Source organism: Chelonoidis abingdonii, chromosome 14 (genome assembly GCF_003597395.2).
Source record: "Chelonoidis abingdonii isolate Lonesome George chromosome 14, CheloAbing_2.0, whole genome shotgun sequence".
Classification (NCBI taxonomy): domain Eukaryota; kingdom Metazoa; phylum Chordata; order Testudines; family Testudinidae; genus Chelonoidis; species Chelonoidis abingdonii.
In genome coordinates, this window is record NC_133782.1 from 7,786,847 (window position 1) to 7,858,935 (window position 72,089).

General features: G+C 41.6%; 1 long non-coding RNA gene across 4 annotated transcripts; it reads right to left on the reverse strand.

Moving 5' to 3' along the window:
- Positions 1-21,106: 21,106 nt before the first annotated feature.
- Positions 21,107-56,012, reverse strand: LOC116837691 (uncharacterized). Of its 4 annotated transcripts, XR_004376756.2 has the most exons (6): positions 55,922-56,012; positions 54,685-54,843; positions 51,297-51,460; positions 26,222-26,363; positions 21,859-21,995; positions 21,107-21,413 (listed from the first exon to the last, which is right to left on the reverse strand). It is a non-coding gene; the product is annotated as an uncharacterized LOC116837691 (long non-coding RNA). The 4 variants fall into 4 exon arrangements; XR_004376755.2 differs by lacking the exon at positions 26,222-26,363 and having other exon boundaries at positions 55,922-56,006; XR_004376757.2 differs by lacking the exons at positions 26,222-26,363; positions 55,922-56,012 and adding an exon at positions 55,153-55,333.
- Between the last annotated feature and the right edge of the window lie 16,077 nt (positions 56,013-72,089).

Consider the following 72,089-nt stretch of genomic DNA (forward strand, 5'->3'; position numbering starts at 1 on the left):
TAGACACCCTTGTACGCAGAAATGGCAGAGTACACTGTATGCTTTTTACTGAAAGATATGCCAGTTGACTTAAGGCAGACTCCTCAGGATGTTGGAAGATGATACATGCTGCAAAAGTGCATTGGCTGGACCCAGTCCTTAAGTAAACACCATTTACATTCTGTGAAATGTGTTCCGAGTTCTGAGTGAAGACGTGCTGCTCGATGTATCTTATACAAAGGAGCATGGGTGATCATTCCAGCAGCAATGCGATAAGCAGTCCTGGCTGTGGCTCATGAAGGACATTTGGAAGTTACGAAGATGGAGGAATTTATGCCTAGTTTTGCTTGGTGGCTAGGGCTGCACTAAAACATTGAGCATCATGTGACGTCCTGCTCAGCCTGCACAATGCATAGAATTACTGTTCCTCTAGCCCCTTTGAAACTGGTAGTTATAGACAGCCCATAGCAGAAAATTGCAGCTGGGTACAACTGGCACCTCGATTGTTAACTGTTACCCCTTTGCACTCATAATTTCATCAGGCAGGTCAGAGGAGGTCATTTCTCGCCTAATCACTTTATTTTCTACGTTTGGCCTAGCAGAGGGCCTTGCTTCAGATAATGGGACACCTCTTCTACCAGGAGAGTTTGAAGACTTTCTGACAAGTGTTGATACAGTACATTAAAAATCTGCTGTGTCCCTCCCTAAGGAAATGGAATAGTGCAGAGACTGCATGGGACTCCAAAGAAGCATATTGCTTGCATATTGGAGGAACATCGAGATACACCTCTTCCTGTTGCATGAAGTTTTGCTTTATATGATATTCAGACTATACCTCATGAAAGTACATTCTATCTGTTCCTCAGCTGACCTGTGAGGACCAAGTTGTCTATGCTGATGAACCTTTTCCATCACACCCCTTTGTCACCCATTGCTTGCCACCCCAGGCACGCGCTTGGCATGCTGGTGCCTGGAGCCGGCCCTGCTTGTGGGCTGCAGGGTAAGGCATGTGGGGACAATAGCAAGATATAGTGCCCACCGAAAGAAGAACTGGGAGCAAGAAGATGACACACACACCAGTCTTCACATATGCCCAACTGCTTTGTTCAATTGGTCCCTAAACTCACACCATTTATTTTGTTAAAGCAGAAGAAAAATGGAATAAGAGAAATAATTTAACTGAATTATGATAAAAGCAGGGGAAAAAAGATGCTGACAGAAGTTTTTCTCTCTGTCTTTTGTTCTTTCAACTCTTAGTCTTTCCCTTTTTCGGATACATTTCTCTCTCCTCTCCCTGCCCCACCCCCCACAAAGGACCATGAAAAATAAAATTCAAAGCCTGAGGAATACAATATCTCCTCTCAGACAGAAGTGAAAAGTACAGATGCAGACATTTATTTACTGAAACTGGGATAACACGATCTTAAAAAAGAGTGTCTTGTTCAATTGCCTCTGTGCACCTTGAGACCTGGAAAGGCACAGGAAAGCCAATCCTTTGCTATAGTTTTGAAATCATATCTGATGCACATGATGTATGAAGCTGCACAAAGAATCTATTCCAGTGGATGCAGGCTGCTTCAGCAGTTCAGCTGCACCATTTCACTGCGGAACCATGTAGGCAGCGTGCAGAAATTGCCTGGGCTGTGGTTTCCCAGGGTCAGGAGAAAATGAAGTCCATAAAGACAATAGTTGCCATTTGTCCTCTTTCAGGGTTATAACCAAGTCTTGTGTAAAAGAGGCACCTTGTTTGCAGTATGTGCGTTTAGACTTGTATTTCACACTTCCTTCGTTTCAAGCTTCCCTGAAGGCTCCTTTGTGCTGCTGTGGGGTTTGACCTTGCAAACTGTTTGCGGATGTTCATAGAGGAGTGAATCTGAAGGCTAAGTATCTGGCAACAGAGGTTGTATGCAGCTGCACTGTGCCCATTGGGACATCCTGACACACTGCGCATGGAAACAGCAAAGGCCGAGGTCAGGTTTAAAAGGATTTGGGGGAAAGGTTAGCATTGCTTAGATGCAGGCATTTTTTTTTTTTTGGTGGCATCTAGGAATAGTGCCCCTGAAGTCTGAATTAAATTAACTCTGTGCGCACACGCACACACACACACACTGCACTATAATAGAGTTGTATGGCTTCTCTTTTTACCATCCCTCTTCAGAACAGGGATTTCTTACTATACAATTGTAGTCTATGTATGTATTTCTGAGAGTAATAGTATATGCTTATTGCTGAATTCCAACCCTGGAAAGGACCTTGAGACCATCTGGCTAACCTCTTTAATAAAGCAAACAAAAACCACAGGGCCAAATTCAGGACTGCGGAAAAGCAGGTACAATCGTGTGCACTGAAGTGAGTGGAATTGCACCCAGCAGTTGTCTCCCAGCTACTGTTGCCAATGCAGAAGTTTGGGTCCTTGGGTTTGAACTATGTCGTTGTTTGGGATGGGGCAACCATGGTTTGATAATGATACTGTCTGAGATTCTTCAGATCCAAATATATTAGATTCCGAGCAGTCAACATTTCCACTCATTTTATTCCTTAATGATAAAAAGCAACCTGCCAGCATTTTGTCACCTTGAAAGGTAGCACAGGCATCATAAAAAGTGTCCAGCGGCTTACAGGAGCCCTGTTTTGGGTGTGAAGGTGAGGAAGGAGACTGGCCAAGAGTAATAGGAATTTGAGCTCTCCCAATCCCTTTCCGGGCGAGGCTACAAACTGAAGTCTGGGCCATGTGAGGGCCTCATGTTTTCAATCTTCCCTTCATTCTAGTACCCCCAATGTAGGTTGGTAGGTCCTGTAAATCTCTGATTAGTCAGGCTTGCAAAAATGGCTTCAATGGCTAAGGCTAGCAAAAATGTTTCTCAGCTGCCATAGGAGTGCTAGTAGGAAAGATTGCTCAGAGACATGGTTTTTCAAGGAATTTCAATGGGAACTAGGTGTATAACTCCCTTAGATTCCTTTGAAAATCTCAACTTACGCTTCCTTACTTCCAGAGCCCAAATAGTTTCCTCTCAACAGCCTTAATGCAGCAGAAGGAATGTGGGGTGTGGAGAGGTTGGGGGTCCCTTGAGGGAGGCAAGAAGACTGGATCAGACAAACAGAGCTTCAACAATAATGTAAACCATATAAACAAGTCACTTTGATATGGGACAGTTTGGTTGATTCTAGTTCCGCAGCTGTCCAGAAAATGTGAGTCACTGGAGCTGTCTTTACCAGTATTTTACAGCAAGAACACAAAACTGGCCTTTTTTTCCTTTCCTTTCCAGTAACCTGCTCCTATGGACCAAGGAACGCTATTGTGCTGTAATATAAAAAGTGAAGAATTGCTTATTGAGTGCAGAGCTGAGTGAACAATGCAACACTCTATTAATGAATATTCAATCCAATTTGAATTACAATTTGATTCTGTTGCAACCCTTTCCGTGAACATTTGAGCATACAAGATTTGCTACAATGAGGATGCAAATTCTGAATTGCACAATGAACGGCTAACAGTGAATTTTTGAATTGTGGATTTCAAAGTTTACACTTGAATAAGCAATTTGAAATTGAAATTAGTTACATACAGCAAATTGTCCAGTCAGGGGAAAGAAACCATATCACGTGAGTCATGGAAGCAATTGAAACAATGTGAATTTCTAATAATGACTATTCACAATGCACAAACAATCTGCAGACTAAGAATTATTTGCTAAAGAAGTCAAACAATTTATGAATACATTGGAGGATTTTGCACTGTGCTTGCAGAGAATTCACAAACAGAAAAGGAGGTGAAACTCACTGAATAAGGTTGAAACTTTTAAAGAGGCCCAAATCTAATTGGCCTAAACTATTAATTACAAATGATTCATCCAGCACTAATTGAGTGTCCTGTTTTGCTGAGCTAAAAACTAATTCTGTAATGTCCTGTTAACCTACTGGGCTCATCTCCAGAGCAAGTTGTACTGTGGTTTCCTCTCTCATTTCTCCACTTCTCTTTGAGCCTGTCTTCCCTTGTTCATTCTTTTAGAGAGAGGGAAAAAGAAGGGGATTTTAAAACCAGAACAAGTTTGAGGATTTCTTTTTTTCCTGACATATTTGATGTGAGTAAACTAAAGAACCTGAGCTGCAACTGAAAACACTGCTCAAATTAGCATATAATTGCTCAAAGAAAGATTTAACAGATAGTTCTGATTGCAGGTATCTGTACCTGTGACAAGTGATTTCTGAAATTAGATTTAAGGAACATCAAGCTTTCAAACGGTCACTTATCTAGGGCTTTTATTTTATTTCCATATGCAAAAGAAAGTTGGGTTTTTTTTAAAGTTAATTTAAGGCAAAATATTAATGAGAGAATTGGAAAAAGATTGAAGTGTGTTGTTTTATGGCTTCAAGAATCAGTCCTTTTAAAGTATGAAAGAGAGGAAGGAAAACACTTCAAGGGGAAGACCCACAATATTATCTTAGAGTTTAAAGCTGGTCCAACAGGCTAAGCATTTGAGAAAAAATAGTAGAGCACAAAGCTGTTTGTGATAAGTTGCACCTCTTATCGGCAAACTGTCATCTGTCTGAGAGTGAGAACATTTTGTCCATTCTACCAAAACAAATCAGAAAAATGGGATAAAAACCAAAGTATAAATCAGAATGGAAGCTGGACACAGAACCTAAATGATGGCAATTGCCTGGCCAGGATCACTGTACAACTCAATGTCAGATGTGACAGAATTATATTGTCGACTTTAGGTTAGGAATCATGTGTGAGCATATGTTGGACATAAAGACAGGCACCCAGACACATTTCCACATTCACTACTCAGTCAGCTAGAGGTTGGGGCCTAGGCACCCGGCATACGTGGCATCTGTAGGACCACAGAACTGTACCATGCTATGGAGTGGAGGAAGGTGTTCGTGGGTATTTCAGTTGGAAGGTGCCTTTCAGCACCGCAGGTTGTTTTATGCCACTGGCCCACAGAATGCTGTGTTCCTTTGCAGACTGCAAAGTGGTACAAAGGTCAACAGTGCAGACACAAACTACATCCTGCACCGAGTCCAACTCTGCAGCCTCTGCATTGCATAAATCTCCCCTTGATTTCAGCTGGAGCTGCATGGGTGCCATCCCTGCCAACTCAGGCCCTTGATGTTTATAGAAATAAATAAATAAATAAAAGTTCTGAGAGATTCTTTAGTGCTATTTCTAAAGGGGGAGTGAATTGACCCACCTGCTGCAGTAGCCCTCTTGGTTCCTGCGTCACCCTCCCTACACACCCCCTTCCACAGGACAAATGGTTTCCTGGTGGATACACACAGCCATGGATCCATTATCCAGCCCATCTTACCCTGCTTCCAAAACCACCATTTGCACTGGGGTGCACAGAGCCCTCCTGGAGCTGTGCTCACTGAAATGCAGGAAGTTCATGTCCCTGGAGCAGGATTTTCATTCCCCACCAGGCATATGTGCACACATGCACACAGCAGAATATTGCATTGGTCCCATGCTTTCTGTATCTTCTATGAGAAGAAGCCTTCTGGGGGTTATGGGAGGAAAACAGGGCACAATTTATTCCCATGGTTTATTGTCCTCCTCCATCCATCCTCCAGGAGTTCTTAGCCTTAAAGGGGCCAGTGGTTGGATGACCCTGGTCAATAGCATTGTGTGTCATGTAGAAAATTGTGGGGATCGGGCTATGTGGAGGCCACCACAGTTATATTTGTGCTTCTGATACATAGAAAAATACCTGTGATTCACAGACATGATGTTGTGGTAGCCTGTTGGTATTTCAGCTGCAGTGCAAAGCAGTCACCCTGAAATGTCACTGGGGATCAGCAGTATTAATGCTCTCCCATAACATAACCCATGATCTCAGCAATACAAAAACCACTTATAACTGGAGGCCTGCACCAAATTTAGAACTTTGGAGCAGTGGGTTGCTCAAGCATCTTAGTTTAGATCCAGGAAGGATGAAAGAGACAAGAGGGTGCAGAAAATACTGGCACTGATTTAGAGTCTATTAGCCAGATTGCACCTGATGTTCTTAAGTGCTATTCTTCCTCACTTCAACAAATTTAACACTGTGTTCCAATCAGTCAGCCAAGTACACATTGCCATAAGCAAGACCTGGATCACTTCCTGAAAAATTAGCTATTCAGATTCATCAAGCTCATTGTGCTTTTATCAGCAGTTAAGCCACTTAAATACCTAACTATATGTTTGTAGACACAAGAACAGCGAGGGTAAATTTTTATGGTGTCCTCATAGGGGGAGATCATTTTTAAAAGGCACTTAGGGACCATTTATACTGGAGAGGAATGAGGAGTCTAATCCATAAGGTCCCTCTTGAAGATCTTGTGGACATCCATGATGTTGAAAAGCTCTGCAGTCTGATGCTAGAAACATTAAATATACACAAAATGTGCCAGGATGGAAACCTAAAGTTTCACTTGTGAGTTCCCCCATTTGAATGAGGGGTTGAATGATTGGAAGAGGAAAATATTGAAAAATACCAGGTGTGGCAAAGTTCCTCCTCTACCTTGGTGGGTCCTGCGCTTATTGGCAGATTTTCTCACCTCAGTGATCTTCCCCACAGTCTGGGTCAACTCCTCCTGTGTCTGATCAGGAGTTGGGAGGAACCTGGGCCTGCCCTCTACTCCGGGTTCCAGCCCAGGGCCCTGTGGATTGCAGCTGTCTATAGTGCCTCTTGTAACAGCTGCATGACAGCTACAACCCCATGGGCTACTTCCCCATGGCCTCCTCCAAACACCTTCTTTATCCTCACCACAGGACCTTCCTCCTGGTGTCTGATAACGCTTGCACTCCTTAGTCCTCCAGCAGCACAGCCTCTCGCTCTCAGCTCCTTGTGCCTCTTGCTCCCAGCTCCTCACATGCACTTCCTCTCCTCTGGCTCCTCCTCGCCTGACTGGATTGAGCTTCTTTTTAAACCCAGGTGCCCTGATTAACCTGCCTTGATTGGCTGCAGGTGATCTAATCAGCCTGTCTGCCTTAATTGGTTCTAGCAGGTTCCTGATTACTCTAGTGCAGCCCCTGCTCTGGTCACTCGGGAAACAGAAAACTACTCATCCAGTGACCAGTATATTTGCCCTCTACCAGACTCCTGTACCCCACTGGTCTGGGTCTGTCACACAGGGAACTGTTTAATTATAAAAACAAAACAGCACCTACCAGTAGACTGGTAGACCTTCAACGTCATTGTTCAGAGATGTTCTGCAGTTCAGCGCAGGGACAAATTGCCATACTGTTTAGTTAGGGGGGCTCATTTCAATGCAAACTCAGGAGCAAAAGTCAGCAGTCACTTGTCTGTATTTTAACGCCCATGGTAACATGTTGAAAGCCAAGACAGTCTTTGAAGACTGAATACAAAAGAAAGCATACAGCTGAGAGAATTCAAACACAGTAAACTATTTCATACCTGGCATCACCTCGTTGGCTTCAGGAATGAACTTGGCTCCATCATTATAACATCAACATTTTAATTAATTAATTTGATCTATCTACTCATATTAACGAAGGGCAGATCTCAAGCAATTCACTCCCCACGACCCCCCCGGGGTCCAAAATAGCCTCAGTCTGATGACATTCAGGTCACACTGCAAAGCTGTCTTCTTCCCCAAGCATTTGAAACAGGAAGGAATGGTAAGAGTGAGGAACCATTGAAAGAAGGGGATTTGAGATTCTGAGTTGGTTGGTTTGCTGCTTTTGGATTACAGTATTTGTTAGGATATTCATTTGGGGGCAGTCTTAGGTTATGGCTGGGGCATCTAGAACACAGAGAAAGATATTCTTCTTTGAGAGAGAGAAAGTGTCTCTAAATGAATAAATAATATCCAAGTCTTCACTGTAGCCCCTCAAAAGGTAAAATCAAAACCACAGGGCCCTGAACCTGAATTGCCTGGATTAAATATGACGCCACTAAAAATATTTAGCCAAACTTCAGCACTTGTGTCCAGCAACAAGTTCTGCTTTCAGAAAGACTAACCTATTGTCAGCAGCAACAGTGAAGGGCTGGGATAAGTGATAGGAATTTACTTTCTCGCAAATGGCTTCTGCTGGTGGGGCCCTGGCTGGAACCCAAAGCGGCCCATTTCAGACAGAAGCAAGGAAGAGGACGGTGGCAAATATCAAAATGTCATTCATCGCATGCCGTCTTGTGGCAGCAGGGGTTAATCAAGTCTACGGTGGATATGTGTATCTAGTGGATATGCAGCAGCGTGTATAGACATACAGCATGTGCTGGGAGAGTGGGAAGGATACCTCTCGAGGCTATCTTCTCTCCACATTATGTGGAGTGGGGTGCCACACAAATTCTATTAATTACTTCTCTGGAAATCTTGGCAAGCCCAGGGTACTCAGCAGTTAATCACCTCTGTGTTACTGCACACCCCTGCAGGTAATGGAGCCTGACTGCAGAGTTTCAGGGAGACATGTGGCAGCATCAGATCATAAAGAAATGTGCTATCCTATGTGCGTATGCACTTCATCTAGTTTGTAGAATGCTAATCTTCTCTCTTGGACCTCATTTGCATATTTAGCCCTTTCTGTGTGAGGGATTCCTGGGCTCACTAATTACACTGTTTGTTTATTTCAGGACCATTTAGAAGCCCTTTATTGGCCTTTTGTGTTCTAATTTAGCTTTGTGCACTAATCTAGCATTTTTTACTGAATAGATTGAAGATCACACTAAGGTCATGGTCATCGTGTCTCCTGCCTTTCTCAGCCTTCAGAGACACTGGGGAGTTGAACTTAGGTTTTTTGTCGTTGATTGGTTTTGTTTTTTTTAATAAGCATTATCTTATTCTGTGCCTACTGACAATAAATCCAAAGGAACCAGGTCCAGAATTTTTAAAGAGGTTTACCCAAGGGAATGTCAATTACCTCTCCCTTCCTACACTGCAGATATTCCCTAGCACTTACAAATTCAGTTTTTGTTTTGAGACATGCAACAGCTTTGCTACAGTTATTCGTCTTGCACTCGAAGGTGAGCAAAAAAGACTTTAATAAGTAACTGTGGAAAACCAGGGGATGGGAGTGTAGCGCCATGGCCCTAGTAATGCAATAAAATTGTGGATTTCAAAAAGAGTGTGTGTGTGTGTCTGTGTGCTTTAAAACACAGTGGGCCAAATCCTAAAGTCCTCACTCAGGTCAAACTCCCCTTGGCTTCATCTGGAGTTTGGCCTCGCTTAGAAGTTTAGGATTCGGGCCAGTGTTTGAGAAATTAGTTCCTCCTTCACATTTCATGATTGCCAAGACCTGAGTCCACATTTCTGTGTCCCCTCTTCAAGAGCTGATTACATCACTGGCAAGCACTAGGAGCAGGACGTTCCGCTGCACTCCCTGTTCTGTGGGAGAGGTGTTAGTGGTGTCATTGGATTTGAAGGGGAAACACAAGGACCTTGAATTCAGGCAGGTGAAGGAGGAGCTTTTTCTAGTATTAGACCCAGTTTATCCCTGTAGCTGTACTGAATCCAGTGGAGTCACCAATGGGATGAGTTTGGCCTATGTTGCCTTAGAGTGAAATAATGTTGCCTTGAAGCAGATGCTTTTATTCCTGATCAAAGGTGCACCCAAACACTCTGTCCTCCATTCTCCTCATCCCCCTTTTCGTACAAAACATCTCTCTCCTTGTGTGTTTGATGGTCTTTCAATGGCATTGAAATCCACTGCCCATGTTACCCTACCCAATTGTCCCTATTACCCTAACCTAGCCTAGTTTTTAAATGTGGACCTGTAATGAGGTATATTAGCCTTTAAAGAGTAGAGGGGGCCAGAAGACCCAGTTTCAGGGAGTTGGAATGAACAAAGGCCCAGGAAATGGCCTGGTAATGGAAGAGAAGAAGGAGTTAGGGAATTAGGAGTTGGCCGGGGGGGAAACTTCAGGTTGCTGTTTCTTTAAGGGCCCAGGATTGGAAGTCCTGTGGTTTAGGGTGGGTCAGGGGTCCCCTCTATTCCAGCCAGCTTGGAGAGTGGCAGTATGCAGACTCCCCTCACCCTCAGAACATGGGAGAGCAGGAAGCTAGATCCAGGAGGCTAAACTGCAGGGACAAACAGCTATGAAAGGTGATGAGCAGGCTGTGGCAGGGGAAGAGCTCTATGGGGATGGCAGGAGAGCCAGAGCCTTTGGATTGCAGTGATGGACTTTACTGCTGGGACTGTTTGGCACTGTTTGCAGGCATGAAGCTAGCCCCAAGTGAAGGCAGGAGGATGTATAAGAAAGGCTCTGGGGAATCTGTAAGGGCCCTGAAGAGGAAGAATAGAAGGAGGTTGCTGCAAAGACAACTCTGGCCATGAGGGACCGCCCTGGAAGAGGCAGTGCTGTTGCAGGCAGCCTTACTGGGATGTGAAAATCCCAGTGCTCAGACGGACACACAAATGCCCTTTTTAGGCACCCCAGTGCCGATGCGAGGATCCAAATGCAGAATTTTAACATCCTTTGAAAGTCTAACATCTAGAAATTGACCTAGGATGTCCTTTTAATCTTATTTAGCCTTGTTATTTCTCTTCAATCTCTTTTTGTTTTCCTCCTTGAGGATTTTTCTGTTCCTCTAGGCAATAGAGATCTCTGATTTCCTTCTCTCAGCCCTATCTCTGGGACCCCTCACTTCTCCTTTGTCTCTAACTTTCCCGCTTTCTGGCTTGTCAGTTTTACACAAGTCAAAATATTCTGAAACAAAATTGAAGGAGATTCTTCACTCTCCCCAGATGACAATCCAAACACAAATAAAAGCTCCAGTTGGAAGAAGGATGGAGTTAGTCAAACAGGTTTGTCCACTTTTAAGAGCAACATCCTGGTATTCTATTCTTAGTGCAGAATTATACTGTCAAATGCACGCATGCAGCTGAGCTTATCTATGAAGACTGATTTAAGAGAGGTCTGTTGGCTGCTAAAATGCTTAACTAAAATGCCCTTGATATTCTTTCATCATATTCCCACATGAGTTTAACTGTGGATCCTCAAGCCTGCTGCTTTTCAGAGTGTGGTGGGCCGCACGAGGGGATGTGATATGGACAAAAAGAACCATTCAGTTCATAACACAACACAGCATGCCCATTTAATTTCTCCCATTAAATTTGTTGCAAAAGCACAATTTTTTCCACACTTTTGATAGGCACAATTGGCATTCTGCAGACATCTTTATGTAGGCAGCTGGCCAGAAACATGTGTTTGTAAAAATAGATCTACTAATATTAAGTTCCTACTGAAAGCTTCTGCATTAGGGACTCTGCATGGATTTTGGAAAATCCCTGCAAGATTATTGTTCCATTAAAAAAAAAAAAGTAATCCTGTGGCACATAGTCCAGCTCTTGTGTTTCTTAGTGTTTGAAAGGAAAACATACCCCTTTGCATCAGTCTGTCTCAGTCTGAAATCTCAGAAGCTAGGTGCTACCACTCAGCATGGACAAACTTCTAGCTATCCAGCAATCTAGCCTTCTATAAGGATGTAGGAAGAGTAATCTGATACTGTCTTTGAAAATGTCAGACTTCATGGGTGAGTAGAATAGTTTGTTTTCTTCTGTTTATCAATATTATGTGAGAACAGACTTGAAATTGTTTATAAATGGATAGTATCAAGTGATATGTAATCCATTTGCTACCCAGGCATATGCCCAGCAGCACATACATGCATACCCACACATACATACACGCAAACACACACCGGGATGGCAGCCAAGCAGACATATGCATAGTGCATGGGAACGGTGTATGGGAACTGAGTAATGCAAAAACCAATACCAGACATATACAGAAAACAATGGTCTGAGATGCCATATTGTTTGCATTGATCACTCTGCAGGTACCTATCTATGTCCATGCATTCTAGTTGATAGTCAAGGTCTTGATATATTGGCCTCAGTACGGGAAAGATCAAGTCCCCAAGAATCACAATATATGAAACAGATAAACCCAGTATATAACACTACAACCATCAGCATGTGTACGAGAACTTGTATTCCCCATATTATGGTTAATGTCTGTACCCCAAGGTATCACAAATAGTGAGGCTGTGATATTGAGATATGGATGTGTCCTAACAACAGTAAACACACTCCTGCTAGACACTTTAGTAACCTTTGAACACAGACGAGTGCATTTTACAGCTTTGACTTGTCATAGAGTATATTTGAAAGGCAGTACTCGCTTTCTTCCCCAATCTCCACACTCATATGCGTTATTGCCTGTGTTGTTTTTCTCTTATTGTGCCAGCATGAACACTTAAGGCATTTTGAATGTTATAAAGAGCATTACTTGCACTCATTTCCTGAGCTAAGCAGAGTGTATTTCATGGCAGCCTGGAGCCCTAGGCATTCATGTTGTACCCTTTTGAAAAAGTTTTTTTTTTCCCATCACCTTCTACACCCTCAAAATGCAAAACACATGCTAGATTTCTGGTAGCAATGGGTGTCAACAAAAACTTTAGATCTGAACATTCCCTGAACATTGGGAACATTTGACATCCAAGTTGGATTCCTATCTGAATTTCACACATGGCTGGCCTGAGACAAAATCTCAGATTCAAACACCTCAGACATTTGAAGGGTTTGATTTCTGGATCCAGACTAACCAGTTAAATTCAGTTCTAGTCAGGAATTTTCTCAGGTACCCCAGAAATCAGATCGGGTTCGTTGGAAAGATCATTGAGGCCTATTTCAAAACATGTGGGGCTGATTGGTGGTTTTGCATCAAAATCATTCAGAATTCATGGTTTTGATGGAAAATGAAGTGAAAGTCAGTGATATGACTGAGTTTCACTTTGTCCTTTGGGGTTAATTTGACCCCCAAACTAAAAGCAAACCTCTGAGGGAGTGAAACTCAGATTGAAACTAAAGAAAATATTCACTCAAAACCCCCTGTGAAGGAAAAAAACTACTGAGCTCTACATATATCCTTGTCATGGAAAGTCCTGTTCAATCACGTACAGAGTTACACATAATAGATTTCTTTAAACCAGTAAATGCTATATTTACTCAACTGTCAGAATTGCCATCCAATAGAAATCTAAGTCAGGTCAAAAGCAAGGACCACTTTGATGCAGGAGAGGATGGATTCAACATGAGTAGAAGAAAAGTACAGTGAATGATTTCTGGAAGGAATTTAGAACAGTAATGGATGAAGTTTTCAGATAAATAATAGCCTAAAAGAGATGAAACATTATAGTTTCAATTACAATTGTGCTCAACCACCCAGGAGATAATTCAAACAAGAAAAAAATCGCTGGATTGCCATCCTCAGTACAGACGTACAATTTAATTCCACTTACTGTAGGTTCACTGCAAGTATTTTGAATCAGATACATTTGTTAGCGTGCAAAGATCTGAAACGTGTGTTTCTTTTATTAATGTGACAGCCAAAATTTAAAGGAAACACCCCTTATCTTTAGATCAATCTGCTGGTTCTGAGTTTATTTACTGTGGATATTTCTTATTAAATATTTTTGTCCACCAGGATCATCTCTTGAGATGGCCTGTCTCATTTTTTCAGGGGATACAGAACACATAGCCAAATCCACTCACAGATTCCATCATTCAGACTAGGGCCAGCTCCAGGCACCAGCGCAGCAAGCAGCTGCTTGGGGAGTCCAACGGAAAGGGGCGGCAAGTCCAGCTTTGTGGTGGCGGGTCCCACAGTCCCTCTCGGAGGGAAGGACCCACCACTGAATTGTCGCTGAAGAATGAATGAAGAATGGGCAGCAAAATGCTGGAGCCAGCCCTGGTTCAGATTTAACAAATGAATTATACAAATAAATTAGGCACTTTCATTAGAATAATTAAACCCTTAGTGTAATTGCTACATCTAATATATAATATTATAGCACAACATATATCTAATTATACAACATAAAAGCTTTCTATTTTAAGGGAACACACTGTAATTTTTCAGATTATTTGGTCCAAATTCTGTCCTGTGAAATCCTAACGAATGCACTTGAATTTGGCCCAGCAAGAGGAGAATTTGCCACAACTCTATTTAATCTGAAAAATAGGCAGATTATGTATTCTGGAGAAAAAAAGTATATAGTCCCTGAAAACTAACTCCACCATAAAGTATGTGGGCCTAATTTGCACACATGCAGCTGAGAACAGAATGACACCCTGCAACACTATAATTCCAATTCCAGTGACATCTTTTCTATTGCCAATGCTTTCAAGCCATTTGAATCATCTGAGAATCATCCCTGGGATATCTTAGCCCAACCTCTGACATAGTTGTCCTCAAAATAATATGGCAGCAAATGAAAGAGGTTTTCTATTACACATCTACCCCGATATAACGCGACCCGATATAACACAAAATCGATATAACGCGGTAAAGCAGTGCTCGGGGGTGGGGCAGGGCTGCGCACTCTGGTGGATTAAAGCAAGTTTGATATAATGCGGTTTCACCTATAACACGGTAAGATTTTTTGGCTCCCGAGGACAGCGTTATATCGAGGTAGAGGTTTATTTGATAAACCCCTCTCCTCTACACAGCATTTTCCAGTTTCTGAGGTTTTTCTTGAAACTGTGAAACAAATATTGGCTATTTAAAAAAAAAAACCCTAAACCATCCAACCACACTTAGTATTTGCAAACACACTATAGTCAGGTTATGAGGCATATAGACAATGAGAATCCTTCCTATTAGTTATCACAGTGTTGAGAATTATCTGGAGTTTTTCTGGGCCCCTTAGCACTTCTCAAATTTGAGCCCTGAAGTCTTTGAGTAAGAAGATGCAGCCTGGCATCATTGTAACTAGAATGGAATATAGGAATGTTTGCTTCACCTTCCGCATCCAGTCTTTAATCCAGGACAGGGCCGGCGCTTCCATTTAGGCGGCCTAGGCAATCGCCTGGGGCGCCAGGATTATTGGTGGGCGGCATTTTGCCAGAGAAGACGGCAGGCAGCTCCGGTGGAGCTGCCGCAGTCGTGCCTGTGGAGGGTCCGCTGGTCCATGGCTCTGGTGGAGCTGCCGCAGTCGTGCCTGCGGACGGTTGGCTGCTCCCGCAGCTCAGGTGGACCTCCCGTAGGCACCACTGCAGCAGCTCCACCGGAGCTGTGGGACCAGGGTGCAGGGCGGCGAAATTGCCGTGCGCCTAAGGCGCTAAAACCCCTAGTGCCAGTCCTGATCCAGGACTCTTCCCAGTGGCCCAGGAGGTGAAGTCCCTAAGTGTGAAAACTTAATGAAGAAAGCAAGAGTCTTTTTTCTTTGGAGGCCAGGACTCAAAAAGCATATTGTTCAGATATAATGTCACTAGTTCCTGGATAGGTCATCTGACTAGAAGAGGAAATTTTTAAAAGTTTTTCTCCTCCTGCTATTCATATCGTTGCAGGTCACATTTCCCTAGAGGTTAACTGTTGGCTCAAGGACAAGGCATGCAGTAGAATGAGGGGTGTACAGAGGGAATGAAGGGGCGTTGGCCCTTGACATATTAAATTGCTAAAAGAGCTAGAATCCACTTTGGAAAGATGGTCTGAGGCAATATCTATCCCAGTGCTAAAATAACGTGAACTGATTTCAAAAAACGGCTGTTAGATCCAGGGCATTCTTTTGCATGCACTAATACAGGTAATTAATATAGAATAGGAGTCAGTAAAATAAGCTATAGTGGAAGGAATATTTTTGTAAATACTATATGACTTTGCAAAATATACTTTTAAAAATTGAAAGCATCCATGGAGGGCTGAATTCTGCTCCCATTACATTCCATCTCAAAGCTCCCACTGAGGTACTGGGAGCAGCATTAGGCACTAGTTATCTTCTTTGCTGTAGCTTCTGCTGAAGAAACTTATAAAATATGGGCTTTTCCTCACCCCATTGGCTGGGATAAATCTGTCCACCTGCAGAAAGGACTTTTTGTAACAGCGTCAGGATTTTAGGGGCATATTAGCTGATCTGAAGCTTTTTACTTGTGTCTTTGCTCTGAGACATTGTTTTTAACTGATATTCCCGCCCTGCGTGCCTTGGCTATAGCTGGGATTCTAGACTGTGCCGTGCTAGTTAGAGGGGCAGTAGTGCTCCCTGTGAGACTGCACTGCCTCCCTCACCAGAGAGCAAAGAGTCCAGTTCCTAATATGCTCTCCATGTGGAAGCTGAGAACAGTTCCTCAATGCTCCCAGCCTCAGGTTGCTTCTCTACTCAGTAACTAAGCAGCAGTATCCATTAAACCACACCATGTGCCCCCTTGTTAGAGTTTCTTGTCTTACTCTGTACTTCTAAGTTATTTATATTTCCAGCAGCTATAATTGAGGAGTCTCTTTCGAGCTAGAAGCAGAGATCTGGAGAGCTATTTTACACACCTCATTATAGATTACTTCCCTTCCCTCCCCCACCACAGCTGCTAAATCATTAAAGGCTAATCTTAAGAACCTGCTGGGAGGTGCTGAGCACCCTGAACTCTCATCACTTGTCTTCACTAGTGTTTTTTTTTAACCCTGTGATAATGAATTGCCAGTTAACTCAAGGTAGTTTACGTCTTTGTTAAGTCTAGTCTGGACACTCCCCGAGTGAAACAGTCAGGCAGATGGATGGAATTTGAGGGTGCTTATTTCATCACAGGAGGAGCTCGGGCCCCAATCCAGCAAAGCACTTAAGCATGTGCTTAAGTCCCACTGAAATCAAGTTTAGTATATTCAAATCCAGCACGTATTTAGGTGCTTTGCTTAGTAGGGACCTTGACTCCTTGCAGAATCTGGTCCTAAATTTGTTCCATTTCTCTTTGATTTGGGAGTAAACCCTGTTCACCTTGCTGTCATGAGTAATCCCATGGGCATGAATAGTGGTTTTGCTCAAAGGTGGTTAAAAAAGGGGGAGGGATAGCTCAGTGGTTTGAGAATTGACCTGCTAAACTAAGGGTTATGAGTTCAGTCCTTGAAGACACCACTTAGGGAACTGGGACAAAAATCCATCTGTGGAATTGGTCCTGCTTTGAGCAGGGGGTTGGACTAGATGACTTCCTCAGGTCCATTCCAACCCTAATATTCTATGATCAGCTTCTGATCACAGAGTTTATGAAAGATTTGACCATCCCTTGGGGGGTTTAGTCTCAACATTTAATATGTAATTTTAAGCCTGAATTTCATTTGGTATCAACAGATGAGCTGTACCAGCTTTTATAAGAGCTTTACACAGTGGGAGGAGTGATAAAGTCCAGCAAACCTCACTCTTACATTTGCAGGAACTGGACAGGAATATTATATGTATTAATGCTAGGTTTCTGCTGCCAGCATGAACAGCACTTCCCATGATGTATGGTCGTAGCAAATGTACTGTAATACATGCATCAAATACGCTCTCAGAGTAAATAGATATTGTCTAAAGTACATTACCTCTGTGCTTTCATGTTTAACTTAATGTAAGTGAATGGCCTTAATTTCTCTAAATTGTAATAATAATCATAATGCTAGCAGTGACATTACTAATAATTTATTTTGCACATCATTAATCAACAATAAAACATTTTAATTACCTGTTCAGAAATGTCACACTGTAAATTAATTCTATGTAATTATATATTTGAATTCCAAGGCTAATTAAAACAAATAAACAATCCCAGTCAATGGATGAGTACATTTGTAAAGGAATCTGCTCTTGCCCTGCTCTTCAGGATAGTTATGCAAGTTATACACAGCACAAGAATTAGACTCCATTGCTTTGCCTGAGTCACCTGTATTCCTTAAACAGTGTGTTACTAGGTCAAAGTAGCAAATTGCATGGCCCATGGGGTACAAAGAGAATTGCATATGCACAAGTCTGTAACTAACGTGAAGTTGGGTGTAGATCTTTGATGATTGTGGTTAGCACTTTGAAAGAGAAACAATAATTTAGCCTTTTAAAGTGTCTGTCATGCAGGCACCTCGGGGCACACTGGAAATAACACAAACATGAAATAGAACAATATCAGAAGCAGACAATAACACTTTCGCAGTAATTAGCTCAATTGCTTTTTGGGGACAAGTGCATCAAATTACTAGCCAGAGTGACAGCTTGGATTTTCATGGCAGTACTTAGCTGCAGTATTCCGCTTTCCTTTTAGGTCGTCTCTTCCACTGATGTGGGAGTAAGAGGTTTTTACTTTTAAGAAGAGCATGATATTAAGATCAATCAGTGTGCGATGAATTTTGCCTCATGTGGGCCAGCTTGTGTCCACCGTTATGAGCTGATGTAAAGAGCTGCACAATGGAAGCAATTTGCAGTGTAAAACAAATTTGTAGTGTATTAGTCCTATAAAGCCCAGAAACTATGCTAGGTATTCTTGAGCATCCTCTACTACATCTTATCTATTACCAAGCTATTTACATATGTACAAACATGACACTGTCGTAACACCTGCTGCCTTCCATTCAAATGTTGCGCTACTGAGGCTTGAAGGTAGTGAGGATAAAACTCCATTTGCAGCAGGATGTGTGCAGCTGAAATGAACATGAGCGGTGGATTTGCACTGGGGCCCAGTACTTTGGCTCCAGTCACTGAAGTCTGGCCCTGGAACACGTATCAGTGGTTCTGACACCTGCAGCAGATCATTCCTTTAACTGGAGTTTATAAAGAAACAAAGGTAGCCTTGTTGGTGGGTGGGGAATTGCAGGGGAGTGAGTTCCTAATTGAAGGGTTGAAAGTGCAGCTGACCTAATGGTGTATAGAAGCAGCTTTGAGAACAGGATGATAAATGAGAGCAATGTCATGATGAGTACAGCGACTGAGTAACCAGACCTTTATTTGATACATAAGACCACAGGGAGCTTCTGTGCAGAGAATACAAGGAACAGGGCTAAGTTTTGCAGATTTTGGAAGGCATTAGTAAGGGAGAAAGGAATGCTGACATTGCAGTCAAATGCATGGATCAGGGTTTTAGTATTTTTCAAAGAAAGCATGGGACATAATAATTTGCTCATATATCTTCAGATGGCGGACAGGTATCCTGACCTTTGATTTACTATGCTATGTTGCTGTAGAGAATGTTCTGGCTTTAAAATGAGGTGTCCAGAGACCTGATTTGATCACCTGATCTTTGAGTTCCGGCTGGGAGATGAGGAAGTCGTTGTATACATAACAAGAGCCTCCAGCCAAAAATGTCCTCTGTTTTCAATTGAACTGGAAGAAGCTGCTGATAGGTTAGGGCTTGATGTCAGAAACACAGCAGTTAACGGTAAAGAGGAATGAGAGATTGAGAGGTGATAACTTAGAAAAATCAGTGTGACATCCATATTAAAGAGACAGCTTACCCTGTGTTACTGCTGGACAACATGAGTGGTGGTTCATATATGTATTCTAAACTACGTTGGTCCTAAAAATAAATCCCCAAGAACCATCAGAAGTAAGTCCGGAAACGCTTAGCAAAATCTAATGCACATTGTAAAAATGTATAATCTGTCACTGTACACTATGGTCTCCATATAACTTCTAAAGTTTGTGAGACAATTATAGAGAAAATGATACTGCAATCTGTAAAGCAGTTTCTGTAGTGGTTTTATTCACAAGCTCAATGCTATGCATAATCATTGCCAGAAACCCCTCCAGAGGTGTGTGCATAATAGAGAGATATCAAGTCAATGAGTCAAGACACCAAAAAATAAAATTCAGATGTACATCACATTTAAAAAAATGATATAATCTGTCATTTAATGCTAACTTAAATCCTCCGTATTGAAATAATACATCTAATCATAAAGCAACCTGGGGCATCAAAATCATATTGCACTGCATTCAGAATACATGAAGAGTCACAAAATTCTGCAACTTTAGTTTGGTGCCAAAGGATGATGGTAACTAACTTTTTAAATTTTGCAGTGATCTTAAAATGGAAGTCCACAATGCACATGAATTGTTCATAGCTAGAAAATGCGGAGATCTGGTAGGGATGTATAGAACCTTTTGACTCATGTTCCCCTGTTCAAATCCAACCTGGGTTGGTAGTCACATTTCAGCATTATCAACTGATGACTTATGTGAAATAAGTTGTTTCTTAATGATTTTAATGTTATTCTCAAATGTTTAAGTGACCAGTTGGGGTAATATACTGGAAAGCTTTACGTGGCTTGTATTGCAGGAGAGATGACGTATTGTCTCTCAAAAATAAGCAGCAAGAGCAAGTCAGTCCAGATCTTTTCACCAGCACTAAATTCACTTATGAAAAAATGTTTTTGAACAATTGTATAAAGCCCTGAAGTGGCATCTAGAATCTTTTACATTCCAATATATAAGAAGAATTCTATTTTTATTTAGTGGCCCGATCCTAACTATGTTCATATATGAGTAATGGACTTATGATCCCCTCTAGATTTAGTTACAGATCTGAGGAACTTACCTACAGCAAAGTCAGACACACTGGTGTGGTGGGAAATAATATTGTTTCCACACACATGAGTTCCCAATAAATCTGTTGCCACAAGGAAAATATCACAAAGCTGTTTTTTAAATTGGTTAGGTACAGGGGTGCTGGAACAATTTGTATAGTAGGGATGCTAAGAGCCACTGAACCAACTGTAAACCCTGTATCTGATGGAAACCACTTCAAGCCAGGGTGTGCACTAGCACTCCCAGCACCCCAAGTTCCAGCACCTATGGTTAGGCATGCAATTTTATACAAGTAGTTCTCACGGTTGTGCTAAAAAACCAGATACTGTTGTACACAGTTATCTGATCTGCATGGACAAACAGTCACTTTAGTTTGCCTAGACATCTTAAAATCAGATCTCAAATGTTCATCTGACTGATTGCTTAGTTAGGATATTGAAAGGGAATTGATTGGCAGAGGTGGGTTGAGTGTTGTTTCCTTTGTAGACTTTTTTAAATCCATAGTTAGACTTCAAAAAAAAAAAAGGCAGTGTTCAAATATAAATTTCATTTGTATTATCTGAAACTACATTACCTTCAGTTTGATTGTTCATTCCTAATGCTGGCAAAATGCTCATTGATATGAGAATTTTGCATGGATAATACACAGGATAAAACTGCAGCATTGGATCCACTGCATCATCTAAAAGTGTACTGTAATTTTCTTGTGGCATTCACTGTTATCCTCACCTTTGTGATAAACAGGGGCCAGAATCTGGAAAGAGCAATTCACAATATGTACGTAAAACGGACTCTTGTAATAGCGTTCTGGAAAGATTTCATAAAAGGAACCACCAAGAATAAGGTAAGTTCAAAGAAAACATTACTGTTCTCTTCGAAAACTTTTTTTATTTAAGGTTTTTTAAATACAGTATTATGTAAAATCAAAACCTGCTGTAATGCATAAACTAGGACAGACAGTTGGCAAGTTCATTAGAATTTTCCACATGCCCTTGGTCCTTTCTATTGAAATACTGGTGTTTTGCTTTGTTCTTCTTGGAGGCTGTACACTATATGCCTGGCTACCTTATACCAGTTCTGATTAGCACTCTCCTCACCTTAGTCTGCTTATGTTTCTCTGCAGATCCAGTCTACTGTGGGCGAGGGAACGGTACATATCAGATTTATGGCGCAGCCTGCAGGGAGAGTGAATGCTACTTAATGAGCTTGAATAGTACAAGTGTAGAACAGTGAACAATGAGCCCTTAAGCTGGAAGCAGAATCAAAACCTTGGGCAAGCTTTAACATATGTACAACAAATCACCAGGTATGCACAAGTGTTCATTTTTCACTGGAGAACACCAGTGAAACTAAAGCTGTGATTGCTTATCTCGTCATCACTCATCATTATTTCAAATACCTCCTTGCCCTTTGTTTACTTTGAGAAAGACTTTTTGTTGAATATTCCACCCCTCTAATCCTAAAGGAGCTTCATTTTGCTCCATAAAAGCATCATTTTGCTCTCCAGAAAGATATGCTTTTCCATCATTCGCATATAAAGGAATGCTTTCAATCCTTTAAAGAGAGAGTCTCTGCTAAAAATCAATAGCCAACATTGTCTTTAAATAGTCTGACATTTACCTTTAACATGGCTTTCATTTCTTCTCCTGGTTGAGCAAACGTTTGTGTTATCCAGACACATTTTTTATTTCTCTGCCTTTAGCTATTGCTTGAGTACTCGTCAAGATCACAATTCTTGTGTCAGTGACATTGGCTATCTATAGAAAGGGTTGTAGCAATACATGTTAGAGGGACTGGAACTCACTAACACAAGCATTGTTCACTAATTTACGGAAGGCATCAAGTCAAAATAATTACAGGCAAAAGGGTAGTGTAAATCCCTAAGGGAAATATATTTTGGATGCTTGTTTTACTTACAAGCAAATCTGAATGCTGGCCCAAAGGTCAAAAATAAAAGACCATGTGCTTTATTCCTCTCAAGTCATCCACCTTACTTTCTCTTCTCATACATGAAATTGTCTAGGGGTTCATTTAGAAAACTGTATTTTGAAAGCCAGGCTGTTTGCAATCTGGGAAAGTTAAGCAAATTAGCAGAATTATTAGGAAAAAAGCCAATTCTCTACAGCCTACAAAGCAACCGTTTGTTAAATTGGCAGTCATGAGAGAATTGCATTGATTGAATGATGGTTGCAGTGCTTTGGGAGGGAGAGCTCTGCGGCCTTGTTGGAAATAATGTTGCAGTATCATAAATGAAAAATAAACAGGGAGGCTGTGTAGATTCCACAGCAAAACTTTCAGTGATTTCTTGGAATGAGAGAATTAAAAGGTGGTTCTGCTCTGCACACACATTCCTTTTATATCTGCACTACTGGGGGCGGGGGAGCTGTGCTATGTATTTCTAAAAATAGAAAGGGTAGCAGGAGGGCTGACTTCAAGAAGCACCTCAGACCAGGTGGTTGGTTACACCTGGTTCTCCTCTGACATCGTGAGGACATCTGCAATTCTGCTAGCTCACCCTCCTAGCTCAACTTCTGAGCTGAGTTTTTTTGGAAACAGAAATCAGAATCCAGTAAAAAGCCATTTAAAGAGATTGCTCTCACACTATTTCTAATAGCTCATCCTCATTTTTATATACCATTTTGCTATTGATTTGATATTTTTATACATTATAAGGGGCACTTAGCAAAGACAGAATGGATTAGCAGATTAAATATGCTTTATTAGCGGATATCTGTTGGGAAATTATGTCCGTTTTCCATTTAACAGATGCATCAGATTTATTCAGTTATTGAATCAATTTATTCATGCTTGAAAACGTACTAACGCTCCACTTAACTATTTCCAATGTCAGGTTTAATACTGGAGAACTGGGCTTAAGGAGAAAAGCTAAAGAAATGAAGAAAATGTACAGCAGGGCAGTACTTTGCATTTCTGCCGCAGATGGGGAACTAAGCATGTTATGTCATGATAAGTAAAGCGAGGGTAGGAACTCTGGGCTTGATTCTGATCTCTGACATCAGTGTAAGTGAAGTGTTACTGTATCACAATCAGTGGAATCTGTGTAGCACTGTCGCAAATGAGATGGGAACCAGGCTGTCTTTTTTCCAGGCACAGCCTGACTTTTCAGAAATGCTGGAAACTCGCAACCCCAGCTGAAGTTGAATTATGGGTGCAGAGCACTTCTTAAGGTGTGGGCCAATTCCCCATTAATTGCACAGTGTAATATGACAAAATTTCAAATCTGCACATGAAAGGGATTATCTAGCAAGGTGACTGCCATTAATATTGGCCATATCCTGCAATCATTGTGCCTGCAGATTGATGTGGATGGCTCAGCGTTGTTTATTAGCACCAGACCTTCGCTTCGATTCTGACACAGGTAAGACTCCTGTCGACGTCAGTGGAGGTGTTTGCCAGAATGAAAACTGCAACATCAGGCTCGTTATATTTACCTAATAAACCCTTTGAAATTACCAGAGACCTAACGGAGCTATGAAGTTTGGTTCTGGATCCAGATCCACATTTTTCCAAAGCTTTGAGAGTATTCAGATCTGGGCTTTGGTTTGGGTTCCTAGCCAGTAATTAGTCAGTAGCTACATTTTGATTCCTAATAGCTTTCCAGAATTGTTCCTGGAGTCACAGTTCTATAGTATGTTTGACATTCTGTTCTGCTCTTTTAAATGAAAAGGACAAAATATTTACGCCTGTAAGATGTCTGGTTTTGGGCCAAGGACATTAGGCTCAGTAAGTTCTATTAGTTGATTTTGTTATTGTGACTTTATTGACTCAAACGTCAGTCATAACGGATGGTACAAAATGTGGTAAGAATCTATATCCTTTCTTATATTCATTTAAAGTGAAATTCACCCTAACACTCTCCTTGATGAACAGTTGTGAGTAGGGAAAATATAGTGAGATTACTGAGATGGAATCTACCTTTCAATCCACCGATGTGGCCTGGGGACAGCCCAGTTGCAGCTGCTCCTTTGGCCCCTGGGTTGAAACAGAGGGCTGTGTCCCCTACATACACCTTATGTGGGGTTTTGTGGCCAGTGAATCTGTGTAATCGTAGCCCCAGTGATGATCTCCATGGCCATCTTTGGCCTTACCCCTACCTTTCCCGTGAGTAGGGGATGTAGATTCCTCTTAGCGCTGTCCAACTTTGTCTACAGCAACAATGTCAGAGCCACAGTGTAAGGGACCTAGGCTGCTGGGTGAATTTCACCATCAATGAAAAGCATGCATTAAAATAGAAGCTTGGAGATTTGATAGTTTTGTCTACCAGGCCTTTCTTAAGGGTTGGATAAAGAATGTCAGGGTTAGACAATATGAATGCGAAGTGAGGAGCAATGTGGAAAGAGGAGGGAAGGAATTTTATTTAGAAACAATCTGTCACATAAGTCAAACTCTTCTGATATTTTCAGCATGTTAATTCCCTTTTGGTTAGTTGAGCATTCAGAAAACATCATGGAGGCCATCCTGCAAACCCTTATTCGTGCTAGTACTGCTCTTTGGTTCAGTGGAGATCTGCATGAATACACAAGTTTGTACTGTAGGGCCCATCTCCGCTGTCCCTTTAATTTCTAATGATATATTTAAAAATCCTGAGTTTTAATTCCAAATGGTTATATCGTAGGTCTGTCCTGCAGCTGTTATCCCCGGCCAATAGCTTTGCAGAAGTCAATGGGAGTTTTGCATGTATAGGAACTTCAGAGTCAGACCCCTATGTAGGATTTCTGCATGAGTAATATCCTCAATGGCTGGGAAGAAACCCAGGGCCAGTGCAAGGATGTTTTGTGCCCTAGGCGAAACTTCCACCTTGTGCACCTCCCCGCGCCCCTACCCTGAGGCACCTCCCCTGTGGTAGTTCCCCCCCTCCACCCTAAGCCCCCCCTCTCATGGCAGCTCCCCCGCTCCGCCCTGAGGCACACCCCTTGCGGCAGCTCCCCACCCCCCACCTTCAGCCCTGAAGCACCCCCCCACCCCAGCTCACCCCTGCTCTGCACACGAGCACCCCAAGCAAGCCTGGGAGGTGGGAGAAGTGAAGCAGCCACGGTGTGCTCGGGGAGGAAGCGGGGCAGGGGTGAGCTGGGGCAGGGAGTTCCCCTGCGTGCCGCCTCCCCCTTATTTGCTGCAGGAGGCCCTCTCCGTGCTTCCCTGCCCCAGCTCCCTCCACCTAAATGCCAGCGGCAACCAGGGCAGCAGAAGATCCAGCTGCCACGGTCACTGACGAAGAAAATGGCACCCCCCAAATCCCAACATGCTAGGCAACTGCCTAGGTCGCCTAAATGGTTGCACCAGCCCTGAAGAAACCCCTAAGAAAGTTTAAGTAAAAAAAGAATGGAAATGCCTCAATTAAAAGAGATCCTACTGCCTGTTAAAGAGATTTGATTCATCAGGCTTTTGGAAAAACTGGACAAAGTTCCAGTGCACACCCATCATAACAGCTAACGCCTGTAGGCAGTAGTGGACCAGATCCCCCATCTGATATAAACTGTCCTTGAATTAATCTAGCTATGCCCATTTACACTGTCTGTTCCAGTATATCCAAGGGTGGCTCTGGTATATGGCACGCGTGCAATGAAGTTATTCTTGGAGCTTCCTCTCCATATCATTCTTCCCTTCCCCTTACAAATTTTCTCTTCTCCTATCACCTTTCTCCTATTTACTCTCCAAGAGCCTCATCCAGAGCCCAATGAAGTCAATGAGAATTCTTCCAATGGGCAATTGAATCATGGCTTTAATCCCAACAATTTTGTCCCTGCCCTCACAAGCTGGTCATGGTTTTTCCTTAGAGAAGGCCAGCCAAGAGCAAACCAACTTTTGCTAGTTCTCTCTAAGACTAACAGGCCCCACTGTGGGGTTGTCTCACCTCCCTCATGATTCGGGGATGGGGGGTTGAGTTACTATTCCCATCGGAGAATGAATGTCTTCAACATGAAGAAAAGGGCATGAGCTGACTCGTACATGAAGTGACTTGTACCCTCCAAATGTAAGATGATGTCCATGCTTTCTCCCTGCCCCTTTCCCGTTTGTGAAATATCCACACTTTCTTGGGTTCTAGGGCGAGCTGGCTGCTGTCACTGCCAATCAGTAAAAAATGAGTGATGCTACGAAACCTCCATCTATTTGCATTTCAGAAAGAAAGAAAGAGAAAATGACAGATGAAATGGTAGGAAATTCCTGTTAGATAGCCAAAAAGTTATTTCATTAGAAGGTTCGGAGTCATTGTCAGTCAGATCCAAAGCAGTAAGAATACAGTAGTAAAAACAAATACGCAGATTAGTGTCCGAAAAAGGTAAGGACACAAATGGACAGGTAAACCCCGCCCCCTCTTGTACAGAAACAAATATTGTTTTCTCTCCGAGTTTGAGATTAATTTTTTAATAAAACACCAAAGACATGAGATCCAGGGCTTTGGCTGCCAAGCTTCTGAGTGAAAGAGATTAAAGGAAAAACAGGGCTATGGTTTTAAGAGCTATTGGCTAGTCTCTCACAGCCCTCACTCAACTGCGCAGGGGTGTACGGCCCTGCACCCTGCTTGGCTCTGCTTAGATTGTGACTTCAGCCATGGATGGGTGGGGGCAGCAAAAACGAATTGCTCAACTCTGCTCGTCGGAGCAAGTTAGATGGGTGGCATCCTGCAAACCTATATGCATGCTAGTACTCCCCTTGACAGCAGTGGCATTGGCCAGAGGTGGGGGAGTGGGAGGAGCTCTGGCTCTGCATCCCATCCCCAGCTCACCAGCAAGAGTATCTAGCTAGGTATAAGTGGGGAGAGCTGCCCCACAAAAAGGGGTGAAATAACTTACCCCTTTCTCAGCACAACGGGGCATCAGAGGTTGCAATTCATTGTTTACTGCTGGGCCATTGCTGCTGAGGGCCACCCTTTACTTGGGCAGAAATGTTAAGTCACAACTGAACCCGGTGCATTTGAAAAATCTTTCTTTCTTTCTTTCTTTCTTTCTTTCTTTCTTTCAGAGGAAAAAAGGCTATCCATCATATATTGTGTAAAATATTTGGGGGCTTGGGGGGTGCAAGGGAAGGGGAAGGAGGCAGAGGTGTTATCAAGGGAGGAATTCAAAGATCCAAAATAACTGCTCCACATTCAGGTGATGCTACAATGTTCAGACCTCCTCAGTTTTGTTGTAGCAGGGGAAGGGGCAGAGGGCACATGCTTTCTTATTTATTTCTTGATTATGTTATATTATGAGAGGCATCTGCAGCAGGTCTAGATACTCTGACATACATTAAAACATGTACATAAAAATATTAATACAGAAAGTCCATCTAGCCCAGTCAGCCCAACCCCATAATACAAGTCAATACAGATAGGACCTGACCCAAAGCCCCTTGAAGTGGATGGAAGTCTTTTGATTGACTTCAGTGGGCTTTGGATCAAGCTCATAAACAAGGCAAATAATCCCCCATAATATCACAGAGTCCCATTTGCTCAGTGTCCTCATTCTCACCAGATACCTAGAAAAACTGATAAACACCATATCCAGAAAGTCAATAGATTCATGCTATTTCAGACCAACGTGGGGAAGTCCAGAGTCAAGGAAAGCTTCCCATGAGCTGTGTCCCCATCCATCTAAATGGAGAGGACTCCAGTTCCAGCCGCTCTGCTGATCACAAGGGAGGTGGAGAGGACCTCCAATAGGCAGGTCCCAAGCTGTGGGGCCAAGCTGATCTTGTGATAATAAACTGAATGAGTTTGGCTGATCTTGGCTCTCTATCTAGTGGACAGAGATCAACATTTCAAAAAATCACCATGAATCATTTGCCATCCCATTGTATATTGGTGTGCACAGCAGCTTTGCACTGAGCCGACGAGTCTTTCCTTAACCCTATGGGAATCAGATGTCATGTCGCTGGATATGATTTTGCAATGAGGTGGTTTATGAGAACCAAGAAATCTGACCACATAAATTATGGTCTCATCATGGTATAAATAAGGATTAACTGCCCTGAAGTCAATGGAGTTACATCCATGTAAAACTGGTGCAAATGAGAATGGGATCAGGCCATTCAAACTATCAAGATTTAGGGCTTTTATCTTTCTCATCATTTGAAATCTGGTTCCTTTCTCATGTCAGATTTGCAAGCACTTGAACAACTCTTGGTGCCCAGGTTAGACCAGAAAAGTCACACTCATCTGGCTTTGAGAGGACACTTGCTGTTCTATTATTATATTTTTGTTGTCTAATACTCATAAAACAGGGATTTGGTTTCACAGAACAAAATGGGGGGAGATGTTGTTTTATAATGTTCATTTCCTATAATGGCCAGATAGGGCCAAATTTTCCAAAGGGCTTGACTCCTATGGTGAACAGTGGTAACTGCTGGGTGCTGAGCTCTTTTGAAAATTGACCCACAATAAGGTAAGGCCAAATTTGATCAGCTTTACTCAGTTGGGGTAATACCTTAGTGCCAAGTAGTCTTGTTGGAGGAGAGAAGGAGCTAAAGGCTAGCAGAAGCTAGCCTGAAAAATCAGGGATATAAATGATGTGCCTGATCCTGTATATATATGACAATTGAGGGCTCCATTTTGGCTTTGCCCCAAGTTCCAGGTACTGCCCTAGGAGCAGATGGAGAAGCAGGTGGAGACTCAGAGGATCATCATAATCTGTCTCCAAGATCCCACCTGCTTCAGGGGTGGAGGAGGGAAACAACGCCCGCTCTAACCCTAAACCTAGTTCAGTGCACATGCCTCAGTGAGATGGCACCACCAGTCCCATCCATATGCAATGATAGAGATGTTCCTTGGTGGCTGCTGTCTCCCCACTGCACAGCCTCATATGTCCCTGCATGAAAGTGCAGGACGTGCCATGATATGACCCTGAATAAACTGCAAACACAACATTCCATTGTATCTCACTATTTATATTTAACCAGTTTATGTATTATTATTTCATCCATTTTTACTTACAGCTTGTGTCAATACTATTGACTTTTTAATTGCTTTTTTTGGCAGAGGGAGGCGCATTTTTCACTTAACTAAGTACCTTGCTCCTATGTCTCTTTCCTACGAGCTGGCTGAGGTATGTCTGATGTACAAAATATCTGTGAGTCTTATTAAAAAGAAGTTCTTACGTTAGTACCCCATTCAGGGTCTCTACACAACTACATTGTGAAGACTTAATGCAGCACCAATCTCAGTGAATGCAGACATGCAAATTCTTTCCAGCCCAGTGGAAAGATTTACAACCCTTTTCTAAGTGGGATATTTATTATTTAGCGTAACAAAACCCATGGCAGGACCTTGCAAATGCTGGCTATCCTGAGACAAGAGGGATGTTCACTAGCCTGCTGGGAAGTGAAGTCAAGCGCTGAACAGATCACTTGTATGATCAGCCCAATCATTGCACTCGGTGATAAATAGCCCCACAGGAACCATAATTCATCCAGGAAGAAAGATGCAGGCAGCCCATTATATTTACTGGTAATATTTTTTTTAAAGGAAAGAGTCAATAAAGACCAATGAGAAAAGGCCTGTTAGTTACATATACATATATATTTTTCACGTATCATTAAAATATCTTTGGCCAGAGAGCTGTAATCTGTATTCTCTCTTTTGCCCGATACATCAAAATACATTTTCCTCTCGGATGATGTTCTTGGTGTTCACGGTGCTCACATCATAGAATTTTTAATGTCTTTAACCATCTTTAGCTTTGGATCTGAGAACCCCTTCAGGCTATATGTCAGTGCCAGCTGTGAGCAAAGAAAGAGTAGCTTCTGCTCAGGCACTATGATAATGTAGCATTCCTGGCTGAAAGTGGAGTTCCATCACTTGATGAAATGTCACCACAGAACAGCTATATGTGGGTTCCTTCCCCTACACCCTCACTTCTCTTTTTTCAGGAGAGCTATGTGAAAGAAAAGGACAAACATGATAAAAATCCATGGACAAAATCTGACCAATAGGATCACTGTACCCAACAGTGATGGCACAGATTCAGTCACCCCCGGTCAGAAACAAACCAAGCCACAATATGAGTGATGGTGCTGGGTCCCACCCAAAAATGCAGGGCCAAATCCAGACCCCGTTTTAACTTAGTGCTCAGGGGTGTTTGGATCAGGGGTTTCAGCTAGGGATTCATTGCTGATAGACACACAAAAGATTACAAATGTAGAGCTCAATAGAAATAGCTGGAGGTCAGGCCCAGTTGCCAGCATTCAAGGTGCAATTCAAAATGGTCCGAAGTAGCCAGAATCTGATGACCTTCTGAACACATAGCAAAGCTCGTCTTCTATCCCCCCCAGATATGTGTAAATGGGGGAGAATTGTGAGAGTGGGCATTGTTGGAAGGAGAGGGGGAGGCATGATTTTTAGTTACCTAAGGGTGGGTCATCTTAAATTGTATTGCTGCACTTACCATGTATTTTTAAAGTATGTCAGGAGGACCCCAAGAGCATGGGTAGATGCCCTAAATAAAATATCCCAACATACAAAATTCTTTTTTTAATATAATATAATTCACATTAGCTTCATTTTTGCCACCCCTTCCATTGCCATCTTCCTTTCCAAAGTTTGATTGATACACACTGGGAGGTCTTTGGGTCATGGAGTGTGTCTGGCTTTTATCTCTGTTAAATCCTATATAAATATTGTGGATATTTGAGCATTAGCGTATTTAGGATGATCTGTTTAGCAGATTCAGGTTATGAATGGCTGCTCAAAATAACACTTGCATTTCCAGACAAGGGTCTTTATTACAGCAGAGGTCAAACGAAAAAGGATTATTCTTGCTAATTATTTAATATTTACACAAAATGCTTGGGGGCTGAGTCCGCAGGATTGTCTTGTTTGAGAAGCTAATAGGTTTCCAGGAAACTAGCATTATCTGTTTGAATGTGTAAGGGGCCTGTCGTCTGGAAATGGATTACAATTCTATCTGATATATTTAGAAGCCGATTGGCTAAAGGTTTAATAATGACTATTATACCATCCAATCCTGCTGCCTTTAAAGTCAATAGCAAAACTACCATCCACCACTGCGGCTTATGCAAAGCACAATGAAGTGGACTGATTTTTCATATGCGTTTAAAAAATGAAAAGTTTGTGCTGCTGAATGAGGTATGTGGCACACACATGGGGGAGTTGAAGACCATGGGGAGCCTGGTCTCTGCATGGATTAGGGTGTGAACCTACATCTCCCAGCCTGGGTAATTCTGCCACCTGCCCCAATAAAAATTCCTCTCTGTTGCTTCCATTCCCCTGTGAGTGGCTCACATCTCCTGCTCTAGCAGCAATAAAGCCTATGCGTGGTACCTACCATGGCAGCTTGCACGTATTGAGCTGCAGTGATCCTCTCCCACCACCCATCTGCTCCCCAAGTCTGTGGCTCTTTCTTGTTGCAGGGACTTTGCTGTGACCACTTTCCACACCCCCATTCTGCTCTATGGCTTCTTTTTTAAGGCCATCCTATGAGTCTCACCCTCTTGGGGCTGACTAAGCAACTACCTTTCCATAAAGCAGGAGGTTCAAGCGGCTGCTTGGGAGCTGTTAGCCAGGGTTGGGAGTCTACTATGGAAACCAATAGGTCTATAGGGCCAGGGGTATATTTAGCCCCTGCGTTCCCCCTCCCTGGATCATATGAGCCTGTGGCTCTGCAGAGCTTCTTGTCCCCATCCCCCAAGCTCCAGTACCCTGGAAAAAATTCCCTTGGGCTCCTGTAGCCATAGTCCACAATGTCCCGCAGAGACCATGGTAAGGGACTCCCTTTTACCCCTCCCCCACCCCGTTATATCCAAATCTCACTGGTTCCTGCGGGAGAAGATGGGGACAAGATTTTACCCTGAGTAACGGCTGCTGAGTTGGTGCAGTCATGGCGGGAGAAGAGCGGGTTATGAAGACAAGTGCTCCCTCTGGAAAAGCCATTTGAGTCTGTTCTCCTCAACTTCTGTTCCCATTTCTTTGTAGTTTTAATCTGTGCCTTGAGCGAAGAAAATCCTGCTGTTGCCCTGCTAGTGAGAGACTGCGCGTGCCTCCTGGACATGGTGTCATCCTTGTAGAGAAAGGAATCTGAACTAACATGTGCAAGTAACGCCAACGAGGGCCCTAAGCCATGAAGGTTTGTTAAGAAAAAATAAAGGCCCCAGTGGAGCCCAGGCCTGTTGCAGGGGTTACCTCTCCTCAGTGGCAGAATTGTTTGCTGCATTCTGCACACAACACCTCCTCCATCCCCGGCTGAAGTCAAGCCCAAGCCTGAGCTGACTTCAATAGGAGCTGAGGGGGCACGGAGACACCTTTGAAAAGCACATCGCTATTCTGGGGTGGAGTCAAACTCTTTTTATATCTTGTATTTCCCTTCTGATGTGTATTCAGGGACCCTACAGGGAACTAGGCCGACAGCCCAGATGTTCTGTTTGGCCCCAGCGCAGGCACAATCTGAGATGCAGCAGCGTGGATGAACCTCAACCCTGACCAAGTGGTATTATCTCTAGGGGACAACAGGATACTTCATTCTCTATGGCCCATTCGATCCCTGACCTCTGCAAGGACTGACTGCAGGTGAGCCACTTAATGCAATTGTGCTGCACTAACTAGGTTTAGAAAAAGCGTAACTATAGACAGAATTGCAACAGAATTTTTGACCCAGTTTTTATCTTGTTTGCACACACAACAGGGCCCTGGGGAATTTCCTCTGCCTTGTCTGGGTGGCATAAGACAGTTTTAGCAGCTCCTATACCTCTCTCCTTCCCATCTCCTGAGTGAGTCAAGAGAGAGCCTGCTTGACCAGGGCATCCCCATGTCCCAACAATCGTTAGCTGCCAGAAAGGTCCCTTGAAAACCCTAGGCAAGCAGCATAAGTAACTGCAGCCCACGGGCTGCTCTGAATCAGGCCAGCACAGATCAGGGGCTTAATGCCATCTTTGCCAACCTGGTTCTTTCCAAGTTTGCTTGTCCTGACTGGAGGATCTGGCCCAAGGCTGTTGTAATCCATGCATAGTAATCTACTATGTTTAAGCCTTACTCTTGAATCTCGTATTTCCTCTAATAGACTGTCATAGGCTATATTGTTACAGAAATTCCTTGTTAAGTGAATTGAATTGCCTGTTCTATAAAAATGCAATCAGTCAACAAAAATACTGGCAAAATTTTTCAAGCATGGGTGCCTAAAGATAATCATCAGAGCATCTTTAAGCACCTAAATGAGTGGCTTAATTTTCAAAGGTCCTAAACACTCCCAGTGGCATAGTTTTTAGTGGGAGCTGCAATTTTCCAGCACCTCTGAAAATTAGGTCACTTATGTGGACTTACATGCCTGACCTTAGGCATCCACATTTGCAAATCTTGGTCAAAGTGCTTATATACAAAAAAACCCCAAAACTTCTATTTGATAAGCACTTTTTATCAAACTAAAATATCATACATATAATTTTTATGTGGATCTATGTGTGTGTGTGTGTGTGTGTGTTTTCTTAGGCGTACATATGCTAAATATAGTTAAATGCACGTATACAGAACAATTCCTAGAGAAATAATGCTTTGGGATAAATGGATGCTTTACAGATTGTCTGTGCAAATACATTTGTATAATTATGCCGTGTCAGTTGCTTCATGCATTTTCAGCTGTTAATTGCAGAATATCTGTCCAAAAGTTAAAAGAAAAGTCAACCAAACCAGTTGCAGTTGATGTGCTATTATGCAGTATGGCACCTTTAAGAAGAAAAACACTTAAATTCATTTACTTTCTCTGTTTTGTTTAAATTGTGATACCTCCAGCTTTCCCCTTTGACATTTTTTAGCAACTTAATTATTATTACCAAGGAAGAATTTTAATAATGCTGCTGTTTACACTGGATGCGGCCTGTGGGAATTAGAGAGAATTACCCAGATTGAGAAGAGCGGGAGGGAGGGAAGTAATATTTTGAAAACCCAGTCCACTCTCTGCTGGAAGCATCTGTTCTTACTCTCTCTTTTCTTTCTAGAGTCTTGATATCAGTCACAGCCTAGACTGTCTGCAAACGGGGACTAGTTCTGAGGATTCCCTTTCCCTTCGCTATTCCTTGTTGTTCTTCTTCCTGTCCTTCCTTGTTTCTAAATCTGGGCTCCTTGCTTGGCAGGAACACAGCCTTAAGGTGATGCTAGTAAATGCTGAAGCAGGGTTAAATTACTGTTTCAGTGGCTACCCTGACTGAGTGGCTCTGGGATGTTGTGAAGGCATTCAGAGAGCTACATTTTCAATCAGCCTTAACCAGGTTTCATTCCTGTATCTGCCCAATTATCTGAGGCCCGATTTGAGGGCTCACTCCAGTGTTTGGACATTGACATTAATTATAAGTTGCAATGCAAATGGCTGTCGGTGGAAAAACTGTGGACACAATTATCTGTGTCTGCAAATTGAAGGTACAAAGATGAAGGGCAGCATATTTTGCCTAGGGAATGGCTGGCATTGCTTAACTCAGTTTACAATCCAGTATAGCCTGGTCATTTCTCACTGAGCAAACTGCTTACCCAGGGGTGTATGTGTGATGTTTCCAGCCTCCAATAATAGGATGCATAAGATCCTGTTGTTTTTCATTACTCCATAGGGAAATCCTTCTCTGAAGCATTTTCATGGTATGTTATCTTGGTGTTCTGCAATTTCTTGCATGATGAAAAAGCCTCTTTTTTGTGTGTCTTTAAAAAACACACTCACTTTATGAGGATAAAAATGTCCCTATTTTTTGATGCATTGTTTTATATCTTTTCATTTTTAAAAATAAATGTAACTATTTCTAATCAGCTCTGATGCACTGTGTTATCCTTGTTGGCATATTTGCTAATAATTACCAGCTAATTGCAGGGGGCTGGCGGGAGGGGAATACCAAACAACTTTATACCTACATTTCAAATTCCATGGGTATTTAGTTTCATGACACCATAGTCATTTCCAGCATACAGAAACCATCTCTAACAAAAGATTACCTTATTGCAGAACATGATTTCACTGCATAGCCGCTATATTGTTACTAGTCATGTTTAGTAAAATTTGTTGTTGTTGCCTTTTGATCTGGCTTTTCAGAATGTGAGTCACTCTGGCGGCTGTTTTCCAAGAAGGTTAGCTGGGAGGATCTAGTTCTCTACCTATTGTGAGTGGTACTTCAGTTGAACTGATTTTCAAAGAAGAAACGGTGGGTGAAATCCTGAGCCTATTGAAGTCAAGGGCAAAAATCTCAGTGAGTAGAGTTGGGTCAGGATTTCCTCAAGTATCTTTGAACACCTGCAAAATGCTAACAAAATGGGTCTTTTAATAATGACAGAAACAGAACTTTGCTTTTTACTTGAGGTGTGAGCTCTAATTTAATAACATTGCTCCCTAATTTCTGATCATATAAAAATACACGAGTTTGAACGTAATTTAACAATTAAGATGAGACTCCAGCAAACATCCCATTGGCTTCCGGTAGATCATTCATGTAGTTTTCAGTATCGGGGCCTAAATCTGGGCTAAAGCGAGTCAAATTCTTTCCTCATGAAAGCATGCAAAACTGCATTTAAATCAACAGCAGTACACTCAATTACAGCAACAGAGAATTTGACCTGAGTATCCCAAAATGAGGGAAATATATAATCTTACATCAGAATTTGGATATTAATGGCCCATTGCACCAGCAGTATCTATAGCTTGTGATAGTCCTGTAGATTTATGATAAAGTTTGGAAAAGATGACCCTTGGCTTATTTTTTCACCCATCATTATATTAGCAAGTGAGTGATTTTCTTTAAGCTATTAGCATAACATCAGTGCTCATTATGGCCATATTGGACTTTATATCTTACCCCAAATCCTTAAGAGCATGAGGTCAACTTAAAGAACAAAGAGAAACAAAGAACCATTATTGGAACATATTTGTTTTTTACACACCATAAACTCTTAAACCTAACACGTGGCTGCACTGATTACACAAGCTGTAGATATTTACCAGTCTGGGGACATTTAGAAAGTATCTTTAATTTTGTAGCTCATTTCTTGCATCTAGCTTCATTGGCCATAGAGCATACATTTTTTCATGAGAGCCTGCCGAATGGTCAGTTTATCACATAGTACAAAATACCGACAAGGGAATTTAGCATCACAATGTTTATTCATCATCACAATAGATGGAACTTCGAGGCATGGGGCTCTTTGAAAGGCTTCAGTGCATACATGTGAAAATGCAGCATTTGCAGTTAAAATATACAGGTCTGAATTACAACTCAGATCAATATAGTGGGAAGATTGAGATTATCAATCTCGAGGGGTCGCAGTTACACAGAATTGACTGGCAACCACATAATGACTCAGGTTCAGCCCACCAGTTTAGAGTCAGGGCGATAGATCTGCAGGCGCCAGTCATAATAATTTCCTTATCGACAGGGTCCATGTGTCCATTTGTCTTCTGCTACCTTAGTTATCTTGGTCCAGTTCAAGTACTTAATCCTTCAAGCTGCGTCTGAGTGATCAATGCACAGCTACAGCTGGTTGAAGGGGACCAAATCCATTGAACAGTTGATTTGGTTCCATTTTACCAGCTTTAGCAAAGCATTTGGAAAGCAAAAAGGGTGATTCCTCAGGGTTCTTTCCTTCACAGCCGCCTGGACCTCTTCTGGACTTGCTGCCCTGGTTCAAACAGCTTCATTTTCAGGCCATGAGGATTTATTTAAGCTTCTTAGCTGCTAGGTCTGAACAGTGGATCTAAATGTAATAGATAATTTGAAGTAGTGGCCTTCCTACTCTGCCATAGTAACCTCCGGGCCATAGCACTTTTAAATCCATTATTTAATTTCTTCTTCTTCAAGAGCTAAAATACTATTAGGATTCAACATAAGTAAAGGCCATGGACTTAATCTGGGTACTTAAATCCCCCACCTCATGCTTTCTTCCTTTAAATGTTTTATTGTTTGCTGTTCTCCTTTCTGTTTTATGCTTTGCTGCTCACAAGGATGACCTGTAGGTACTGGTTACAGAGGCCAGTAGACCATGTGCAATGTCACTCACTATTGTGAGTCATTCTGTGATTGAACAGTTTGGGATTGGATAGGACATCTTCTCTCAGCAATGTTCCTCAGCAGATGGGATGGAACAAATAATGTAAGCTTAAACATTTCCTGGGGTTAGCAACTTCTGTCTCTGTACACACCAATCCACATTAGCCTGTAACCTGGCATGGATTTTCAATATGTTTAATATCTGCTTGAGACAAGCGATGGGGTGGGGGCGGGAGGAGGAGTTGGCCACCTGTGACTAACCAAAGGAGAGCAATGAAAAGGGAAGTAAAAAAGAGGAGCAAAAAAGAAAACCGCTATTGTTTCATGGCAACCTTCTATTCCCTTTGATTTGTTGTTTGAAAAGGGGTAAGGAATCAGGATGGGAAACCAGAAATAAAGCTAGCATGAGCCATTCGGAGGACTATACGATACTTAGTGCTGGTAAACTCTGTTTGCCCAAAGTGCAAGCATGGAAGTTATTTTTCAGCTACCTGAGAGAGATTTGTCTCACAAGGCTCTGCAGAATTAATGGTCTGTTGCTGAAAATAAGTAAATTAAGTAAAATATATATTGGTTTTGATCATTTGTGATGTGCTGTACAACAAAATCAGACCTGTTTTATCGGGGGGAGGGTCAAACATGAATATTATGTATATCTTTAAGTCTAACATACGTAAAGAATTTTTAAGCTTAGCAAGGGAAAAGTGATGTTGCTGCAGTCCACCAATTGTGCAAAATGATAACAGGAGAATAATGTCTATGCTTAGAACCGCGGAATGTAGAAATATAACCAATGGGCCAGCATTACAGCTCACCAATACAGGCTTTGGGTTGTATCTGTAAGTATCATAGATCACTTAACTGCTCAAAACTGTTACTCTAAGCTTCCTATAAATAAACGGGAGGGGAGGAGAGGGCAGAGGAAAGAGAGAATAGCTTTTAAAGAAGAGCTCTACAATTAATTAAATCAAGTTATCTCTAGGAACCATTTCAAGAGATAATCAAGTCAAGGAACTAAATAAACATAGAAAGAGAAGACCTGGAAGTATTAAACTCATCCTTTGGCTAATTGTAGGGGAAAGGAATTATTTACTGGTGGAAGAGGGGGGAGGAAACGCCTTCAGTTAACAATGCTTCATGGAGCATGCAACCTAAATCATGACTGGCAGGGGCATTTTGGTTCAGCATGCAACAAGCTGTGTGAACTGTTGACATCAGTGCATTTAAGACATGCTACTGGATGGACCTGGTCCGCCCTGGCGTTCCATTGATGTTATGGGAATGTTATCTGAAAGCAGCCATAGAGAAGAGCTGCAGCACTGGATCGTGCATCCCTTTTATTGTTATCCCAGACATTGGCTCCTCTGTGAATACTTATGCTCAGGAGGGTACACAAATGTACCAGGTTACAGAATCTTTGATACTGAGGTGAGTGTCACTAGGAGGTAATACAAGAAGATCTTCTGTCTTGAAGAGCTTTCTGCCTTTGTCTCGATATTCTAATAAAGACATGTTATAGACAGCACAGGGAAGCTAAAGAATTTATCACAAATTGTCAATATTCCTAATGAAGCAGAAGATTCGACATGCAGTAGAATGAGCCTGCATTGAACCATTGCACTGGGCCCATCCTTCTAACTCTAGGAGTGAGCCTGGCTACTCTACTGGATATTCCAGTCTAACCCCCTTTTGAAAAATGAACGCCCCTCAAAGCCATTATCATTACAAGCTAAAAGGCCAAATGAGACAAAGTACTGTTGGTCTTCATCTGGATAAACAAATAATTTTTAGATCAAATGCATTAACAATTTATCATTCTAAAATCCAGTCAAAAGGAAAAAACAACAATACAGAACATTGATTTTCTACAGCTTTATCTTAATGAAGTGCACATCCCCTTAGTAATTAGCCTTAGAAGGTTTTTTTTCCCTCTCACAAGTTAATGTACTTGATTTCCATCCAAATGTTGCTAAATCTGAAGAAATTTCCCAAAAATGAAATGCTCTTTGATAACACAGAGAGCCTCTTATCTCTCACTTTGTTGGTCTTTCACCAAAGGATCCATACCTGTACTGCAGATGATTCAATTTGATTGCATTGTATCTTTGCAAGGATGTTTAAATCAATGCCCCAGTTGCTGTATTCTGCACAAAGTGTAATTTACAAGCCATAAAATATAAACTAACTGGTTATTTTTTCCATACAGCTGTCAAATACTAATCATATTATAATAGATTTAAATCATATATAATAGAAAGATTGTACTGCATTTTCTTAACACTCTTTTTAAAATGTGAGTATACAACCCCTAAAAGTATAGCACAGACAGGGCACATGCCTCTTCTGCTTAGATTTTATTTGAACTTATTGAAAAGCACTTGGGGGGACTACAGTAGTTGCAGACATCTCACTGGCTACTGAGTCTCTCAAACCAAGACTATTACGTGAAGTTAATAATAAGTATATTTAACTTACACACCTCTGTAGAACTCACCTGTCTCCCACAAACACAATGAGGTTTCTGCTTATGGCTAACAAAGATAGCAAAGCAAGAGCAAACTTACCACAACCCTGTGTGTAACACTGTATCTCCAAAACACAATCACCATCTAGTTTTATTATATGGAGGTATCTACATCTGTCTCATAGAGCTGGAAGGGATCTTGAAAGGTCATCAAGTCTAGTCCCCTGCCCTTCACAGCAGGACCAAATACCAGGCCTGACAGATTTTTACCCCATATCTCTAAATGGCCCTCTCAAGGATTGAGTTTATAACCTTAGGTATAGCAGGTTAATGCTCAAACCACTGAGCTATCCCTCCCCTCAACTGTGCTGGGTCCCAGTAATTGATACCAACATACAAACATGCTCCAAGCTTATTTTGTGCCTCAAAGGTACAAATGTACAACACTGAAAATACTTTGCTGAGATGACACTTCTCTTCCTTCTCTATTCTTTGGGCTAGAGATAACTTTAAAATCCTATTTCTGCAATTATGCTAAACAGAGGACAATTGTTTCAATCCTGTTGCAGTGGTTATTTGCTTAAATGCAATTGATAATTTGAGAGTCCACGTTTATTTGGATGTTACACCTTGTTACTACGATATATATCAATTTCCACCATGAAGGATAAAACAAACAAAATCTACTATGGAAAAAAATATTAGCCAGTTCGTCCCTTGTTAAAGTTTAAGACAGAGATAGGCCTGAATCAAATTCTTGAATCTGATCATCTAGATCTGGATCCAAATTTTGCTACAGGGCCCAGTGTAAGTAAGAGGCCAAATTCAAACGCAGAGCTAGCCCACCCAAAAATGCAAGGAGTTCACAGTCTGAATTTGATGCAAATACTGTGTATCATACACTTCTCTAATGTAAGAGAGAGAGTAGCAGCAGTGCCCCTTCTACAATGGTCATATTTCTCTGAGGCGTTCTGGTGCCTAAATACATAGACTCTCTAGAAATGTAATGGAGAAAACTCTGAAGTCATTGATCTGAAATGCAGTAATATGTATGTGCTTCCTGAAGCTGCATCTGTTGGATTCCGCGATTGCAACACTATTCTAGGGTACTAAAAGAGAATGAAGCTGGTCCCTAATACAGTTGGTGCATTTTATGAACCAAACAATTAAATAGGTTTTAAAATATCTGCTGATTGCATAATCCTATCCAAGGGAGTGTATTCAGCCTTTTTAAACAACTGATACCACATACGGCTGTATACTATAAAACACCAGCAGTCCTGTTAAAATCAATAGAAAATTAGATGCTATGAAAATGCAATATGTGTCCAATTAGTTATAATTGGAGCAAATGGTGATGTAGATAAACTCCCAGAGTAAGATGTATTTGCCCAGAATATGCACTTTATGCACAGCACAATATTGGCAGTCCCCTGCTCTGATGTATCCTATAACATGAATGTCGATCTATCTAATACACATATGTTAACTCTTATCTAATTACGGAATTGCACAGAGCTTTTAGGATTGCTTTGGTGCACTACTGTGTGTTGTGACAAATGATTCTCCACCACACAGAAAACTCCCTGTTATACTTGACAAATTATTCCAGCAAACCTGTTTAAGAACTGAAAAATCCTTGAACATTGTCACAGGTAAAGAAATATGCTGTTTGTGAGATCAGAGGCATTTTTTGTTGGTTCAAAAATTCTGGTTTTAAACTATACATTTGCTTCTTTTCCTCATGTCTTTTGTTTTGTCGTTCAAAAACCTTCACACCAACTATTTTTCAAGGCTCTTTCAACATTTAAAAGCTCGGTTGCATGACCAAACAGAAACTAGGTTATTTGATTCTAGTGTTTTATTTTTAACACCGTTTGTGCAACATTTTGTGTCCTCCTTCTTTTAATCTCATGACTAAAGAAAATGAGCGAAGTTCCTATATCATGCAGCTATACCCATAACATTACAGTACACCCACAGACAAGAGATGTCAAGCCAAACCTGGTGAAATTGGTCTAAGATGCTTCACTGCATTACTAATACATTTAATAGAGACCCAGTTCAGATACCATGGGGTATTACAATTATCATTTGACTTGTTTGCACTTATTGTTTAAACATATAAATAACTTCATATTTCTTGTCCCAACAGTATTGCATCAATTGCCAGGAAGTGATGATTCACTGAGAAATGGATGTTTAATTCCAATTTTTAGTTAATTATTCACATAAATAGCAAAGAATCACAGCCCATCAAGGAAATATGGCTGCATTTATCCACCCCCTAAACCGTTTACCATCACCAGACGCTGTTACTTATGTTGTTTAAGAAAAGGTCTCATCAGAAAAAAAATAGATAGTAGCTTGTGTTTGCTGTGCTGACTCAGCCAAAGTATGGAACAAGAAATGCTAAGGCTCAATCCATAACTTTGGTGTCTAGTCAAAGAATGCATTCTTTCGAGACACTGATAAAAGTTTAATACATAGTTGCCCGGGTTCTTAATAAACTTGTCAACAAACGAGTAAAGGAAATTGATGGGGGCTTTCCCAGGAATAAATTCGGTTTCAAATAGACCAAATGAACATAGGGGACAGAGTGCGGGGAGAACAGCCAGGCCAGGGCTACTTTTGCTGTTCTTTCCAGAAATGGCAAGATAGATTTTTTTATGTCTTAGGACTTCAGTAAAAAGCTGGTTTAATTTAAAGAAAGAAATATGTTTCTGCTCACAAGTGCATCAGAGCCCTGGCACCAATGAAGAAAACGAGAAGGGACAAACACTGTGTATTAAATTAATGACTAACACATTCCTAGATAAGAAAATACCATTTCACACCTAAAGGGTATTCAGGGATTTATTTTTTTTCTTTCCCTTACTGACCACTTAGGGTTATGCAATGTGTGCTACTGAGAGGTGTTAATTTTGGTATATCTTCATCAATGCACTTTCTGACCGTCTTTTTTCATGTGCTAAATATTTCAGATTGAAAACAAGAGCATGATATTCTTTGCTGGTTATATCATTGAAATAATTATATAGCCTAAACAAAAGAAGGGTAAGAAATCTTACTCACCCCACCCCACCCCCAACTTATTCTGCCTTTACATTCCCCGGGCTCATCCTTCAAAGGAATTACTCGTACAGAATGAAGTACATTTCAGTTTTGTCCCCCATATGCATCATCTACATAAAAATCTCACCCTCTTAGCCAGCCCTCTGTATATCCACATAAATTCCATGTCCCCCATTCCATTCAGACAAACAGGGCTATGGACTCCAGTCCGAGCCCCATTCAAGCAAAAGTCAGTGATTCCTTTGATGACCTGGTTACGGTCCCTACTGCCTAGATTTATACAAAGCAATCTGTCTGTCTCCTACATACATATTGTATATATCTAGATCTAGACATGATTATATTATAAATCAAATCCACAAGTGCAATTCGTTATTTTACATTTATCTCGATCAATTGGATGCCTCTAGATTATTATTACTGTTATTATTTATTTATTTATTTATTTATTTTATCTTCTTTGGGATGGGGAGTTTAAAAATGTTGCTTACTGGGACTAAATTTAAGATTTAATTCAAAACTCCCACAGACTTCAAAGGCAGCAGGACTGGACCTCTGAATGGGATCAAATGCCTTGTTTTGTTTACTTCAGTAATCACTTGCACTGTTTCAGTTTCTGCCATGTGAAGGTTGTCGCTGGCTCTCTCCCTGCAAGTTTAATTTGAACTCAGTGGGCTAAAAAGAGAAAGGCAAAGTCATGCCTCCAAAGTAGAAAGAGTGACTTTTTGAGATTGACAGTTGGTGTCCTAGCCTTCAAAATGAACTTTATTCTTGGTTGCTGTTAGGTCACCAGATTCCTGCTCCTGTCGCTTTAGCTGACTCCTGAAATGCCTGTGTTTACTTGCCTATGTAAGGCCTTCGCAGGAGTGGCTCATGTTCTTACAGCTGTTTGGTCACTGATCGCATTGCACTTCTGCGTTGGGTTATCACGAGGAGGCCTGCACTACTTGACTGCCCAGATGACATCTGAATACAGTTTCACCAGAAGGGCAGCTGAGAATGAGGACTATTTATATCAGCTGTTCTGTAGTCCCCTTGGACTCATCAGACGGCCTCTGGGCTTTTTTAGATAGCGGCACACTTTCAAATACTGGCCATATCTGGGCATGGCAAACAACTTGCAAACACAGCACCGTGCTTTTATTTAAAAAAAAAAACTTCAACAACAATAAAAAAAAACCCTGCATCTGTTCAGGATGTCAATTGGCCTGACAAAATATTATGTATCCCCTTCCTTCAGAACACGGTTGGTGAATGATCTGATTGCTGAAAACTTCTGCAGTTGAGCTCCCCTTGAAAGTAGTAATTCCTTCATTATTAAAAATACATTTGTTCTCTGAATAGGCTCCATTTGTCCGTATGTATAAAAATTACATACTCAACACACATCTGTTATTTACTATGTCTATATACTTACCATACATGTACATAATGGAGTGGGTATTGAAGCTCTGCATAGTTAATACTACTAACGATAGGGCTAAAATTGTAGGTCAGATTTAATAGGGTTTACAAAAACCCTTTTAAAAGTATGCTATTTGAAACAACATATCTTTAGACTGAATGCAAGATAAAAGCAGATGTGAATTGACCTGCATATGCATCTATATCTGTACAGTATAAACACACTAGAAGTTATGTGCTGCAAGGCCATGGAAAGAGAGCACTTGCATTACACAGACTCCTTAGCTTCAGAAAAATCACAGGACAAAAGCCACATTGCTCTGTTGCACACAAACTGTCAAGAGGCACTTGAGAGTCTGAAAACTGGGGACAGATAAGGCGCCACAACTCCAAGTGTACAAGCTTCATGACAAAAATCGCTGCTCACTCTCTGAACTGCTCAGCTGCTTTGTGTTCTCTTTCTCCTGCAGCAATGTAATTCTTCCATTAGACACCGAAGTCGCACCCGACTCTTTGGAGCACTTTGAACAACCCATGCTATGTTGGGCCTACTCTCCTTGCTGTGCATGCTGAGCCATTTCTAGGAGCCATGCCAGGCTTCATGCCTGTGTAACACCAACAGACCGTGAGTGGGATTGAACCAGAGACCTCTGGAGCTTAGTGCATGAGCCAAAAGCCAACTGACTGTTAGCTAAGGCTGTAGAGCAAACTCATTAATCTCTTTTTCTCTCCCTCTAAGTGGTCTCAGTGCTACTAGATGGGACAGAACGCCACACCCAGGAGGTGTGTGGGTTACCGATGCGCTACACCAGCTAGATGTGGTTAGTACAGGTAGAAGTGAGTTAGATGTCCCATAAATGGCTTTGTAAAATCACTACAGACTAGGGTTTGGGCTTATCTTTAAAAAGCCTATTGTCCTGGAATGCCTGTATATGGCTAATGCTACTCTGGATAAAATCTTGACCCCACTGAAGTCAATAGGAGTTTTGCCATTGATTTTCGGTGGAGCCAGGATTTCACTCTCTGTTTAATACACAGTGCAATGGTAAACTGAAACATGTCAGTATATAATATAGATCGTGGATACGTTTGTGTGCATGGGTTGCAGTAGCAGTGAATGACATTTTACATAATAATACTTAGTATTTAGCTATCCAGTGTTGTTGTAACCACGTCGGTCCCAAAATAAAAAATAATGAGAGATAGTTAGATAACGGGCCAAATTCATTCGTAGGTATAAACACCATCTAAGTTAATGAATTTATATCAAGGACAAGTTTGATCCATTGCTAGTTAAGTGCTTAAAATACCAGCTCAATACTAGAGAAAGAAGGTGGGTGAGATAATCTTTTATTGGACCAACTTCTGTTGATGAAAGAGACAACCGTGTCTCGCTAGTATTTTAAGCATTTAACTAGCAATGGATCAAACTTGTCCTTGATATAAATTTATTAACTCAGATGGTGTTTATACCCACGAATGAATTTGGCCCATTATCTGAATAAAACTTCAACAGTTCTACAGAGATAAGTGTATAAATATTATTCACCTTGTTTTGCAGATGGGGAAACTGACGTAGAGAGTTTTAAATGACTTGACAAAGACCACACACATGAGAGTGTCAGAGTCAATAACACAAGTCAAGACTTCTAGATTTCCAGCGCTTTCCGTTAACCACTAGACTCCATTTCTCTCTCAATAACCTTGTACAGTCCAATGGAAATACAGTGCTTTTTTTAAATGTAGCTGTCCACTTCGGGAACCACGGCAATACCAGGCTGCAAAGATTAACCCTACTATCATTCACTAAAATGGAACAGCAACTGGTGTATTTAAAAGGCAGTTCTAAGCTTTTGGGGGATCAAACAATAAGTAAATATATTTATCCCAACAGAGTGCACTTAGTCACTAATAGATACATGATGTGGTGGAACTATTTTTTTTTAAATATATCCTAAGCAATTCATGCCATTTGCGTTTGTCCTCAAACCTATGATGGGAGGTCCTGCTAACTGACTGTAAAGAATAATTATCAGCTTGGGGCTCACAAAGGCATCTTTCTTTCTTTTTCTTTCCAGGGCCTTCTCTTGCTCTGAGTCTAAACCAGTCCTGGGAAACACAAGGGAAGCCCTGCCCAGCTAGGCTGGTGTCAAAGGAAGGGAGAGATACTGCAGTGCAGTACTGATCTTTTCTGCAATCAGACGTGCAGACTAGTCCAAACCCTGAGTCAGCACAATTTCTTTTTTGATTGGTTGATCTGAGTAACATACTTTCAATTTATGCTAAAGTGGCAGCAATTAATACATTTTTCCTCCTTCCCCCGTCTTGCACAAAACCTTTGAATCAAATGCACAAATCTCATCCCCAAAGTCACGCTCTGGTCCTAAAATATTCTGAGGCTTTTTCATTTTTAATTTAGGGCATTAAAAAAAAAATTTGCAATCCAAGCTGCGCTCACTTTGATCGACTTGTGCTGCAGCAGCTAAAATATCTGTCCTGCAGGTCAATCTAATCATGCTTAATAGCAGTTTATTCTTCAACGCACCATTTTTCACATTGGGTCGACAGTTTTAAATGAGATTGCTGATGCACCCCTTTACTAATGTTTTTACCAGGGCCAGCACATGCTTTGAAATACTCGTGCAATAAAATGCTTTATTGTGTTTGATGAAAGCACTATTAAACTTGAATTGCAAACAGACTTTTTTTAGAAGGGGGTACTGAAATTTATTTGGCCACCTGCTCTAAATATATAAAATAATAATAATAATTATAATCACTTGCCATCAACATGAACAAACAAACAAAACCTAAACACCCACTGGGAAAACTGTACGTCACAAATTGTCCTTGTGCTCTCTTGAGTGTGTGCAAAATAGCCATTTTATATCCGGGGACGGTTTCGCTTACATGCGGAAAATTCATTTTTAAAACGGCTGGATTTTGTGAGGCATAGTATAGGAAAATTTTAACTAATTTGGTCCACTGGATTTACGGCTTTTATAATTCTCAAAGCTACTGTTTCCATAACTGGCATTTCACAATCCTCCATTTGCTGTTTGGATGACAGCACCTGAATTTCCCAACTGGTTCCAACAGAATTATCTGCCTAACATGAACTGCGGAGGGATTCTTAGGAACAAACTTAGATTGGACTGGAAAAACGGGAACAAATCTCTCTTGTATGGAGAACAAAATAGAAATAACTTGAATCTTCATTTCAATTGATGAGTTCTGCAGGGATGGGGCCTGTTACAACTGTAATTAAAGGAAAAACTATCAACCCGGCAGTGAGAGTAGCCTAATGTTTTTACAAGGACCTGGGGCCCAATCCATCTCCCATTGAAGTTGATGGCAAGCTCCCCCTTCCTTTAACTTGGATGGGCACACGACCAGAGCTCAACTTTTGATGTTCACTCAGTACCATATACTTTTCACTCTCATGTGCTCTCCATGAGGCTGTTTTAAGAAGCACAGAGATACGTGTGGAATCATAGAATCAAAGGGTTAGAAGGGACCGCAAGGGTCATTTTCATTGTTACAGGGAAGCAAGCTGGGGGGACAAGAGGGAATTGTAATGGATGTCAGCAAAACTAAGATCCAGACTTGGGCATTTAGTAGAGCTACAGCAGAAGGCCTCATCGTTGAGCTATACTCTACCATATGCTGCTCCCTAAAGCACATCACCCTATGCCTTTATCTCCCCTCCACTCATTTTCCTTCTGCCAAGATATTAAAATACCACAAAGACATCGCTTAAAATTATAGCTTCCAAAATATTTACATAAAAATAAATCTGAATGCTTAGTTACTTCCTAATATTAGTAATTTCTTAGGATTAACAAGTTTATTAATTTAAAGAGGGAAAAAGTAGGTAAAAATGGCATCAGGAATGCAGGTACCTATTGTAAATCAGAACCAGTGTTCCTGAGTGCAAGAGCAACACTAAGCATCGGAAAAGTTTCAGTGAAACCTGAGCTGGGAGGAAAATGTTAGCAACAAAAAAGGAAAATTTGTTTTCTCTCTACAACACTGAGAATCTCTCTCATTTTTAATTCCGTGGATCAGACTGATGTAGGTGATTTACAATAAGGGGAAGCTGCAACCAAGCCTACAATCTGTAGTTTTACTGCTCAGTTAAATCTATTTTCAAAACACTAGTGCTTTTATTTAAGCATGCAGTGTCATTGTAGCTGCGTCAGTCCCAGGATATTAGAGAGACAAGGTGGGTGAGGTAATCTCTTTTATTGGACCGACTTCTGTTGGTCCAATAAAAGAGATTACCTCACCACACCTTGTCTCTTTATTTAAACACAACCTTTCTAATGTCAAACATGGGCTTCGTCTGGGGAAGGAGCTGCTGCCTCTGTGAGATGGCTTAGCGGGTTCAGATGTCTTCCCCCTGTAATTCCACCAGTGGCCACTGCCTTCGTTGGTGGAATTACAGACTAGGCAAACTTTGTCAGGACATTGCTTCCCTGCTTACTAAATGATTTGGTGTTTGGGGAATGATGGGCTCCTCCCCACATCTACTGCAACAAGAGAAATATTTTTTAAAAACACGCCGGGTTAAGTAGCTTAGGGGCCCCTAGCGAAATGCATATCAGCAGGTGAAGAACATGAGTCTCCTCACTCCCCCTTCTCATACAGGGAATCTGTCATTCATGCCAAAAGGTCATCCCTTCTGGCAAAAAAACCATAACAGTTTATTGTGGGGATGTGCACCTGTTGCAGGCTCCCAAGGGCCTGTCAGGAGTGGGATTCTCCTAAAGAGCAAAGATCACATGATTTAAAAAAACACCAAGGCCAGAAGGACCACACTCCTTTGAACTATAACAGGTGCTCTGTCTGGTCTCTTACAGGTATCTCAGCCCTACACGGTGGAAATGAAGCTGGCGCAGTTTCACTTTCATTCAGTGTCGTCTTGTTTTTTTTAATGAAACTTTGTAAATAAAAACGTTTTCACTTGTCCTAGCCAGCTACAGTTAAACCCTTTCTGCCTTTCTATAGCATTTACTATAAAAAAATTAATATCTACTGAATAATATATGGTATAAAACCTCAGTGGTATTCAGCCTGCCTTTTCTAACCAGTTATTCATGAACTCCTGCTTATAGCTAAATCTTCTTTGGCATACATGTAACAAGTGACAATGGTGCTTGCCTTGAATAGAGGAGAATAAGGACTTTTGCAAAATCCAAATTCAGTATCTCGCTTACTCTTCTGGGCCATTAGAACATGCAACGCTCTACTAATTTCCCAAACCAAACGTCTGTTGGTTGCTTGACCTGCCCCAGCTATGGAAAGCAAGTTGCCAAAAGAGATGTTAGCAGTAAAGCAAATTGAAGGTGGTGTTAACCAGGAGGCAAATCATTCTATTAAAGCAAAATGTTTCAGGTTAATTTCCGATAGCACCACTAGTTGAGATTTGGTTAACTTTGGGGGAGAAAAAATACTTTTGATGAAGTGTAAAACAAACAAAAAATCTGCGTTAGGTGCTTTTGTGGGGAGGCGGGTTAGTTTTGGAAGTGCGAGGCTACTTTTAAAATGAAATTGTTAAACAGATAAGGGATTACTTCTACATATGTCCAATATCCAATATATAGCGCTATTTTCTATCGTCCTGATTCACTTCTTAAACCATTATTTCAGAAGAACAGAAAAATAACCAAATGCATTTTGTTGTACAGTGTAAAAAAAAATGTTTAAAAGCCTAATAAGACTTCCTGAATTCAAGCCTGATAATTCTATTATTCTTTTGGGGGAAATATATGCAATTATTTAGGATTGCTTGTGCTTTAGCTACGTTTAAATTGTTTTGATGGCTGTTAATTGAATTCATCATAAAGACGATTAGGATACCTTTTCTCGCTGCTTTTAAACATGAGAACTTAGTTTGTACATTAATTTAGAACTAAAATACTGCACAGCTAAGGCAGAATCATTGTATTCTCTCTCTCTCTCTATCTCCTCTATTCTGTCCAATCCCTTTCTCTCTTTTCTCAATTTAAAGCTCAATCTGCTTTGCTGGCATCTAGTCTACTTGTTTTGAGGGTGGGGGAGGAACAAACAAGTAAAAAAGAGCAATTGGCCTCTACCCTTGTTAAAAAACACAAGTGGACAGCAAGCTTTCTTCTGGCGTTGCCTTTCAAAGCCCATGCCGCAGTCAGCATATTGAATATTTAATGTCCTGATGAGCATTTCCACCTGCTGACACAGGCAAAGTGACAGAACAATACATGCCCTGGAACAAGATCATCAATTGACTCCCCGGTCAGTCTGCCATGTCAGGCATTTAAACAAATTTCAGTCTGTCCTTCTCTTTTTTTTGACATTGGGTCACACATTGCTCCACTGAGAGTGATCCCCACCTGAAATACATACTTCTTTACATTCCATAGCTTGCCAGGTTCATATGGGCATATAAAGAAGTATGTCTCTCAAGCAGGTAGTTTCAATATGTGCATTTATATGTTCACAGGAGAAAATAGCGCTGATTCAGAATTCACATCCCAAGAGAGTTCAGTTAAGGCTCAATTTAACAGAGCAGAGTTTCTCTTTCCTCCAGCAACACACAAGCACACTTTCCCCACCTCAGACTAATCTCCAATAATCCATAGCTGCTCCTCTGCAGGTTTCTGATTTTTTGTCACCGAGAATAGAAATGGACACTCCATTGGACAAAAAGTCTGAGCAATCTGGCAATTTGCCCCTGACAGCGCTTCATTTTCACATAAATCGGATGGAGAGGTGTGGTGGGGGGGAAGCAAAAGAAAACAAAAATCCTACCCAGTTCACCTGAAAAGTAGATGTTTCATTTGAAATCCAAAACTTTCAACTACAAAAAAAAAAATCAGACAAATCTATATTTATATATATCTCTTACTAGAGGGATTTCTTTTCTTTTTTCTCCAAAGCCATTAGAAAAAAAATAAGACATCTGAATTGTTCCCATCCCAGGATTTAGAAACAACCACAGCGAGTTGGGGTATATATCAGCCCCCAAAAAATCAAATGTCTGGTAGATAACTTACAAATCAACATCAAGCTTGCTGTTCCATTCACCAGAGTTAGAAAAGTCATCAGTTACAGACAAAGAATTGCTTTTATCAATTAGTTGGGGTTAAAACGTAAGAAGAAGAAAGGATCTTACCTAGAGACTCCATAGATTTTTCCTTTGCAGGTCATTGTAAGTGAAACACTACCTTGCAGATACGAAACCCCGGAAAGCCCTTTTGAGGCTTGGGGGTTGGTTTTAATTGTTTTTAAATATCATCCAGTTGAACTCCATGACAGCTGAGGATGCCTGTAACATACCTGCAGATATGCAAAATAAAAAGCAGAATGGGGCAGCCAAAGGTAGATGCCAGAAAGCATAGGCCAGAGTGGAAGTCTGCAAGTTACTCCTCAAGCACTCCTCTGCATGCGTGTGGGGTGTGTGTGTGTGTGTGTATGGCTCCTTCTCCTGTTTTCATTAGTCAGTCAGTCTCTTTTTTTCCTTTCTCTCTCTCTCTCTCTCTCTCTCTCGCTCTTCTCCCTCATTGCCTCACAGCCACTCTGAGCTTTAAAGCTCCTCTAACAATGTGGTCCGAGTGGCACTGCTGAAAATGATGATTGTACTGAATACGAGACTATTATGGGCAGGCTTTAGGCATCAGGCAAACCAGGAGGTCACACGGGGCGCTTAATGCTCATTCAGCATTGCTGTAATGGTATGCTCAGCTTGTCCACTCACCTGCTTCATTTTACTGCTACCCCTAGCCCGAGCTGGCAGATCAATACCAATTTACAGGCAAATGCAGAATGGCTGCCTTAGTGTTAATGAATTTTACCGTTTCACACAGTCTTCTAATGAACCCTTTAAAGAGGGTTTAAGTAAACTTAGCAAGTGGCAAACTAAGCACTTTGGAATACTTAATTGTATCGATGTTTTTTCACTGCATTTTAGAATATAACTGCAAACTGGGAAGTAAATATTTCCCAGTTCCCAGTCAACTTCTATCATCGCTGGAAAGAAACAGAGTGGTCCCACTATGCCAGTGTTTCGGAAGGTTAATTACCGTGAAGCCCTGGAAGTTACCTTAGTCCTGCCGTGTTACACTGCTCATGTGCTTTAGCCCTGGTTTTGTTCAACATCTTTTTTTTTATTCCTTTTTGTTTGTTTGACTTTTTCATTTATTGTTGTTTGTCTAATTTAAAGGTAAATTTCAACCTTTTGGGACTAAAGAGAAGAGAGATGGACCTATAACACTGTCAGAATGCACAACTGCAGGAAAATTAAGGCAGCAGAGAGAACTGAGGTTTTAAATAGACACACCAATAATGTGAATGAACATCTGATTGTTCTGATTTCAGGAAAAATCAGACACTCAGGGAGAGTTTTGCATGGCCAAGACATTAGGGTGGCCAGATAGCAAGTGTGAAAAATCAGGACAGAGGATGGAGGGTAATAGGAGCCTATATAAGAAAAAGCTCCAAATATCGGGACTCTCCCTATAAAATCGGGGCATCTGGTCACCCTACGAGACATTCAGCTGAATTTTGTTTTCCCTTGTCCCAACAACAGTAAATGTAAGTGAGGGAAGAAGGATGGTTACTTTATTTCTTCGACCTCTAAAACATTTGTAATTGACACACCATTAGCTTTCCCTTAATAAATGTTGATGCATGCTCTCCTGTACAATCCCAAACTTTTGCAGATGAATTGGACACCAACTAAAGTATAATAAGGAGAATCTTGCATAAGGTATTTAAAAGTCAAGGGTTTAAAACTAAAGATTAGCAAAAGAACTCCTATCTAATGACTTATAAAAGTCAAGGCAAGTTTATCCAGTCTTGCTGAGGACAGCAAGTGGCAATTGCTTTTATACTAGTAACACCTGGGTGGAAGTGTATTTCATTTTTGTTAATTCACTTTCAGGGTCTTCATGGATATTCATGTTTTCCAAAAATGCTCCTTTTTAATTTTTTTTGGCATAGTAAAAACATCTGCACCCCCTGCTTTACATTTCGTCAGGTCGTGTTGCGTTCCGGTTACCCAACTTTCCCTCCCTCATCTCAGCTGGTTTAACTGTCTGTTGATTCATTCAGAGTGCAAAATGTTGCATGCTGATTGGGGGCATGCAAATCTTGGGAAAGGGAAATCCTAAATTGTTGGTATCATTTGACAAAGGAGGAGTGCAGAGATGAGGAACTGATGAAAGCAAGGAAGACAGCCCTAAGCTAATGGAAGTGAAGTTAAATGTGGGAGGGGAGAGTCCGAAGGATGGGGGAAATGACATGTGTTCATGCTCACAGGGCTTTCCTCCTTCGCCTCACACTTTAGTCTAGTCATTTTACAGAATTCTGTCTGCAGCTGGACAGCACCGAACTTTTTGGAGCGGCAAAGAATGGGAGATGCAGGAGAAGGTCTTTATTCATGGGGGCAGTGGGGACAAGTGAAAAAGGAAGTTGAAAAGAGGTGGAAGTTTGTGTTAGTTCCGGCCAAGCCCACCCGCAATCCATTCTGTACAGTTTAGATTAAATTGAGTCACTTTCCAAAAAATGTCTGAGGCATAGATGATATCATCAGTTCAGGAGAAACCCAGCAATTAAAATGACAGCACAAATCAAGGATTTCTGACAATACAATTACACGATTGTACATTCTTCAGTCTCTAATACACACACACACAGGCATACTATATATACACAGATATGATATATATTGCATTCACATAATATATATTACATATTACATATATTTATATAATGTGTATATGTAGTATATATATATACACACCATGCAATATATTGCTACTGTGCATATATATATATATTTATCATTACATGTGTGTGCATGGGTGTGTGCATATATACACCACTATAACAAAAAATGTAATGACCACAGCCAGCTCTTTGCTTCAGAAGCAAGAATAGTCAGTGTAACCAGCATTTTAAATTCCTTGCAGTGAAAATATAACTTCTCTTCCTCTGACTTTCCTTTTCTGATTGTCCATAAACCACATGTCTGTAATTAATACTTGCTTCTCAGCATTTCAATGGTTAATCACCGCAGTGTTGAGATCATTGCAACTTAGGGTAAGTTTAAACACATTTCAGCTTTGCTCTTGTTGGTATTATTTCAGCTCGCACCTACTAGGTATTAAAAAAAAAAATTCCCCCAGGTGTCATTAGCCAGCCCATATCAGTATTAGGCATTTACAAGCTGGTTTAACCTTGCAAAATGATTGCATGTCAAAGTTCTGACATTTCAGTTCAGATTATTCTAGTCCAGTGCTTGCTCTGCAGTTTTTTTTTTTTTAAAATGCGGAGTATGCCACAGCAGAACAAGAAAAAAAGGTCTCTAACCCACCCACATATTAAAACATACATTCTGTACACAAACACAGAGTCAACAGAGCAGAGGCACACAATTTAAGTCCCTGGGCAAGTTTGATGGGCACCGAGTCCTGCATTAGCCAGGAAAGTGTTTTAAAACAAGCTGAGCTGGTGCAGTTAAAAGAAAGACAGATAGGAGAGGGGGGGAAAAAAAGACATACCAGTTAGAAGATTCTGTTGCAGCAGTAGAGTCACCAGAGCACTAGCTGAAAGCTGAATCAGCTTTTGAGAGTTAGGGATGCATAGAGGAGGGTCATGGAATCACAAGGTAATAATGCGCTTCATGCTGCAGCCGTCAGCCTTCTCCTGATAGCCAATCTCTAATGCAGGAAGGGAAAAAGAGAGCAGGCCCAGTAATAGTATTAGCCCCTCACTTGTAGAGAAAAAAAATTATGAGGCAACCCCCCCACACACACCCCAGCAAGCACCACTACAACTCAATCCCTCCTGCTGCATCGCAGGCTTAGTGGGGTGGAGGGGAGGGAAGGGAAGGAGGGAGAGCTTTAAAGCTTACAGCTAAGGCTAAGAGACAGAGTGAGAGAGAGAGAGCACTGAAGAGCACAGGCAGAATAGAAGGTGGAAGCAGGAGTTAAGGAGAGGCAACCTTCCATGCACAGCTTGCCGCACACCTTGATGCATAATGGCTGTGTCTGCAGAAGTTTCCCATCTCCCGCCCTTCCTCTCCTCTCTTCCCCCCCCCCCCACCATGCCCCTCCAAAGGGTCAGCCTGAGGTAGAGGTCAGGATGCAACCAAGAGCATGCATGCAAAAAAAAAAAAAAAAAGGCTGGGGGGGCTGCTGCACAAAGTCTGGGGGGCGGGGGAAAACCTCTGATCAGAAAACGAGTCCACCTTTCCAGTACTTATATACCCAGCTAAGCATCTGAAACATGCACTCCCAGGCAAGTGGCTCCTTTTCATGCCATTGCCTCCCTGACCATATTTAGTCAACCATGGCAAAAAATAGCCTGTCAGCTGGAGATGGCGGAGCAGGGAGTATTTGGAGTTCAATCACTTCTCTCAGCCCATTGACTACTAGTCCTGCAGGGTCCTGACTCTGCCTTTTTTTTTTTTTTTTTTTTTTGCCCTCGGCTATTTTTAGCAGGCAAATAGAGAGCCGTCTCATCTTACCACTCTCTGCCTGTCCAAGGTTTCACCAGGCCCAGCTAATGTATGGTAAGCGCTGTTGTTGAGAGACAAGAGACAGAGACCATGTCCATTCCGAAGACCTTTGTCTCCCCTCAGGGTTTTTGGTTGGGTTTGGGGCGGGGGGGGGGGTGCAGAGGGGGTTGGTGAGGGAGGGGTTGCCTATCTTTCTTTGGTTCCTTTTCTCCTCTCTGGTGGAAACGTATCCAGAAGAGGAGGTAGGGGAAAGAAGTTCAAAGGCTATTGATTCTTACCTTAAAGAGAGAAGAGCCATGATTCGAAAGCACCACATTAAGACAGACTCCCTGACTGTGAGATCCCAGGCACCTCACCGGCTGGCCGAGTCTCTCTCTATTCTGACCCTTCCCAAGCTGCTGGCCCCCGGGGAGCATGCACTATCTGTTCCTCATGTTGGGAAATGTGAGTAAGCCCAACTTTAAGCCAGGGAAAGTCACCCCACAAAGGGTGCCCTGTTAACGCATGTAATAACTCAACAAGCTGGTATCCCTCAGGGGGTTTGTTCATGCTAGTTTTTTGGTCCCAATGAAAAGTCATCATCCTCATTAATTTAAGGTGAGGTACTTACACAAAATGTGAGCACATTGCATTGACTTGCACTCCTGAAGTGAGGGAAGCAAATGGGTGATCTGAGATTTCAGGGCCCCTTATAAGATCCAGTTTAAAAAAAGATCAATGTGAGGAGAAGACCAGGTCACCTTGGGGATAAAACATAAATAATGATAAATGTGACTCTGCCTGTTCCTAATGAATCTGCTTTGTTTGTTTGCAAGCAAAACCCCAAATCTGGGCTTTTCACTCATCTAATGATCCTCTTCCTCCTCCGCCCCTCCCCCCATGCACAATTACATTTCACTTAGCAGCTCTGTATAATTCAGACCTGGCTCTAAAGAACATGCCACTTCTTCACATCCAGAATGGATCATAAAGGCTCCTATGGGATCACTCTCCTTTGTGTGATTTGGAATTGAATTTGATAGCATCTCACATGAGCCGAACCCATGATTCTGAAAACCATCCATGAAAAAACAGAAATGTACTTGTACAGGCAGTATGATGGGCCTGATCCTGCAAGATGCTGAATTCCCGCATTTCCCATGGCAATGAAACGGCTGGCACCAGGCAGGAGGTGCTTGGCACCCTGTAACGTCAAGCCCCATATCCTGCCATGTCATTATCATAACTGCATCACTGGAGATTTCTAACCTACAGGTAAATAAAAATATATGCAATTAATAGTATCCCGTAATGATCTAACAACTTTAAAGGTTGTTTAATAACCCATTTAGTGGAAGCAGCAGAAACTCATACAGTTATGCAGCAATTGTAAATGATTTATATTATTGATCCTAATGGATATCCCCAATTGATGTTATTGATGAGAGGCAATAAGAAAATACTATTCAGAGACTGTCGTGCTTGTGGGTAGCTGATAGCTTTTAACCTATCCTGCACTCACCTAAATTGATATGAGGTACTGAGCATCTGCTGTGAGGTCCTGAACATGCCTCCATTCCTATTGACTTCAATGCTTGGTACCGCTAAGGGTCACGCTCACAAGCATTTCTTCCGGAGGAACCCAGCACATTTCATTCAGAGATGAATTTATCAGTTAAAATTTGAGTGATGAGCTATACAGGGTCAAATTCTTCTCTAAGTCACATTAATGCGGCCTCAATGCCTTCAATGGTTTGTGCTGTAAAGGTGAGATAACAGGAGAGAGGCCAAGATTAACATGTGTGGCTGACAAACCACATCTGACCCCATCTCTCTCTCTTAGGCCCTAAGGCCCAACCTCTGGCTGCCAGCCTGAAAGCTGCCCTAATGGGGAAGCTAGGAATTGCCCTGGTATTAGAACATCCCTGTGTGATATAAAGCCAGGATAGTCAGCTCATCATCACCTGCTTCCAGGCTCCCCATGATAGAGATTTGGGGAAGCAGGAAAGGAGCATGACCATAGCATGCTGTACCCTGATGATCCTGAGATGGCAGAAGTCACTACTATCGGTGTAATGTAGAACATCCCAGAGGCTGCTTTAAGTTATACCAGGGGCCAGACTTGCCCCCAAGCCAGCCACAGGATTGGGAGAGTAGAAAGGTAGCTTAGAGGCACCTTTTCTCTCAGATCTTGATCAAAGAGAGCTCAGCAGGCTGTGAGGATCTGACCCCAGAAGTCTAAATTCTCTCTATGTATATTAAAGATCCCACCTGTCTCAACAGAATGCTCATTTCACTTGAGAATTGCTAGCAACACTGAGAGAAGATGGATTCCCAAACGCTCCATCCTCCCCTTAACACATACACAAGCACACGCACACTGATAGTCTGTGGGTAGATTTTAACTTGGAGATATGTTTTTAGATGCCCCCGGCTGCAGACAAGATTCAAAAGCATCGCAGAAACTGTATGGTATATATATCCAGAGCACGACCAGTGTTGACCTTCCAAAGGAGGACCCAACACAACTCTGTGAGCTGTAGAAATCTTCTGGTGCCTCTCCAGAGGCTGCCAGGGAGAGAGGATGTGGGCAGTCCAGGGCTCTGCACAGCATAGAACCACTAGGCCAAAACACATGGGTTTGTTAGGACATAGGGGAGGGAGGGAACTAAATCTGTTGACCTTTCTCGTGGCCACAGCCTCCTGGGCAGTGATTGGGAGGGTGTGTTTTGGGGGTGTCATCAAAGCAGCGGTGGTTGGGCCCTGCCCACCTCTGGAGACACAAAAGATGGAGGAACAGATAGCCAGTGAATTCCCCACTTTCCCAAGGCTGGTGAGGTCAGGCTCCAGCCCTGGGATGGTGGGTGGCAGGTTCCAGCCATGGGGCTTCAGGATCCGTATCCCAGCCATATGATGGTGGGCTCTGACCACAAGGTCACCCTCCCCCATCACCCTTGGCCCCTGCTGCCTCCGCCAGTGCTCCTGGCCCCTGCTGCCTCCATATCCACCTCCCCATCTAGGGCTTAATTTATCCCCAGGCTTGCCAGGGCTGAGTAAGTCTGCTGTGAAAAGTGATATTTGTACGTTTCTTAATATAACTTTTCAGAGAAGACTTAGTAACTCGGAAGTCTTAAAAAAAAGAAAAAAAACACCCAAAAAGCAAAAGACATAACAAGAAAAAAAAAATAGAACATGCAAAGCTATTTGTGTTTCTATTCTGTTTAGGTTCAGTAAAGAATAGAGACAAGTATATTGTTATTTTTATTATTGAGTCTGCAAAAAAAAATCTTACATAAATAAATTATAAAGAGATGGAAATGTGTATGTGTATATTTGTTTGTTTTTCCTAAATCTAAGTAATTATGTTTTGGAAAAATTGTCAGAGCAGCCACCAGCAAGAGTTGGTGGCTGCACTCTGAGGACACCAAAAAAACTATTGTGAGAAGCCCTGGTCTAAAGGATGTTTTCCCAGTCATGGCCTTATATAAATAAAAACCATTTCTCCAAAGAGGAAACCAAAGAGATTTTTGTCCAAAACTCCAACCCAAACTGATATAAGGTTTTGTAAACTCTCAGATCATTTTTGCCACCTGATATCATTCATTTCTGTACAACTAGAATAGGTGTCACAAGTGACAAGAAAGATTGTTCTCATGCAGTTTTCAACCCAGTGCAGAATCATAAAATAGACAAAATTCCATGAGATCTCCATCCTGATCTTGCAGGCCCGTCTACTACTAGTTCCATGTATTCTCCAGTAAAAGTGCGGAGCTAAGCTGTGGAGCTTTCTTGAAGATTAGCGGTTGTTTGGTACCTGAGCCCAGTAAAACCATCTGTTGGCTTGAATCAGCTGTGGGCATACCACTAACAGACATCTGAGGTTGAGAACACACCCTCATGCCATGAACTGCAGCAATTATTTAATGGAGGTGGGCCCCAGCCAAATCTCCAGAGCAAAAGACACATGTACTTTTGGAGTGCACACAATCCAAACCTTGATCAGGATCTGAAGTTGCACATGGCCCCCTCTTCTTGTATAATGGACAGAACCAAAATCACAGATACAATCACCCTGAATGACACGGTGTTTGACATCTGAATCCAGAACCAAAACTGATGGCATGAGACCATTGCTTTTCCTGAGGTTCTGGTCATACACTTATTCCATGTATAGATAATGGTGAGAGTTGTGTGCAGAGTGCCACCAGAGATACGGACCTGAATGTGCCATATACGGTTGCTGTGGTAAGTTATAAAAGAACCAAACACTTTCACATTGTGTGTGTGTGTGTGTGTGTGTAGATATAGCTATAGATACACACATTAAAACTTCTTTAATCAAAGATGCTTCAGCAAGATATACAGCAGAATGTAAAAGTGAACAAATTCAGGACTGAGACATTGCAGCATTCTAAACACAATGCAAGATGTAACTTTAAAAGAAGCAGAGTTTATCAGTTTTGCATATATGAACCTAAACTGATTTTGTCTCTTAGATACTGTTGTGTGGGGAGAATCCAAAAGAGCCTAGTAAAAAGTTGCAAACATTTCCTTTGGAATCCAAGTTTACAAACCTCTTTACTTCTTCTTGCAGCTCCAAAGTTGTTAATGGTTTGCTTCCTTTTATTAATGGCAGACTGGAAAAAAGACAAGAATGAAAAAAAAGATCCCTCCTCAAAGCATGCGTGAAGTGACTAGTCAGGTAATAACAGCTCCTTTGGAAGCTTTTATAGTACATTAGGCACACACAGTGCATGTTTATAGACTTTTTAAAATGCTATTTATATAAAAAAGCATTTATAGCCTTCTAAAATACTAAGCTACTGTAATATAAATATTCTTAATAATTATTAATTATATTATATAATATCATCTAAAAATGCAGATAATTGACCCAATGGAAGCAAAGATTTTTGATTCTGAAGTCTGTGAGCCAAATTTTTAGCTCTAGCCAAAGCAAGGCAAAGGTGGTGTTCTTCATTTTATGAAAAAGAAAAGCTTTTATTGGTTTTGTTCTTTTTTAATTAAAAAGAAAGGCAACAATTTGGCTTTAGAGTCACATATTGAGGTCATCTTAAATAATATGGGTCAGGTTTAGGTGCACAGTTGTATGCCAAAAGAACACCTAATTTGTGCTTGGAGTTAACACGCTTACATGCACAAATCAGGACGTTGTATATGCCTTGTCATTTGCACATTGAGCTCTTCAGTTTGCATGCATAGTCACAGTAACTGCAAGTGCAAATTAGGTGCACAACTGCATACCTACTGGCTTTACTCTGGCACTGTGGATTTGATAATGGTTATTGCACAATCAAAAGATTGCTTTGTCACTGCATCCCAGAGAGTCCCATCTCTGTGTGCACTGAGCACACTGTAAAACTCCAGACAATTTGCAAGGATCTCTGCCAATAGGATTACCACCTGGAAATGAAGTAAGGACAGCTGCATGCTGACTCTCTCAGAGCATCCCACCAGGTGAAAACCAAGGGGTCCATGACCATATTGAAATGCATCTGTGCCTGTAAAACACATCCTGGAAGTTTCTCTTCACTTCCAGGGTGCACCTCCCAATGTGTGTGCATATATCAGGTCTGTGTGGAGCTCTTTGAGTTTTGATTGACATGGAACTGGTGAGCCAAAGCTGTTAACCCCTCCATCCTCTGTGGGTTAGCCTGAGTTCGGTGTTTTTCAGAGAGGATAAAACAAGTGTTAAACATTCGTTAATGCTAGTCACACTTACTAGTAGTCATAATAATGATACTTAGTTCTTCACAGTGCTGCACAAACACTAACCATCCTCACAAAAACCACAGGGCACTTGGTAACTGTATAATATAATACTCATTTACAGCTGAAGAATTAAAAGCAGGATGGATGACTGCTTTGTCCAAGACATCACAGTGAACCAGTGTCAGAGCTGGGATTAGAACTCAGGTGTTTCAAGCCAATGCTTAGGCCATTAGATCATGCTACCTCTCTGCATATTATTTTAAAATATGTTTTTATAGATTTGCATGGCAATCAGCAGCAGCTTGCTGTTGGCTGTTGGAATTGTGACATTAGAGATATTGAACAGTTGACTTTGATTCATTCACATATTGCAATCATTTTAGTTAATATGCTGAAAAAGGATTCTGGGTTTTTTTTCTTTACATTTCAAAAGTCATGAAATTCAGACTTCTGATGGTATCATAACTGTGAAATAAGAAGTTCACTAGCTGGCTGGAAGAGATTTTCAGTATCTCTATATAGGCAAAATAGCATGTTGTTCCTGCATATAGAATATAATTCTCTTTTCTTTAAACGATATTTCTCCTAAGATACTAACCACCTCAAATCTGAACAGAAATGTTTTTCAGGGTTTGTTAGCTGTTTGTGTGGTTTGTTGTTTTTTTATTGTGGGGTTTTTGTTCTTGTTGTTTTTTGTGAGGGGTGGGGAGGGAATGTTTCGCATTGTACAAACTGTTTTAACTATGGGCAAAAAATCAGCATAACAAAGGATTTGTATAGGAGTCTATCTATTTAGGTATTTATAAGGCGCCAATCACTTACGTCTTACTAAAGGTTTAAAATATTATTACACCATCATACTATAAAACAGTGAACAAATACCACTCATAAATATAACTGAAAAAGTATTTTCCAATCTGAGTGATCTTTCTGACACCTGGATCCTCTTTTGTGTTGAGACATTTATCTATTTTCCAATGCCCTTCCAACAACAAACACTCCAGCAATAGAGATCACATTATATATTGTGGTTTTTGTTTGTGGGAGAATGAAATCAAATGAGAACATAAATTACTTAGGTGTTGGAATAAAGAAACAAGCAAAGAGTAGTTTTTAAAAAGCAGCCAATTCTCCAACATAACTAGTTAGATTTTCTTAAATCATGTGCAAATTTAAAAGTTCAGGGTTCAAACACACTGTGCAAGCTAAATCTCTGCCTTATTTTGAAAGGACATGCGTTTGGGAAGATGCATTTGGATTTATACAAGAACTCTTAATTGGCTTCCTGTGTCTTCACTCAGAAAGGGATCTTTTCATTCACTTTAACATCGTCACTGCTTAATAGCGAAAGGATGCTCGTGCCTTAGCAAATGGTACTGAAATATCTTTTGTAGTTAATGGAGCACTGCAGCATTCCACTGCAAAGACCAACTACCTAGAATAAATTCATATCAGAAATGCAGCGATGCCCTTTCCACCTTCTAAATGCAGCCTGATACAGAATACCAGGCCATGACAATGTTTCTAAGAACAATAAGAAAGCACTAGGTATCCTTGTGGTCAATTACACCACTGTATCAGGAAGATTGGTGGAGATAGGAGGCACAGAGAGCTCCCCTTGGGTCCTTCTGCACTGCTCCACTGAGCACTAATGTACTGGCAGACCTCTTATCAGGCTCCTCTACTGTAAATGTCAGGAAGGGAACATTTGGGGTCACAGCTTATAACTGACCATTCTTTCTTTCTTTCTTTCTTTCTTTCTTTCTTCTTGAGGCTGAGGAGTGGCTGCTTCTGGACTGAAATATGAGACACAGGGTATGATGGAGAAGACTAAGCCCTAGCAGGGACTCGGAGCATTTTTTTGCTCTCACACATCTTTGCTGCACCTACAGTACAAGGTAACAAGAAGAATGATTTATTTAGCTCAGCAAAAGCAGCTGTTCAAAGGAAGTGAAGAATATTTTAGAGGATTGTATTCAGTACCCAGAGTCTTGTTTCTAAGAACAATAAGAAAGCACTAGGTATCCTTGTGGTCAATTACACCACTGTATCAGGAAGATCGGTGGAGATAGCAGGCACAGAGAGCTCCCCTTGGGTCCTTCTGCACTGCTCCACTGAGCACTAATGTACTGGCAGACCTCTTATCAGGCTCCTATACTGTAAATGTCAAGAAGGGAACATTTGGGGTCACAGCTGATAACTGACCATTCTTTCTTTCTTTCTTTCTTTCTTCTTGAGGCTGAGGAGTGGCTGCTTCTGAACTGAAATATGAGACACAGAGTATGATGGAGAAGACTAAGCCCTAGCAGGGACTCGGAGCGTTTTTTCGCTCTCACACATCTTTCCTGCGCCTACAGTACAAGGTAACAAGAAGAATGATTTATTTAGCTCAGCAAAAGCAGCTGTTCAAAGGAAGTGAAGAATATTTTAGAGGATTGTATTCAATACCCAGAGTCTTCCAGGCACAAACAAAACACCCATAGCTTCATTTTCTCCTCTTTTTTTTAATGCTATGCCTTCTGTTCAGCCTATCTTTCTAATTCTTTTCTTTCTTGCCATTTCAGCTTGTCCTCATTTAGAGTCAATAGAACTGGCTTCAGCACATCGAGACCAAGCTCCTACTACTGTAGGCAACATGGACACTTTCAGTCTCCCCTGTCCCACTCAGACAACTGTCTCCTAAGGCTTTGGTTTACAAACCCAACGGGTCCGAATCTGTCCTCACCTAAGCTCCTACAGCCCTGTTAAAGTCAATGGGACTGCCCGGTTTTGAGCAGAGAGTTTATTATCCTCCCACTGCCAAAGCCATTAAATGGCTTGACATGACTAGCGATTTCTGATCAGAAGAGACCCAGCACTGGAATGTCAGGGCTGCTGCAGCAAGCGGTCTGGCACTGCACCCACTGAAGTCAATAACAAATCTCCCATTTGCTTCATTGGCAGCCGCATGAGCACCCCCTGATTGAGCTGTATTGACAGAGTGTTGGAATCATGATGCTGTGCATAACTCTGACTGGTGCTAAGTATATGCAGGAACACCAAATTTACCCATTTTTTAAAGCTCTGGATTTCTGAATAATAGGGTTTTACAATGGACCTGTGGACAGAGCTCCCAGCTCCAGTACCATGAACACATCAGGATGATATTTACATGAGCACTTGACCATCATCCTCTATGATCCTTCTGGCAAGAATGGGAACAAATCTTCCTTATTTGATTTTGAATCTTTCCTCCAACTTTGCAATTCCCTTTGATTGCCAGTTTCTCTGGACTATATTATCAGGAACTGGTCTTGCAAAAAGCACCACATGTACCATAAGCCATTCTGCAGAATTTCTAAGTGGTCTGGAATGAACTGTTCTCCTGCAAGTAACTCACTAACAGACATGATCAGCAATTAAGAAAAACATTACTATCTGTCACATGGGCTCAGAGAAATATTCATGGTGAGTCTTGTGCGTAATAGCAGTAGGAAAGAGGCCAGGAGGGCTAAGAAAATATCAGTAAGCCAATGTCAAAGAGGTTATCAAGGGCATAGAGATGATAGTAGTAAAGGAAGCCAACAATATGATCCATGAAAGATGTCAATGCACAGCAGTGCAAGCCAACAGTGTATGCACTGCATAGCACTTACAGCAATATGTAAAAGTTCTCTTTAAAGATCTATAAAGTCTTTCATACTGTTAAGAAAAAGGATGTTTTGGGGAGCTAAAAATGGATATAACGAAACAAAATGCATACTTCCTAGTGTGATGAACAACAGAAAGGAAAGCTATTATTCCTGTCTTTAATTTTGCACAAAGGCTAAAATTTGCTGTCAAAATCATAGCAGCAAATGAAGTGTTTGGATATTTCCCAGGGTGTAATGTTTGAAGAGTCTTTAATGCAATGGCACAACCGCAGGCAATAGGAACTCATTACTGCTGCCAGCGTTGGCTTTTTTGCTAGGGGAGAACTACCGTCTCACCATAGCTATTCACATGCAGTGGGATCTCAACTTTCTTGAGCCAGAAGAAGCCACGCAGTGGGAAAACCCTACTTGCCTGTTATCGTGGCATCACTTACAAAGTAGAGATGTCCATCCTTCTGCCAGTGTAGGATTGTTCCCTACAATACATTTGCTAGTGCTTTGTTATCCTTAAGCTCAGCCAGGCACTCTGTAGCCTGACATTATAAACAGGGGACCCACAGAGGAAACTCATTTTGCTTATAGAATCACAGAATCATACAAATGTAGGGTTCAAAGGGACCTCAATTCGTCATCTCGTCCAGCCACCTGTGCTGCAGCAGGGCCAAGTAAACTTAAACCATCCCTTACAGGTCTTGTCTAATCTGTCTTAAAAGCCTCCAATGACGGAGATTTTACAACCTTCTTTGGAAGCCTCTTCTAGTACTTAACTATAAGAGTAGCACCCAAAATGGGACACAGTACTCCTGCTGAGGACTCACCAGTACTGAGTAGAGTGGGACAATTACCTCCCACATCCTACTTATGACATGCTCAGCTGTGACTTGAGAGCAATGACCTAGACTCATAGTCTAGCTAAATTGTGAGTCACGTAGTTGTATAGAAAGCAAGTAGCATAGCTGACAGTCAGATTGGTTAAAATTGGTTTGCAGTAAAGTTATAAATGATCCAGAAGAGATAAGGGCCTTTCCTTAAGCACCATATCCTGCAACTCTTATTCGTATGCATAAATTTTACTTATAACTCAACAGACTTCAGTGGCACTGCTAGTAGAGGAATCCACTTGGAGGAAGGATGCTGGATTGGCCCCGATATTCTTTATGATACTTTAGATTGGTTCAGTTTTTAATCACAGAGTTATCTACGTCTGCCACCCATAACATTTCCATTGTGACTTGTCTTTGTAGCAGCAGCTGCCACTAAAACCTGTTCTGCAAGGTATATCACTGCATGACAGATTTTCAAAGGTATTTAGGCATCTAAAGAGGCAGCTGGGTGCTTGGTGGGATTTTCAAAAGCGGGAGTTAGGTGCTTAATCTCCATAGGCTCTTCTGAGAATCCCACTAGGCACCAGTCGCATCTTTAGGCACCTTGCTATCTTTGAAAATTTGGCCCCTTGTTTTTCTGCCTAAAGGGCAATGGGACTATATATACAAAAGAAGCCACCTATTTTCCATGAGGTGCAATAGCTAAGTTACTTATACTGGGGCAGGGGGTATAGATGTACTGTATAGTTGGAAGCACTGATACGCCGTCAGAATTGCTGAAGGCGAGGATACCTGCTAAGGGTTGTACAAGTAACAGCTAAGGGTGATGCTTACTCACATGTAATGAGTAAGGCCACAATTATGTCACAGAGGTCACGGAATCTGTGATTTCCATTGACCTCTGTGACATTGTCTGCCCCAGACTGGAGCTTCCAGCCAGCCCTTCCCTTGCCGCCCCGCAGCTCCCAACCCCCGCACACATGGGGACACCCTGAAGCTGTCCAGCCCAGGGCAGCAGGGACTCCCCACAGCTGCCCAGCCATGGCAAGCAGCTGGCAGACCCTGCAGTTGCCCAGCCATGATAAGTGATGGGGAATCCTGCAGCTCCCAGCCACGGCGGGCAGTGGGGGGCCCCACAGCAGCCCAGCCCTATGGGCAGGAAGACAACACAGCTCCCACTCCCCACAGTGGTGGGGGACCCCGGAGCTCCCACTGACCACAGCAGTGGGGGACCCCTGAGCCCCAGCAGCAGTTGGTGCTGAACCTGCCTCCCCATTTTGTCAGGGATATTTTTAGTGAAAGTCAGGGACAGGTCACGGGCTTCCGTGAATTTTTGTTTCTTGCCCGTGACCTGTCTATGACTTTAATAAAAATATTTGTGACAAAAACTTAGCTTAGTAATGAGTGAAAATAATCACCAGATCTGAGGTAAGTAAGAAATTTCCTCCTCAAGCAGGTTAGCAATGACCGTTTTTGTTGTGCATTCAGTGCTGATCCAAAGCTCATTAAAATCAGTGAGTTTTGAATCCTACCCTAAGTGGGCATTGTCTGTTAGAGCATATCGCACATGATCAGTTCCTACACAATGAATGGGCAGCCATTGGTGACTTCATCCCATTCCTGTCTTCCATATTTTGGGTGTTTATTTAGCATTAGCTGATTTATTAAATTGTTACTTAAAAACCAATTGACAAATTATTTACTGAAGTTTAACAAACTTGTAGAAGATACATGTATATTAATCCTCATTAACTGCCATTTTACATACAGTCACTGTCTCTTAGATATTATATTAAACACAGATTTGACAGGAGTAACTTACACCTTAACAGAATACGTTTGTCACATTCCCTGATCTGTCCTCAAAGAACGCTCTGAAAGGAGAACCTTGCAGATCCCAATAGACAGCTTCATAGCCCAGCTGAAAGTGACTCTAGTGAAAGGTTAACCCATGGCCTGTAAGGCCCTCCTTCAAAGTCCGTATAAGCCAATGGAAACACTCTCATAGATTTCAGCGGGCTTTGGATCAGTCCCAATAGCATCAGTACAGATTTTCAAACACATTCAGCCATTAACTATACATGTGCTTTTTCCCACATCTGACTTAGGTGTGCAGTTCTCCAATGCGAGCATGCAATGGATCAATCAATAATATTTGTATATAAGCTGAGTGTGCATAAAAGTGCATGTGCAGTGAAGCATGCCCCTTATTAGAAATGTGGACTATATGTATTGTTCTGCAGTAACTGCATTAGAAATAATGGTAATTATATTATGACTCACCTTAACGCTACCATATTATATCCTAATGACTGTTCCATTAATTCATTTTTATTGGATACATTCTGCAATGGAACCTGTGTGTATGCTGTTAATGTATTTGAAATTAAAAGAGTACACAGGATTATTAGATCATTTGTATCATGTAACTGCATTTGGTTCTCCTGGCCACAGGACAAAGGCTGGTAAGTTGAAATGGACTCAGTCAAACAATAAAAAGTGGCAGTCCTGCCATGTAATCAGTTAACTTGTCCCTACCCAGAGAAAGAATGAAATGGGAGCCAGTTCTTCCACTGTGAAATTTTCCCAGAAGAACTAGAGTGGGTGTAATCAAGGTACTCAAATTAAAAGGACAAAATGATCAAAGAATAAATCATTGCTACACTGTAGTGGACTGTGACCTCAGGTGGCATGGTAGTGACATGCCGCAGGAAGTGAAACTGGCTGGACCCAGCAATAATTCAGGCAAAGGGGTCTCTAATCAAACTACAGTCTGTCTGTTTCTTGGAATATCTTGGGTTCTACGTCTGTTTGCTGGCTCAGAGTCTGATAAGAAACCATGGTCAGTACATATACAGACATGAGAAAGGTTGCTCTTGATTTAAATTGCAACTTGAGCCTTCAGTTTTGAACCTTTAAGGATCACAGGTACAGTTTTGGTCAGAATACAATTGTGGGTGCAGCCTTGAATGCTTACACCTGCCTGCCTGATTGCAGGCCTAGATCTCAGGGCTGGCAGCACTAGTCTAAGATTTGCCAAGCAATTCATTTTGCGGGCACAAAAATGGAGGCACAAATTTTGTAGGGTGAAAATTACACCCATAAAAGAAAAGACTTGGCCTCCAGGACCAGGCTAAATCATTGTAGTTCTTGGGCAACGGTGCTTGTTACTGGCCTTGCTTTCCAGACCAATCAGTGCAGGTGAAATATATTTTTGTCAAGTCACTCTCGGGTACCTTTTTCCCCAAATGATTTTGTCCTATGTCATTTAGCAAGTATAGTGATTTTTTTCTCCCTGTATTCTGGAGGGCGACAGATTTTAATAACAACTTCAAATTATTCAATGTTGTCTCAGGCCAGTTCCCCTTATCATAAGGATCAGCACTTCTGCTGGCACAGAAAGTCAAACTTGTTGACATTCTCAGCAGAGAGTCCAAGGACTGAATGAGCCATAAGGAATAAATTCCCATCTCACCCTTAGCAGTGTTCTCTCCAGGTCATTTTTCATGGAGTGCTGATCCTGACCATGATACTCTGTGAAGAGAGGACTCCACTCTCGAGGACATTCACTACCTTTTACAAAAAAAGAAATGGAGTCTCATGACAAAACATCTTTTTGTGCTCATCAACGTCATCAGTGATGACAACGTAGCTTTAACCACAGAATTTGTTTGTGAGCTATTGCAAGAGACTACAGAGAATGAAGAGAAACAAAATGCATTTGTGTAGGTCCTATAAAAATTAAAAGCTATTGTTTTGCCTTTTTCCCCCCTTCATTTAATTGTAGTTTTTTAAATTTCTCTGCAAGGGTGAGAGTTCTCTTCTTATTAAAATATAATGATTATGAACTCCAGATAAATGCCCCCATCTAATAAAAACTATTTTAAGATAGGTCAAATTGTGGCCTAAAAACCTTGACTGTGTCCCTTTAATATATTCTATTATCCAACAAATGGTTTGATGTAAACTGACATATATCTTTTAAAAGAGCAAACTGGATTGTGACAGCTGATAATCTTGTTTTGTTGCAGGACTTCTATCACATTATCTTCAGTTAGAGGTTGAGGCGTTGAGTAGAAATGCTCTGAAACAGGCCTACTGCTTAGCAGTAGTATGGAAAGGAATATCTGGTCCAATATGATTTTGAACTTGTGCAAAATTGGCTTAAGCACAATCAACGGGTGCTCAATGGGCAGAAGGACATAGCTAGCAATTTGAAATGTGTACACATATGGCCAATCAGTTGCTCCAACTGCCTGGACTGGGCTATACGGTTGTATCTAATGAGCCTAATCCCAAGGCAGCAGAAATCAGCAATGGTCTTTCCATTGGCTTCAATGGGCCTTGAGTCAGACCCAACATGATCCATAATGTGGAGCCAGATTTTCAGAGGCATGCACCAGAAGGCACCAGAATAAGCAGCCAGATTTTCGAAAGAGCTCAGCTCTTGTGTACTTTTGAAAAACTGGCCCTTGCTGGCTGCTGTTGGATAAAGCTGGAAGGCTGTGTGTCATGAAAGGCCTGGAAGCAAACTGCAAGTTACCGTAAATAACTATTGAATCCTCTGGGGTCTCATCCTACCCATGATTATTGGTTTTACTTCCTGCATAATAATAATAATGTGCACAGGACAGGACCTTAGAAAATCAAGAATGTAAAATGGGGTGGAAAGCAATTGTAGAATCTCATTTGAGAACCAAAGAAGGTAATCTGAGAAACCCAGACACACCTCTACCTCGATATAACGTGACCCAATATAACACAAATTCGGATATAACGCGATAAAGCAGTGCTCCAGGGGGCAGGGCTGTGCACTCCGGTGGATCAAAGCAAGTTCGATATAACGCGGTTTCACCTATAATGCGATATGATTTTTTGGCTCCTGAGAACAGCGTTATATCAAGGTAGAGATGCATTGTTTTCACAAAAGGAAATTTTACGGTGATGGTAGATCTCACAATTTGCTGGGCGGATAATGCTGAGAGCTTGGAGAAAGCCCACAATGAAAAAGTTGCCTATTACCTTGAATTAGAGTAAGATATTAGGAAATTAACGGGAGGTATAAATATCCACTTTTTTGGTCTCATGATTGGGGCACGTGGCAAATGGAGTGAAGGAAATGAGGAGCTTTAAAAAATCTTAGGCATTGAGAGAGGCAAAAATTTTAAGGAAAATATTTGTAGACTTGTTTTATATTCCACTGCAGATATAATGGCAATGTTCAGTGACTAGTAAAGATCCTGGAGCCCCATTCCATGTGTCTTACTCTGATTAAATTTTAGCTATCTTTTTCCATATTTTAAATTCATGGATTATTGGTAATCAATACCTCTATATCCATTGCTATTTATATATTTGTCCTTTCAGAGAATGGTTTTAATCTTTTAATAAATCCTTAGACATTTAGATTCCTATCCCATTTTAAATTATTTTTCCTACTGGACTTGGACGTGGACTGGCCACTTATAGTAACCAGGAAAGGGCAGGTTGTCATGCCTGCACATAAGCCAGGAGGCAAACTTGAGGGGAAAACCAAATCTGTTTTCTTGGCCAACTGCACAGTAGCCATTAAAGGTCAGAGGGAGCTATCAGGTGAGACAGAATCCCCTAAACATTTCCCTCTGAGCTCTAACCCCACACAACCAAGTACATGTTCATGCAGTGCAAGAGTTAAGTGTCTGGAGTTCTCACTTCAAAGCCCCTCACTCTAATGACTAGAGATCCCCCTCCAGAGTTGGGAATAGGGTATGTGTAGGTGTCACTGGGTGTGTTTGGGCAACCTGGCAGCAGGAGACAGTGGAAATGCAATAGCAGAGAGCCTTTTGCTGTTTCCCTGTCTGCCTGCCCTTTGCTTCCAGACTCTTGAAGTCTTCACTTGGTTCCTTCCCTTACCCTGGCATACCCCTCACCACTCACTACCATCTGAGGAGAACCCACCTTTCAGCCCATGTAGTAGAGGCTCATGCCCTAAGCTCCAAAGGCCCCAGGTTCAGTCCTACCTGCAGACAACCAGCATCTGTTGGTATTACAAGTGGGGGTTTGTCTAGGATTTCAAATAGACTTCTAACACCAACAGACCCTGATTGTCAGTGGGTGGGATTGAACCTGGAGCCTCTGGAGTTTAGTGCATGAGATAAAAACCAACTGGCTGTTAGCTAAGGCTGTAGAGCAGACTCATTTTATCTCTCTCTCTAAGTGGGTTTCAGTGCCACTAGATAGGACACAACACCACACCCAGAAGGTGTGTGGGTGACACATGCAGAAGAGGACAAAGCACT